This window comes from Sphaerodactylus townsendi, linkage group LG03, assembly GCF_021028975.2.
Source record: "Sphaerodactylus townsendi isolate TG3544 linkage group LG03, MPM_Stown_v2.3, whole genome shotgun sequence".
Lineage (NCBI taxonomy): Eukaryota > Metazoa > Chordata > Lepidosauria > Squamata > Sphaerodactylidae > Sphaerodactylus > Sphaerodactylus townsendi.
The window spans coordinates 72156838-72228926 of record NC_059427.1 but is presented as its reverse complement, the minus strand read 5'-3'; the positions used below and the strand labels follow the sequence as shown (position 1 = coordinate 72228926).

The 72089-nt window shown below is 43.4% G+C and overlaps 1 protein-coding gene across 1 annotated transcript; it reads right to left on the bottom strand.

The window, feature by feature from the left end:
• Positions 1–42269: 42269 nt before the first annotated feature.
• On the bottom strand, positions 42270–69835 carry LOC125429659 (GDNF family receptor alpha-4-like). Its single transcript, XM_048490967.1, has 8 exons — positions 69498–69835; positions 64195–64488; positions 60965–61057; positions 59866–60205; positions 57571–57680; positions 47898–48032; positions 46273–46403; positions 42270–43972 (listed from the first exon to the last, which is right to left on the bottom strand). The coding sequence occupies exons 1-8, from the start codon at positions 69538–69540 to the stop codon at positions 43835–43837; spliced, it is 1284 nt and encodes a 427-aa protein (XP_048346924.1). The 5' UTR covers positions 69541–69835; the 3' UTR covers positions 42270–43834.
• Positions 69836–72089: the final 2254 nt, after the last annotated feature.

Below are 72089 nucleotides of genomic sequence, written 5' to 3'. Positions count from 1 at the left end.
CAAGATTGAAGGGGCCCATGGGCTGATGCACGATTTACCGCCTCTTAGGTTCCGGAGCAGCCGCCATCGGCCGCTCTTTCTTGATCAACACAGGTGTGTCTCCACGGGGAGGTGGAGACCTCACTGTACCGCCGCCAGCTGTTCTCTACTCAGCTGGTGCATGGCTGCCAACTTTTCTCTGTAGCTGCCACTCGTTCCACCCAAACGGGCTCCGACCCATGGGGAGCGTGGGAACGGGCTTGCCTATCCCGGGTCATGGTTGCTTCCAACGCCCCGGGATCCCTCCCACGAGTCAATGTGGACCAAAAAAGACGCCGCTGGCTGTGAGTTGCTGCTCGAGCCCCGGCACTGGCGGGAGCCACCGGACGCCCCCTGCCGCCGCCACGGTGGCGCTTCTTGATGGGGCCTTGACGGGGTTACCTGAGCTCTCGTGGCCCTATTGGATCGGGCAGCTGGTAGCTGCAGGCGAGGATCAGCTGACAGCTGACTGGCCGGGCTGGCCCCCGGAAGGTTTGTCCCCACCTGGCCGCGCAGTGACTCTGGGGTGTGGAGTCAGCCCCTGAACAAACAAATAACCCCTGCTCATCGGTGAGGCCCCGCAAAGCTAACCACGGGCCACCGGGGTGGGATCACCATACTGGGCTGGAGCAATGAGGACCTCACAGAGCGGGGGTGGTTTGAACATGGGTCTCGCCTCTGGGGCCGCCTCCAGTGCCTCCCTCCCCGAGCCCTGGGCTGGGAGAGGCTCCAGCTGATCGCTTCCGGGGCCTCGCCCTGTAGGGACCTCCTCCATCAGCTGTAAGCCCCCCCACCGGCGCACCTGTCCCGAGGTGTCCCCGCCGTTGCAGCTGAAGCACTCGCCTTGGGGCTGTTCCCTGGTGGCGGAGAGTGCCAGCGGCCAGGAGACTGGCCTGGTGGGCGGGAGACCATATCTTGGCAAGCCTTAAGCATATCGGCCAGTTCGGGTTCTTCTCCTAAACCCGTGATCGCCCCAGCGCACACTCCTCGGCGAGGCGCTCTTGGCAAGGCGATGAGGAGCTCGTGGCTACATCGTCACCCGTCGCAGGCCTCTGGAGCCTGTCCAGGAACTCAGCATAAGGCTCCTAAGGCTCTCTGCCGGATTGAGAAGCTTTGGGTTGGCTGTCCGCAGCGGCACTCTCTAAAACGCCAGGGCGCAGTCGGAGATCTAATTTTGAGGGTATTCGCAGTGACGATCTATGCTGGGAAGGGCTAAGCCTTCGCGAGCTATAGAGCTGGGCGCAGCAGTATAGGCACCGCCAGAGGCTGCTCCTCTGCTTATGCATTGTTAGCGGTACTCGGGCCCCAGACAAATATATTGCGTACAGGGTTCAAGAGCATGTGGGAGTATCTTCCAGTCCCCGTCCATTACGTGATTCCGCATAACTGCCTCCAACATGCTCACATAGCTGTGATTCCACGCCCCGTATTGCCTAGCGGAGCCCAGTGAGAACGCTATAACCTATGGGCCATACTTAGCAACCAGATGACGACCTTCCCCACATGGTCGGGTGAAGGGCGGGCACACAGCGCAGGAGGTCGGCATCGCCTTCCATCAGGGTTTCTCCGCAGATCGTGGTCAAGACGCTTCTGCTAGAGTTTTGAAACTCATTACGCGGGCATTGACGGAGGTGTGGTGGCTTCGAAACGGGAGGGGAAGCTGGAGTAGAAGGTGGCGCGAAGTGAGGAGGGCGTGGCCGCGAGTACGAAATGAGAGCTCTAACAGGAGAGGAAGGTGCGGAACGGAGGATGACAGGCATCCTGCTTAGTGGATAGAGAAAATTCGGGCTTGAAAATGTAAGATCAGTGAGGGAGATCCATGGCAAAGACAATTATGGACTCAGAGGCTGATGGCGACATAACATTGTCGCCATCGCCAGTAGCAGTACACCGGCGCTACGAAAATTTCTGTGCAGAGTGCTCCATGTTTCCAGTCCTTAAGATTGAATGTCCCTCTGGGTACCATGGATTGCCTATCAATCTCTCTCAAACCACCCGCAGATCCCTTCTTTACCGGGATCTCCGCCGTTGCTAGTGCGCTTCAGCTCACTAACGCGTTGTCATAGCCGTTTTTGTCAGCACTTACCGCAGTTCGCCGGACGAGAGTGTCCTAGGAACACGGTCCCAGGATGCCAACTGCTGGATGGTGGTACCGGTAGCCCTTTCCAGGCTAATGTAAGCAGGGTAGAGGTTCGGAGGATTCCCGGGTTTCGCACCAGCTTCGTAGTCTCTCAGCTCCACCAGGGGCCCCAAGGAAGAGACGACATGGAGATTTCATCTGGTGGAGAGAGCCAGTAGCAGCGCTGGATCCCGCGTATCCGGCAACTTCCCAGCCGGTGCTCTCGCCTCGCGACCTTTATTATTAGGGTTTCCACCTGGGGCGCAAAGGGTCACCGGGCATGGGAGAGCGGTCGGAGAGCGGGAGAACGGGAGACCATCATGTGATGCATGATCTCATCGGGCTGCTACGTGCGGGAGGAAGCATCCGCGTCTGGGTCTAATCCTCACCTGAGGGCAGAGCCCTTTTGTCCCTTTGTATGGGACACCTGGTGACCGCGAGTCAGGTAGTTCATGACCCGTGACTCACGGGGAGCCGGGCTGGGGGAGCTGCAGTGCTCAGGAGATGAGCCGGCACCGCATCCCAGAGCTTCTTTCATCGGTTCAAGCTGGGTTCGCGGGCTCACCCCTACATGCCATGTTGCTGTGCCACATGTCAAAAGTAAATTTATATAATTAATTGTGGGCTTCAGTGCTGACCCAATGCCTTTTGCAGCTGCAAAATAAACTTTTTAAATCTTTCCACACTTACTACTAGTTATTGGGTCCACCAATACCAGGCATGATCCTGGGACTCCCAATATGTGGGTAAGACAATCAGTAGGAGGATAAAATGGAAGAGAGAAGGATGTAAGCTGTTTTGGGGTCCCATGGAAAAGAAATGTGGGGTATAAATTAAATAAATAAAAATAAATAAATACAATTCCCCATGGAGATAAATAATAGCCAATTAAACCTGCATTAAAGAGACAGGATATTTTTCTACAGGCAGTTTGCAACCTTAAATAGTTAGGTGTCACACCATGAAGAGCCTCTTGTACTTTTAAGATCGGCAAAGAAAGGATTTTGCCAGATGCAGTTTTTCCTATTACAGAACTACAAAGAAAGGAAGAGTCACATCTGGCAGAATTTTTTTTCTAAGCAAAGGCATAACAATCTTGTGAAGTTTTGGACCTAAGAAAACTACCTATTCAAGATTTTCCATTAAGACAACTATTCCCCCATATTTTTCTAAATAAGGTGTGCACAATATACTCCCTTTACTTGAAATTTATTTTGTTTTCTGCTGCACGGTATACCAAAAGAAGTGAGGGGATGTTGACCACTTGGTACAATATATGGCTAGTGGGCTTGTGTTTGGCTTGTGGAAGGGAGTCACAAATTATGCTGACGTGTACTATATGATGTAGCAAAGAATGTTCTTTAAGCAAGCTCTAGAAACAGAAAAGTGTTTTCATGCATGCCATTACAGGAGGTAAACAGTTCTATTTCATTCAGAATAAAATTTTGTGGATTTCCCACCCATTATTTGACTTCTATTTAATCTTCTGATTTTGCTTATTTTGGGAAAGGTGTTTATATTTTATTTTAATAAGGAGTGGCTTTCAGATTGCAAAACTGTATTATAGGTGAACCAGAATTGGCTAATTGGTACTGCTATGTTTGATTTTTCCTGCTTGAGACATCATGCAAGCATAGCTGATATAGGTTCTTTGGAATTCCAAGAGATTGTGTCATATTCAACAGCTCTACTCTGCCGCTTAATTAAGTTCGTAAATTTTAGGTGCCATCATTGTTGCTGAATGAAGCAATGATAGTTCACGCTGGTTGTAGTTTTATTTTATATTCACCATGCAGAGAGAGTCCCACAGGTGGAAAGTTCATAAAAGTTTTCAACCTACCATGTTGATATATTGGCTTCTTCAAGAAAATTAATTGCACACACTCATCATTGTCTAAGCAGAACTGTAGAATGAACAGAATTACCTGAACATTGCTTCTTGGTCTTTTGGCTAAGATCAAGTGTATGCGTACAGAATATTTCACCAGTGGCTTTCAGTGGAAATGATACTGTTGCTTTGATGACGTCTTTTCCCCATGCTGCACCCCCCAAAGTCCCCTGGAGGTTCTAGGCATGCGTTTGGCAATCTTGATCTTAGGGCCTCCCTCTGAGGCTGAATTCTCAGCACACATACTTGATAACTTTTTAATTTTAAACACGTATTTTTGTGTGGTCCATCATTTCAAAGCCACATGTTTGTGACTTCGTATATTTTCACAATTTCTAGTTCCCTGGAGAAATACTACCTCAGTACTGCTATTCAGTGTGACATCACCAGATATCGCCCTTGATATCACCAGACCCTGCCATGCAAGTCTCAGAGTCTGGGACCCCAGGGACCTGACAGCTCTACTCCCCCACTGTTGGTATGTCAGGGTTGCAAATTTTGAAAATTGCTTTTCTTCTTCCCAAGCTCTCCTTTCGGCAATCAAGGAATGTTCTTTCTCAATAAGTTTATTGGCAACTATTGCCTTTTTAACAGTTTTTCCTGCATATATTTATCAGCTCCTACTGTAAACTACCAAATGATAATGGCCAGGAAAGAGCTGGTCTATTCTGTCAAATGATCTGATTTACTTACTTGCTTAGACAAAGCTGAAATGTATCAAAACCACCAAGTCATGCCCCTTGAAGTGCACACTGTTATATGCTCTCACAAGTGTAGTAGAGTGATTTCATTACTTTAATTTTTACATTTGCAATCTTTTGGTTCCTGTGTCTCATTTTAAGTAATAAGCTGGTGTTATCATCCCATGGAAAGCATGGATATAGACTAAATGCAAATAGTATCTTCTATTGGGGAAACTGATCGATTAAAATAATTTATGCTGTCCAAACCATACCTTTGGACAAAGTTGTTTATTGTAAAGAGCATACAGGGAACAAGTATGAAGACCTGGTGAGAAAAACTTTGCCTGCTACATTTTTTTGTCTTAGGCTACTTCAAAAAGGAACAAAGGCAGAGGAAATAAAAACAAAGATGGCGATTCTGTTTTGACCACACAATTGAAGGTCAGAATGAAAAGGAATGGAGAACATCATAAGCCCCAACAGTTCTATCATAGTCAACTCTCTAAAATGTTGCCATCATTATTCTGTAAGATTGCCAGGAATGGGGCTCAGGGGCAGTGGAGACATAGGGGTGTAGGGTTTCTGACTCTGGGTTTGAAAATTCCTGGAGATTTGGGAGTGGAGCTTTGAGATGGTGGAGTTTGGGGAGGGGGTAGATGTCAACAGGGTATAATGCCATGGAGTTCATCAATTTTCTCCAGGTGAACTGACCTCTGTAGTCTGGAAAGCAACTGTATTTCCAGGAGATCTCCAGGCCCAATCTGGTGGTTGGCAACCTTGAGGTGGCATGATGTCCTGTGCCTTTTTACTTCTGGTGAACATCTGAAAGTGACATAGTGTCATGGGCTCCCCAGCAGCCAGCCAGGCTTCCTCAGATGAGGAATACTGGCATGATGACCCAGCTTCATCAGAGTCTCAGCTGTCTGAATCTCCAGAGTCACAGTTGGTTGAGTCCCATGAGCAACCAGAAGTCACATAGATAGAAGACAGCCAAGAGCAGGAGGACAGGGCAGAGAGTCCTCCTGGCTAATCTGTTTCCATGGCCATTTCTGCACGGCCACGCTTGGGGGGTGCGTCGGCGTACATGATGCCGACGCACCCCCTGGGTCCGTTCGCACGAACGGTCCTGGTAGGGGCGGGGAAGACGGCGCAGCCTGAGGGGAGGCTGTGCTGTCGCCTGAACGCCTTACCTTCCCACCGACCTTCCGGTGCATTGCCCAGGCCAGGGGACACGCCCCCCTGCCCTGCGTGACAGCTCTGGAGTCACAGGGCAGAGGGGGCGTGTCCCCAGGCCTGGGCGATGTGCCGGAAGGTCGGAGGGAAGGTAAGGGGTTCGGGAAAGAGGGGGGAGTGGCACCTTCCAGCCGCTGCCGCTCTCATAGCAGCGTTTGGAAGCTGCTGTTTCTGAAAAACCTCGCCCAGGGAGCGAGGTTCAGAAACAGTGGCCAAGCGCTGCTCAGCACAGTGCGTGGCCACCGCTTCCCGCGATGCAGCAGTGGCGGCTAAAGTGCGTCCCCTCCCTAGGGACGCTTGTTTGGGCTGCCCTGGGTCGCCAGCCCCACCAAGGCAGAAACAACAGCCCATGAGGCAGGTGCCTGTGAGATCGTGACCACTGTGGGCACTCCATGCCAAAAAACACAGTGCCCGTTGGGAGGTCCAGAGACACCAAGGAACCATTGAAATGGTAGGATTCTATTAATTTATCAACCGGTTCCCCCCTGCTGCCACTTGCCCCCCCCAACCATGTCCCCCCACCCACTTACCTGGCTGCTGTGGAGGAACATGGCTGGCCCAGCTGGGGCTTTTTCCTTAACCTCCCCAACTTTTTGATCGTTGGGCTGCTGGAGGGAGGCGGGGGAAGGTGGTGGCTGCGACTTGGCCCACATGCCACTGGGCCGGTTGCCTGGCCACCAAAGGGGTGGGCTTCTTTTACTGGTCAGCCTCACGAGGCAGCCGGCTTTCTCTGGCATTAGCTGGGAGGCCTGTGTGGGGCCAGGACCGCGTCTCTGATCCTACACAGCTGAATTATTTAAAGACTAAGTTAGAAAATACCCAAGAAGCAGGTTTGAAACAGAAGATAAGTTTACTGGACAGCCTAAGTATCTGACCAGGGTGTCCCCTTAAGTAAGAGGCACACCCACTTCATACAAAAAGGACCAATTTTATAGACACAAAGAATACATACGTCACACAGTTCATCCCCTTACTCACGTACATAATCCATACCCCTTTAACGTGCTATAAGCATGAACCTTAAAATCCCATTGGATAGTTTTGTCTCCTTGCCACATTAAGACAGCCTCTATTCTACGTGTCTGATTCCTTCTGTTACACAAACATTGCATGCTGTTTGCTCACGTCCCTCTGCCCATATGCAAACGGCTGCAGTAAAACTAACTTCTGCCTTTTCTTGTTTCCAAGAATAACTTGTTTTCCTGCTTTTCTAAGTTTGCTCCTGAAGAGAGATACCTCTTCAGGGTATGTAGGCTTTACATTCTTTTAGATCATAAAACTTCCCTTTTCCCAGTTTGAAATGATTTAACTTTAAAAGATTATACAAACATTGATTCTAACAATTATACCTTCGATTCTAATACAATAGAATTATAGTAAAATACAAGTACATATGTGAATCTCTCATTATCATTTCTGTGTTCATTTAACAATATATAGAAAAACACTTTTTCCATTTAACTAATCACATTCATTTCTATTCTAACCTCTGATCTCTTTTATGATTTTGTTATTCAAGTAGCTATCCCCTATAGCTAGTTCTGACAAAAACAAAGTTATAAATGTATATGTCTTCTGTCATGTATTAACCTTTAGTGACAAGATCTTAAAGATATTTATCTTTGTTTGCCTGCATAATGACTGACAAGCTTCTAACATGCCTTTTGACCAGCTGCTAACATGCAGTCCTGCTGGTCACTTATACAGAAACCCCATTTTGATTCTTATAAATCTTTGGTTCATACAAACTTAATATTTCTTGATCAAATACAACTTTTTGGGCATTCTGCCCCGTTCCCACACCTGGGTGGGTGGCGGCCTTCAAAGGCCCCTGGGGGGTGGCCGCCTGCTGAGCAGGCAGTGCACCTCTAGGCTGGGGGTGCGGCCTTTGGAGGAGGCCTGCTACTGCCCGGCTGCTCTGGGGTTCAGAAGCCCCCTTGCTTGCCCTCCCCGGGAAAGGAGAGCGAGGGGACTTTTAGATCCCTGTAACGGCCTGCTGGCAAGGCACCAAGTTGTTCCAAGGCTCAGAAAGCCCCCTCACTTGCCCTCCCCTGGGGTGGTGGGATTCAGCCGGTTTGGTGAACTAAGCCAAAAGTTAGCTGCTGGTTCTGCTGAACCGGTGCGAACCAGCTGAATCCCACCACTGGACAGTTGTGAGTCAGCTCAGGATTCAGACTGAGCAGAAATGCAGGCTTATAAGAGGCAGCTGTGAACAGTAGGAGTTGCAGGAGCAACTTTGGGAAACACGCCTGATAGTTTCCTGCTGCGCCTGCTCTCAAATTGAATGTTTTGGATTTGTGAACCCAGACCAGATTGACCATCCTGCCCCTTGCTTGGCTTGTACGACTTGCACTGGACTGCTTTTCCTCAGAACTTGAAGTAACCTGAAACTCCTGTGCACTCAGCAGGCTGTGACACATAGTTTAGGCACAGGGAATTGCTGGAAACTCTAGAGTAAAACCAATTCCTAGAGCCTACCCTAGGATTGGCAACCTCCAGGTGGTGGCTAGAAATCTCCTGGGATTACAACAGATCTCCCAGCAACAGTGATCAATTCACCAGGAGAAAATAGCTGCTTTGGAAGGTGGACTCTATAGCATTATACCCCATTGAGGTTTCTTCCCTACCCAAACCACACCTTCCTCAGGCACGCCCCCCACCCCCCGCCAAATCTCCAGGTATTTCCAACTAGCTGGCAACCATAGTCTGCCCTATGTCTCTTCCAGGTTTTCCCTGGAATTGACATAGAGATATACAGGACGGCTACAGTTTTCTTTCTGCCCCAGTCACCTGGAGCAGCTGAGGGCAGGTCTGGCAGGAGGCCTACTAGTATAGCAAAAGACCTAGAAGCCTTAGTATTGAACTCTAGAAATCGGCCTGCTTACCAAAAAGGATGAGGTTACTAAGATTCTAGGAGGAACCTGAGAACCTTGAGAACTGTGCCATGCAATATTTGCTGTTGTAGACTTCACAAACAATGTATTGTAAAGACCAGAGTTTATAATAAAGATCCTTGAGCTAATATGCAAATCACAGAATAACATAAAACGGCTGCCAAATGCTGCCATTTTAGTGGCCCAATTAAAATGGGGGGACGCTTACAGACAACAATGGTGAACTGCACCAACATGTTTGCCCCCTCTGTCAGTATTAGGGCCGCTGGTAGAGGGGGTAGAATGCTGGCAGCCACCTGCCCCTCAGCTCCACAGCAGTGAAAAGCAGAAATCTGGGCCACCATGTGCGGCAGGAAGGCCAGGGTGTTCCTGGGGGCGGAGATAATATTTGTTGGCTTCCACTGGCATTCTGGACCAGGAACACTGGCCCCAGCCCTTTGGATTTACACTGCACAAAATTGGGACATAAGCCATTGGCGGCAATTAGGTAATTTGAACAGTGGGAGGGATGTCAAGTTTTCCTCCCTTCTGTACCACCCAAAGCCCTTTGAAGGTGGTGTGAAGCTGCCTATACTGCGCCACCTCCAGCCACCACAGCACTCCCTCCCCCTCAAATTGGATTGTGCTCTAAGTTCCTATTCTGTACTTAGTTTCTCAACAACTGGTTCCCTCCTTACAACCATCTGTGGTACAATTTAGTTTCCAATTGGGTTAGATCCTATGATTCCCTTCCACCAACAGAGATACTTCCTTCAACAAAGGAAGACTTTTTATCCATCAGAGGAAGTGGTTCTCCATCAGAAATGATTATATTTACATTGGAGGAAGAACCAGCAGCATGTAGTGGTTATGAGTGCTGGACTCTAATCTGGAGAACCAAGTTGCATGTTTTTGTTTCTTCAGGTAATGGTGATCTGTGTTTTTCTGTACGCTTTGTCTCCTTTATCTTTCTGGTGAGAGGCCGTACCCAAATTCCACAGCATGTGTATCAGACTTTACTGAAAAGTGGAGAAATCGCCCCCCCCCCTTCTTCCAAGCAAAGCCTCTCTACTAATAAAATTACAGTTCTTTGTTTAACTAACAGCATCTTACTGATCTTTTATAAATTACCTCTAATATACTTTATATGATTAAATATATGGCTTAAAACATTATAAACTATATGTTCACATCAATGGCGCCTGCTCCAGGAGTTGTTTTGGCTTCCATTTTGGGTTGGTAGTTCTCAATAGTAGAAATGAGGGCTGAGACATTTTTTAATTGCTGTTTCAAATTGTAGCTGTGTTGTAACACTAGTGTGCCTTTGCAAGACAAAAAAGGAGGGCAGAGTTGTCCTTCTGTGTTGCAGATAACATCCCACCACCATCAGGAATAATACGTTTTCAGCAGCAGCATGTGGAATAAATGCACCTGAAGAGACAAAGGGAGGAAAATCCCAAAATGATGAAGGGAAAAGAGGTGTGCAGAGTGTTTTACAGAAACCATTTCCAACACATAAGGTTTAACCAGAGGGGAAATCAATGAAAGGATGTGCATGGGAAAAGGCCAAGGAGTGAGAGGGGGGAACAAGCGTGCTGCATGGGAGACAAATTTTAAAATTGCTTTTAAAATGGTGGAAACATCCCTGTGGTGACCCCCAAGACATGTCTAGTTAGTCATAGAATCCAGCCTACTTACAAACTTCCCTTACTCTATATTAAGAGCCTGCCAGTCCTATTGCAATAGAAGTAACTTGTATAGGATTAGATATTTCCGGACGCCATGATAGTAGAGTTGGAAAAGCTTTTGTGGTGCACTTCTGTATTGAATAAACATGATGGAAAATGTTTTCAAAAAAGCTTTGTGTTATTAGCAATATTTGTGCAGCCTCATGTAAAATTGTCATGTCAGATATCAGCCAATCATGGATAGTATTGATTAGGCATTTTCTGCGTATTGACCTGATGATTTCAACCAGATTCTACAGTTTAATTTATGTTTCTTTTAAGAGCATAAATCCAAGATAAAAGGTTGGTGATTTGATCTGATTGCTGGTGGTTTATCTAGTCAGAACGACTCTAGGAATGGGAGCAACGATGACTTTGGCAGGGAAGCTGGCAGAGTTGACCATCATAAATACTCCTAGCCTCAGTTCTTTCTCTTTACCTTCCAAGCATGCTTGTCAAATCACTCAAACACTTCCTCCATAAAGAAATCTCTATTAATGTGTACCAGATAGGAAGAAATCTGTAATTAAAAAGAATATATTCTCCCAGGCTCTGACCTGCCTATCCCATATGAGAGTGATATTGTTTAAAGCTGACATCTTGTTTAGCATTGATAATTCTAGAGAGAGCCCAATTAAAGTATTTCACGAAGACATCCCAGTACTACTCTGCATTGATTGTCTCACTAATGTATATTGAGTTTTAGCTAAATACAGCCCCGGGTGCTGTACTGTAAAGCACAGGAGCTTGCTGTCCAAAGCTCTTAATCTTTTACTGTATCGATTCGGCCACTAATGATATAACCTTCTCCCCTAACTAACTGACATCTGCCTTAGGAACAACAAGGCCCCCATTTTACCAGTTTCCCCAGCTGTTTTCCCCCTTAAGTTGAGAAACATTTCCTTGATTTCGTTGTAGAAGCTACTTAAACTGTTTTCCTCACAAGGATGATTGTAGCGAAGTGGTTGCTTCTTACCCCATGTCTGTTAAGTCTGTGTCTTACGAAGTATGCTGCACAGAGATTCAGCATGCCTTCTCTGAGTGTGCACATGATATTATGATGGACCTGTTCTAAAATGACAGGCAGCTGGCAATGCTCAAGCTTCCCAGTTTTTTCCCCTAAAAGCCATGCTAATGTACTAGTTCAGCAGCTACCTGTTGTCTTTCCCTTGTGACTTGGAATTCATGGCTGTTCACTGTACAGTTTCAGGGGTGTAATGAGGGTGGGTGGAGCAAGGGAGGGGCCTTATCCCGAGTGCCAGTTGCTTGGGGATGCCCTGGTTGCTGCCCCTGCCACTGCCCCCTGCCTCTGCAAAAGCCGCCTCCAGTTGCTTTAAAATTAAGCTGAATTTACTTCTAGGCAAGCGGCGCTGTAGTTGGGAGGAGACTGGGGATGGGGACCGGCCAGGGAGAGTGCTCCTTCCCTGACCTTGTCCCCACCCTTGGTCTCCTCCCAGCCACCACTTGGCTGGAAGTAAATTCAGATTAATTTTAAAGCAACCAGAGGTTTATTCTGGGGGGGGAGGGGCGGAAGTGGTGGCGCAGGGTGGGGTGGGGGACACAGGGACCACTCCATCATTCTCTCTCTTTCCCTCTTCCTTTCTCTCCCTTCCCTCTTTCTCTCTCACCACCTTTCTCTCTGGATGGAGGATACAACTTGATCTTGGGATATGGGTGGACAGTAAGTTAAATATGAGCAGTCAGTGTGTGGTGCAGTGATAAAAAAGGCTAATGCGATCTTGGGGTGTATCAATAGGGGCATAACATCCAGATTGCAAGAGGTTGGGGGTCACAGTTTGAGAGCTTACCCTGGGTGCCATTTTCTGGAAAAAAAACATACAAACAGACCACAGACAGCTGAAAATAACGGTTTCCAAACAAAACAGCATTAAAAGATCAGCCCATTAATTAAAAGTCTTGGTGAACAGAAAGATTTTGTCCTGGCATCTAAAAGAAACCGATGTAATCACCAGGCAAGCCTCAAGGGAAAGAGAATTCCACAAGTGAGGTACCAATACTGAAAAAGTTCTGTTTCTAGTTGCACCTATCTCAGCTTTGACAACAAGGGTGCATGTGAGGCAGATCTTAACTGGCAGGCTGAACAATATGGGAGGAGGTTTTCATTCAAAGCCCCAAGCCATTTTCAGGCTTGAAAGATAAGAACCAGCACTTTTGTTTGTACCCAGGAACAACTAAGCAACCAGTGCAGATATTTCAATGCTGGGGAGATACAAAATGCCTCTGCATTCAGAGCAGCATTGAAGGCTCTATGGAAAATAGTCTCCCTGTGGGAGCAGCCCCCTTGCTCCTTTATTTTTGTTATGGATAAAATCAGTATTCCAAATAGATGTACATTATAAGAGTTTAAAATTTGATGAGGGAAATCTGTTCACAAGAGAGCTTATTACAAATTTCCTCTATTCCCAGAAACGAGTTGCAAGTCAATGTAACTAGAGCAGGGTTGGTATAATATGAACTTTATGATTAGCCCTAAACAATAACTGGGCAGCTGCACTTTTGAACTAATTCAAGTTTCTAAGGGCTTTTCAAAGGCACTTCCTCAAAAAGTTCATTGTAATAGTGCAGGTTGGAACAGCTTACAAAACAAAATCTAAGTGTGGCCACATCAGACTTCTCCAGGAACAGTTACAGCTGCTGTACCCGCCATGCTGCCAGATGGCTCTCTCTTTGGTCTTTTTTGACCTTTCTGCTGATAAGTTACTTGAGTGTTTTTAGGCACTGGAATATGCTGTCATTTCTCTTTGAGTCCAGAACCTGAAGAGCAAAAGATTTCCATCTCAGTGGCATCACTAGCAATATCTGTGCCCTTATGCTTCTACTGTATGATTGCCTCTAAAGTGGAGGAATGTGTTTTCTGTTCATAGTACTCTAATTCAGTTAGACTATGTTGCATGTGTTAGCAAAAATGCTATGACTTAAAATCCATAGCGGTGTACTATTCCTAACTGAAAGGGAAGTAATTTTGCTATGATTTGCGAGCTTAAAGTTTGCCTATCCTTGGATAATGGCAAGATATTTCATTTCTCTGTGATAAAAACACTCCCACAAACTTCAGGTTTCATTCAGTTTCCTTCAAGTCAGCAGTCTGGCATGGTTACTTTCTGAGACGGTGGCCTCAGAAATGGAAACTGAATGTTTTTTTGCTGTCGTTTTGAATTAACATTGCAATCTTGAAATCAAGCTATGTGTTTAACTGATGCCATCACTTTCTGAAGCCTGTTAATAACACAACATGTGAATCAGGGAAAAACGGTTTCAGTATAATGATTTTGCTCAGCTTTTATGCCATCTTATAGACATTTTCACAGGGCTAGAGAAACAGGGAAAGCACATGGTAAGCTCTAGGAATATTCCTCTATAGATACAGTATGGGGAAAGGCAGTTTTTAACGTTCTTTGTATGCAAACAAAAGGGAATAAAAAAGTGTCTGTAATACAACTGAGCCAGTGGTTTTGATGGGAATACAGTGGCCCTTTCTGCATAGCACAAATAAGACATCTTGAGGATGGGAAAATAAGTGTTTTGGGTAGGAACTCTGCACAGGTTTTCCCCCAAAATGTCCTCAGGACATTTTACTTCAGCTCAACTGGTCTCATTTTCAATATTGCTGGTGCCCTCCATTTTCTGCAGCTTAAATCCTCTGTTCATTGCACCTACCATTTGCTGAACTTGCCCTGCAAAATTTGCTCTGCCTGCATTGTGCCCCGGGGTTTTTCAGTAAACTACATGAATCAACTCAGCTGTTCCTGCTGATTTTGGCAATATATAGTTTTCCTGATTTTTTAAATTTTTGGTGAGCTATCTTTGAAGACACAAACACATGATATGAGAATCGGCTGTGACCTCCATATCATGTGTCTGTGTCTTTGAGGACAGGTCATTGATGACGTGATGACGTGCTGACGTCATCACATCAGCACATTTTTGTGGGAGAACAAAAAAAGGTCCCGCCCCAACATGGCATGACAGCCAATCAGAATAGACCCACCAAGCCGACTGCGTGGTAGTGGGGATTGTTACATTTCTTGAATCCGGGATAGATGTCTTCACTGGAAACATGCTGTGGTGGGGAGGTTGAAACCTCAATGAAAAGGTGCAGTTTGTTTTCAAACTTGGTTTGATCTAGATTGAATTTCCCAGTGGGGATTTGGCCTTATTTTAGTTGTGCAGAAAGGGTCAGAATTGCCTTTTCCCAGTAATTTTAGAACTTTCTAAACTTCTAGGCTGTTTCCGCATGGGCGGAATACAGTGTCCCAGGGACGCTAAAAACAGCATCCCTGGGGAGGGGTTCGCATGGCCGCTGCTGCTGCATCGTGGCGGCAGCGGTCTCGCAATCTCCGAGCGGCACAAAACAGCTGTTTCCGAAGCTGTTTTTCGGAAACAGCAGCTTCCAACTGCTGCCGTGCGCATGGCAGCGGCTGGAAGGTGCCATTCTCCCCCTTTTCCTGAATGCCAACCTTGTCTCCTGGCTTCCAGCTTGTCGCAGAGGTCAGGGGACACGCCCGCCTAGCCTGTGACTTCAGAGCCGTCGCTCCAGACTGCGGGGGCGTGTCCCCTGGCTTCTGTGACGAGCTGAAAGCCAGGAGACAAGGTAGGCGTTTGGCGATAGCGCAGCCTGTGTGAAGGCTACGCCACCACCTGCAGCCCTCCAGGGACCGTCCATGCGAACGGTCCCGGGAGGGTGCGTCAGCATTGTTTATGCTGACGCACCCCTGCACTGTTGCGGTGTGGAAAGGGCCCTAGATTACAATTTTAAGTTTCTAGGTAGGAATACCTTTTGCCAGCTTCCTGACAACAAACCACCCATGCGCTTCTGTCATCTAGTGTCACACCTTCCCCCCCTCCCCCAAGTATTTTTCTGCCACACTTGGGCAGTGGGTTCTGGGCGAGGTAAACTAGGCAGTTTTCATAGTAGGCTGTTGTTTGCCATCTGTCCTTTGTTTAATTTTAAATGTTCGTTTATAATGATTTTACAGACTGTTTGAAACATGTATGTATGTATGTATGAGCCCAGCCTTGGGGAAGGATGCAATATAAATTTTAATAATAATAATAATAATAATAATAATAATAATAATAATAATAATAATAATAATAATAGAAACAATTGTTATGAAAAGGTATCTAAGAAATTGCCACAGTTCCACCATTTCAGCAACTGTTAATGAACACATTGAAGTGAAGGTCAGTATTCACAGTTTTCTAATATACATATCTTTCAAATAGATAACAAACATCTAGGAAAACCTTTCTGTATTTCTTGAACATATATGGGTAAATGTGCTTTTCACTGGAAATGTATTGGTTTCCAAACTGATTTTAATATTCATACCATGATTATGTAAATGATTGAGCTAATGTCTAGGAATGTAGTTATCTGGCTACACAAGGACTCTGTAATACTCCCCACCACTGTAGCATTATGAGAAGAGCGTGATCAAAATGCTTCATGCTACATCAATAATAAAAGCAGGGAGCTCAGTGAACTTGTGTATAGACATGATGTATTGTGAGTCATATAAGTATATGCCTCAGGAACTGGCTAGTTGTCACCACCAATACACATGGTAACATAAGGCATTTTCCACTACATAATGTGTGAAGTAGCTGAAGTACACTTTTGTTAATGGAGAATTAATAGCTGCAAGGATGCCTTTAAGATGCATGCTTACCTAGACACAAGTTTTGCCAGAGATGATTGACTGCTGGTTAGGTCAGCTTCTGATTAGGAGTATACTTAATAGCTTTATATTTATGACAACATAATGGATAAGAGCAACAAGACTAAAGTCATTGTGATGAAATCATCCTTCAAATTTATTAAAAGATGATCTGATGGCAAGGAGAAGGAGAAGTTCAAGGTGCCTTGTTTAATTTACAGAGGATACTCTGTAAAATATTGATTTCAGAAACCAACATATTCTTCATTCATCCCACCATGTGCTGTTCTGTGTGTCTGTACTACGTGCATGTCTCCTATTTTCATGTCTCCTTCAGTGAATGATATGTCAAAAACAGATCAGTGCACTATGTTGCATGTGTAACACCAATGATCAGTCAAGCAGACGTATCCACACACCAACTGAGAGCAAATAAGGCAGTCTCTCAAATGAGGGAACATGCTCCTCTGTTATTCCTGTGCAAAGTTGAAGGAATGTATGCAGGTGTATGTAAAACCAGAAACTGATTAGTAAGACAATATTTCTAAAAATAAGCAGACTTCTAAAGCATCTATAAACAAATTTGATGTTGATTTCAGATTGTGGATGTTAATGTAAAAGTTTTGTTCAACACCTGGTTGATATGTGGAAGAAATATACCGTGTGAACTAATCCAAAGAAAGTTACTACTCTTAATCCAAAGAAAGTTACTACCCTATTACAGGCAGCTATCAGAGAGCTGTTATATCATATCTGGTAAACTAGATTCTAAGCAGGTCGCTTGTTATTCAGAGAACAGAACCACACCCGTTTAAATAGGACATGCAAAGAGCAAATTGCACAATTATTGTTCAATCATACAATTCTGACAAGAACTTTTTTACAAAAGAAAAACTTCTATACACTTTTCCACAGAAAGATCTAAGTAGAATTGTAACTTCATCCGCCATGGCTGGACCGCTTGGGTCCTAGTGCCTTCCTAGTTCTCATCCATTCCTGATTCCTGATAAATGATAAATTATTTTTGCTTCTAGGAGGATATGAGTCTATATATGTCTTTAGCAATGAAAAATAATTGAGCTGGTCGGAAGCAAGATTGCATGTAGTGAAATGAAATCCTGGAATAGTTTACAAAATGTTGCATGTTTTTCTATGGAGGAGGATTAACATAGGCTCATTCCGCACATGCAGAATAATGCACTTTCAAACTGCTTTCAATGCTCTTTGAAGCTGTGCAGAATGGCAAAATCTACTTGCAAACAGTTGTGAAAGTGGTTTGAAAACGCATTATTTTGCGTGTGCAGAAGGGGCGATAGTTCTAGCCAAACGGTTTAATTCAGACCAAAGCAACTAGTATTCTTCAGCTCTAAAGACACTAACCATTTAGCACTCTGTATTCTCCTAGTCCCCTGTTCTAAATGTATGTCAGATGGATACTGGGCTCCTAGCCAACTTCTCAGCTGGAAGGTTGTTTGAATGCAATTGGGCATACTCCATCTTTGGAGGTGACCTGCAAAGGTTTTTCAAAAGCACTGTCTTGATGTGTTTATACTAAAGTTTATCCTGGGCGAATATCTAGTGAGCACCTGTTTTGATAATGATTCTATAGACTAGAAATAGCAGTAATGATCAGATGTTCAGATGCATAGTCATTAAAACATCATTGCTTTTAAGAGAAATTGAATGAAAATAATCTCACCACAAATTCTCACTTTGGAATTCTTCATGATCTTTCGTTATCACCTCTTCACTGACTCCCCATTACCAGAACAGTACTTTAAGTTATAATGGGAAAAAACCATAGTCAGTACAAAGCCAAGATGAGACAACTGAAATTAGAGATCAAGGAAGTTATAATATTTACTTAGCAATACACATGAGAAATGTCTCAATTGTTTCAGAAATTCATCTTGTTAAACCAGTTTGATTCTTAATCTTCTTTCACATCCTTCCCTCCCCCTCATGCACTGCTCCGCATAAAGGGATCTTCTACTGCCAGTATGATTTCTCTCTTCCCTGTTGGCTGCTCTCCCGCAGATGAAGAGTTTCATTTGCAATCTGTTTAACTATGAGACTAGATAAAGCTCCATGTATTGTCGAAGGCTTTCACGGCCGGAATCACTTGGGTGCTGTGTGGTTTCCGGGCTGTATGGCCGTGTTCTAGCAGCATTCTCTCCTGACGTTTCGCCTGCATCTGTGGCTGGCATCTTCAGAGGATCTGGCAGTTTTGATCATGCCATGATCTGGATCCTCTGAAGATGCCAGCCACAGATGCAGGCGAAACGTCAGGAGAGAATGCTGCTAGAACACGGCCATACAGCCCGGAAACCACACAGCACCCTAGATAAAGCTCCATTTATTTCTCTCGGTATTTTATTGTGGCCCCTGATTATCATGTTTTCTTTTACAAACTTCTTGCTTATTGAGTTCACACCTGATTTAATTGCAATGTATTGGTAGTTTTAATTTGAGGAAAACCAACAGTCCACATATGGTATCTCCTCAGTGAGAAGATGGTAGGCTATACTGGTGCCTTCAAAAATGACAGTCTGTAGCTTCTGATGGCAAAGGATAGAGTACTGACATTTGTGTATTTTAAACCAAATTTACTTCACTTTTTAAGAGAGGACACTTTCCACACACACCACCAGTTCTTAAGGATGGGTAGGGGCAGTGGTGGGATCCAAAAATTTTAATAACAGGTTCCGATGGTGGTGGGATTCAAACAGTGGTGCCACCGCACACACGCACCTCCAGTCCCTATTGGGCAGGGAGGTTGCTTTAGTAACTCCTTGGAACTCAGAAAAAATTAGTAACCACTTCTAGAGAAGTGGTAAGAACTGGTTGGATCCCACCTCTGGGTAGGGGGTTAAGATGTGCCTCCAACTAAAGTTGCCAGCTCTGGGTTGGAAACTATTTGGAGATTTGGGGTGGGTGGGTGGAGCCTGGGGAAGGCGGGGCATGGGAAGTGGAGGGATCTTACTGGTATATAATGCCATAGAATCCACTCTCCAAAACAGCCATTTTCTCTAAGGAAACTGTCATTTAGGATCAGTTGTAATAGTGGGAAGTCTCCAGGCAGTATCTGGAGATTAGCAACCCTATCCCCCCTATCGGTGTTTCAGACCTTATACTGATTTCACATGCTAGCCTTCTTCACATGTCACATGTCGCATGTACATGTATATTTGCAATTGTAAGAAAGAGCCTAGATGTCAAGAATACATGTTGAATTGCTAAAGACAGCTGTGAATCACCACGGGCTGCAGTTGCCACTCGGGGTGGGGTAGGCGGAGCTGAGTTGGCTGTTGTTGCCCAAGTAAGGGCGGAAGCAGAACCCTGGCCATGTTAGGCCAGGGCAGACGTCACCGGAGGTGGGAGGGCTGGCCTGAGCCTTTAAAGGACCAAGTCCTCCTTTGTGCTGGCCATGTGCTTCGGCTGACTGACGATTTGCCTGCCCACTTCGCCCTATCTTTACAAGTTTTGTTAATGTGTGTTATCTTGTCATAGCCATGAACGGTTTGGCATATGGGTATTGATCTGGAAGGGCCAGAGGAAGGGAGATGTAGTAATGCACCGCTGACCCAGCAGCACCGTGGTCGAGCTCCCCCCCCCACCGCGTCTCGCCTCTTCCTTAGCGACGACCCTGCGGGGATGACTACAGCTAGGGAGCTATCTCTTTCCCCCATTAGGAGTGGCCAACGGCGGCAAGAGGCAACCACCCTGCCAAACAGGGCAAATGGGGAACATCTCTTGCCAGGAGCATCCACCCGGCAGAGCTTCACAGCAGAGCAAAGCTCCAGTACGGGGCATCTGCCCACGGGAGCTTCGCCATGATGCAGACACGATCAGATCAAGACCCATGCTAGGCTTCTTCTTGATTAATAAAATGGCTATGGCCAATTGATTTACCCCAACAAAAAGAGTGGTGTTCCTGTAACCCCCATGCCCAGAATGGGTTGGCCCAGAATGGGTTGACCCAGTAAGGGGGTGGAGACTCAGAGCAGCAGAAAGGCTGAAAGAGCTCTTTGCAGAAGACAAGGGTACCAGACTCGGACCTTGATTTCTATAAGCCCTTAACACCTTGTTAAGATAATTGAAATATTGTTGGGAACTACTGGGAAGGTAGTTGTTGTTTTTAAGCTATGTTTATGTAAATAACGTTGGAGTTTATTGTTTCAGGGTTTTCTTTGTGTGTACATGTAAATGGTGAGGAGTTTCTTTTCTGGGAACCTTTCATCATCTTGAATCCCGTTCACCAAGCCTCTGAAGTCTTCAAAACCAACCACCAGCAAAGAAGAATTGGACTTGGCAATATCAGTAGACTGTAAATATAAGGACTTGAAATGCAAACCTGAACAGGACCTTGAATTGTAAATGTTAAATGTTGATGTTTAATGTTATTTGTAAAGAGAAGTAAACTGTTTTGTTTAAATTTGGTTCTTTGCAACTCCTTCCAAGTACTGCCCCACAGAACCCACAAGCTGAGGTTACATTCCCACCCTTGGACAGCAACATAACGTCAAGATGCTGGTCTGTAAGGAATTGCAGAGGGATGATTTGGAAATTACATCCTGCCCCTCCAAACTCCATACTCCACAGCACAAAGATCTGCACTGAAAGAAAGTGCTGATACTCAGTATCCTTGTGTACGATCATACTCACAAAAAGCCTTGCAATGCAACATAGAGAACATAAAGCAGAATTTCAAACCTTGCGAAGGACCATCCTGCACCATCATGAAATTGTGTCTCTGTTCTGTGAGGAAATAACGAAATGAAATAGGAATGAGGAGAAGCAAAAATGACCTTTTACATCAGGGGTTGTGACTTTGAGAGAAAGCGATCTATCAATCATTATGCATTCCTGAGGACTTTCTCAGAAAGAACACAGGCTTTGGTTTATACAGCTTCTGGTATTCTCTTTTCTACAGTGTGCCGCAGCATCAGTCATACTAGACATTCCAGTCCCATAAAGCAAATGACATTCATAATTGATAAACCAAAGAACACAGAGTCTGATTGATGGCCCATCATTCTGGTCATCAACATACCAGCTTCTTAAAGTGCTAATGAAATGCTTCCATCAGAGATGAAAGCAGAAAGGAGCTTAAGGGCTTTTAGTTCCCTTCACACTATCCTGGACCACCTTAATGGCAAATACAAGTCATCCAAATGCAGGATACAATTTCATGCCCTGAGCCCTCCTTCCAAGTTTTGTAGCTTTGCCAAATATTCTTGTAATATGTATTATTGTATTATTCGATTCATATACCACCCTCCTCTGAAGGTCTCTGGGTGTAGGAGCAGCAGTGGCGTAGGAGGTTAAGAGCTCGTGTATCTAATCTGATTCCCAGCTCTGCTGCCTGAGCTGCGGAGGCTTCTCTGGGTAATTCACATTAGCCTGTACACTCCAACACATGCCAGCTGGGTGACCTTGGGCTAGTCACAGCTTCTCGGAGCTCTCTCAGCCCCACCTACCTCACAGGGTGTTTGTTGTGAGGGGGGAAGGGCAAGGAGATTGTAAGCCCCTTTGAGTCTCCTGCAGGAGGGAAAGGGGGGATATAAATCCAAACTCTTCTTCTTCTTATATCCCCAAACAGAGATCAAGAAATACATTCTCAAATGCCTGTTCAATAAATAAAAAGTTGAAATATGATTATTAACTTTTTCTCAATTGCCTGGAACTTTTGCATATTTCATTTGGTCTTAAGGTGGTCCTATTGTAGAGATGATTCTCTTGGGCAACCCCCTTAATACTAAAAACTGCCTTGTACATACTTGATTTTTATCTATCTGTTTTGTCTCAGAGCCTTGATAACACAACTTTCAGAATCTTTATTTGTGTGCATGTAGAAGCCAAGTGGCATACATGACATACATTCATTTGTCAGGATACAAACGTGCAACAGACTTAAAGTCATTCAGTAAAACATAAAACATGGAGTTGGCTCAAACTCTCCAACATCCTAGCCCAACACTCTAGTCACTACATTACACTGGCTGTCAAGTATTTTAGATGGGGATGGAAAGAGAATGGTTTCCCTAAGGTGACCCAGTGTGAATGTGGCCACAAGAGAGCTAGGTACCTTGCAAAAGACCATGAAATGCAAGAATTGGCTGTAACATTTCTCTATAAAACTGAGATGTAACCAAAATAAGCACAGTGACCAGTCACAACAGAAATAATTGGTGATCATATTTGAATGAGGAACTTATTGGCCAAAATGTGTTTGGTCCATGCATATTGTATCATTAAATTAATCTGTATTATAGGAACTGCAATAATAGGTATATAATGTACTACACAGATTGTGACTTATACAGCCTAGAAGTCTGTTTTGTTTTTAGTATAATTTTTAATGCAGTGCTGGATTAAAGATATATTTTGTTTAATTCCTTTTATACTGTTATCCTTAATCTCTTTGGTTTCCAGTTCCATTTCAGTTGGGTTTCTTCCTTTGTCACTGTTGTTTGATCATATTTGAGTTTTGCAAAGAAGTGGTCACAGGCCACACAGCTTGCATCCCATTGCATTTTAACCAAACTGTGTACACAGAGGTAGGTTTTAAATAATTTAACAACCGGTTCCGAAAGGACTCAGTGGCAGGATTACAACCAGTTCTCTGAACTAGACAAAAAAATTAGCTACCAGTTCTACCGAAGAGTTGCAAATAGGCTGAATCCCACCACTGCTTCAGGAATGTTTATGGTGGCCTCAGACCAGGGAAACCCTTGCTGAATCAGCAAGATGAAAAATCCTCATAGGCCACCTTAATGTAATACCTGCTCCCTTTATAGTCATTTCTGTCCAAGAGCTTCACTTTTTCCATAGAGTGCTGTCCTCTCACCCAAAACTCCTTATAAGCCTATTATCTAGCATCCCTTTAGCCAAGGCTGCTCCAGTTTTCCACAAGCTCCTCCATTTCTTCCTGCCAGCAAAGCTGTGGGGCCCAATATTTTGTTATCAAATATCAAACCAACAGGAGAGAGTTCTAAGTAGCTTTATTTGCAAAGAAAGGGGAGCCGTCCTCACATGGGCAGACTCCACTGGCTCTTATCTTGTCCAGCCACCATCCTCCTCCCTTATGACTCATTCCTGGTAGAAGACACATTTTTCATTTACTACAAAGCCTCTGTGGGTCCTGAGATCTTCCCTAATGTTAGGCAAGAGGCACCTTTCTCTTGATTATTCTTCTCGGCTTCTGCCAACCTGTAAGCTTGTTCTTGCTGTTGTTCCTTCCAGGTGTTGGCCCACCTGGGCCCTGGTAAATTAGCTCCCTGTGACAGCCTCTCCACTTCCTGTTAGCCTCCAGCTGTTATCTGTGTCAGCTGTTACCTGTGTCAGCTGTTCTGTGTCAGCTTTAAACACGTTCAGCTGGTTGTCCCATCCCTGCCCCCTCATCAGCATCAGAGAAGCACATTCAGCCTGGTTGTTTTTCCTTCAAGTTGTGCTCATAACAGTCTCTTCACCCCTCTTGAGCCTCTCAGGACAGGACTGTTGGCCACAACTTCTTTACTGTATTAATGACTGTGTTGAGGAATCCACTGAGACTGGACACTATTTATATTATTTTCCATAGGCATAGATAGTTTTAGAGGGAGATAATAGATTCACAGTGGCTAGGTCAATCAATAGCTTGTAGCCATGGTAACTTAAGGGAACATCCACAGCAAGAGGCAGGAAACCTCTGAACATCAGTGCCAGGAGGCAACTTCAAACCTTGGCCTCTAAATCCTGTTTAGTGACCTTCCAGAACAACTGTTTGGCCACTATGTGAAAAAGAATTCTGGACTAAATAGACTACTGGTCTCATCCAGCTGGGTTCTTCTTATGGTCTTATGACAGCATAAATATGCTCCTTGATGTGCAGACAGTTGCTGGTATGTCAGAAAAAGGAGGAGATGTTGAAAGATTTTCACAGGTTGTGGATGAGGCTCCAGTGCCATCTCCTCGCATTTTCCCTGACTTGCAGAAGCAGGATTATGGAAACTAGTAAAATTTGTGGGACCGGGCAGGGTGTCGCAGGGAGGCAGGGGGAGATGGAAAAATTCCAGGTGCCATAGGCGTAGGGCGGAAAACTATGAGCTTGCCCCAGGCACCATTTTCTGCTAGTACGCCTCTGGTCGCAAATCCAAGGCTGGTAACAAGCAAAAAACTTACCATCAGAGGTGGGACCTCCCAATGACATTGTGACATCACCGGTAACACAGTAACACCATTTCCAATGCATTCCAGACAGGACATCATTGCTTAGGCACTTTCATTCCAAATTATGTACTTTCATTCCAAATTCATTCCAACTTATATAGTTTACCCACAGAGTTTTTGGTGAATGCTAGTGTCACCCTATGTGATTATGTTACTTCTGTGTTGTGCCAGATATGACATATTGGCATCAGTGTGATGCCTATTGGACCTCCCCTATTTCTCCCAGAATTTCTTCCTTGGTACTCATCTGAGTGATCGCAGGCAGAACCAGCAGAGGTGGGAAGTGTTCTGCCAGAGTGGGAGACCTGGCTTCCTTTATTACCCCCACCCACCAGCCCGCCAGCCCGCCAGCCTACCTTTATTTGACCTGCTGTCTTTAGCTTTCCCTCCTTCGCTTCTCCTGGCAGCCTCTCCCTGGGAAAGGGAGACTGGGTCCAATTGATTGGTGGCTTCTGTAGCCATTGTGGATAGTGAGTCTTTTATGGTTGCCACCTCCATCAGCAGACTTGAAAGGAGAAGGGGGCAGGACCCTTTTTAGGACTGCTTCAGCATCCAAGTCCAGTTGGAAGGTACAGCATTATTGTTTTGGTTGACTGACAACTTAGTGGGGACTTTTTTCTTAAAGCTACAATTGTCGCTTCTATTATTTGTGGGAGTTTTAATCCCACGAGGATTTTTTTTCAAGATTTCAGATTTTCTGCAAACCTTGGATTTCCTTCAGGTTTGTACAGACACCCCCACTTTCCCTTCTTCCATTTTGCCAATCTATCAATCCACACTCTAGGCCCAGTTCATAATTAGATATGTGGTACAAATAGGCCTGGGTTGAAAACCTCCAGGTGATGTTTGGAGAACTCCAGGAAATACAGGTGATCCTCAGATGACAGAGTTCACTTCCCCTGGAGAAAATGGCTGCTTTGGAAGCTGGCCTCTATGGCATTATACTCTTCCTCCCACAAGCTGTGCCTCCCCAGTCTCCAAATTGCCAGAAATTTCCCGACCTGAAGTTGACAACCCTATTTGAGTAATCAATCAGTACAGAATGCAGTCCTTTGCAGGGTTTGTGATAACTCAATGCAGAATTTCAATATTTCCCTCCTAGTAGGAAGAATGTGCTGGGAGTTGTATTTCATGTCACAGGGAAGAGGTTTGGTGATATGGCCCCAAGATCACGTAAATACTGTCTACCATGGCTTGTTCCTGCATTACAGACTAATTGAGCTTTGAAAGGTTTTTTTAAAAAATTCATCTTCCATCTCTCTTTGCTTAATTTCATCTCATTATTTCCTAGTTACACTGCTTCCAACGTACTAAATAACAGCACTTGAAGCGGAGCGACTAGGCTTGATTTAATTTCTGATCCATCACTCCCTCCTCTTTGAAGAGATGCATGTGCTTAATGAATCCTGTCACTCTGAGTTAATAGTGACTCAGAGTCTAGCTGCATGCCTCAGTAGCAATAACGACATATTCCATTAAGACATGGAATGGGGCACACAGAAACTGGTGTCTTTCCAGATTTTTAGGGAAGAGTGCAGTTCAGAAATGATAAGAAGAGAGCATTAGAGCACCAGCTTTTAAGTTTAGCAAAAGGTTAACATGCTTTCCCTTCTGAAGAATATTTTGCTAAAGGCTGCCATTTAGCTGATTCGTCAATGACCTGCCTAGCAAAGTCACAAAAAATTGCATAAAATTGTGTGGGTTAATCAAGGTTACAGAAGCCTGAGGAATTTCAGAAGAACCTAATCATTGGTGAGTGAAAGCCATCACAGCAGGCAAAAACCAATGCAGAGAAAGGTAAGGAATACAAAATTGGAGGTGGGGATACATTACCAGAATCTGCTGGTGGAAAAATATCTTAGTTGTGAGAAGAAAAATCTAATCGTATGAAGTGTCACCAAGAAAAAGGAGATATAAGCCCAAAGTCTAAGGAAGTATTTAATCAAACAGTGACATAGCAGAGTACAGTATATTTAAGTGCAATCAAAAATGTTATAAGTGTGTTAAATGCAACCATAGTACAAGCAGGAATATGTCTGGAAAGCCATTAATTTCTCAGCCTGCATACATTTACTGGTAACTGATGAAAATGAGGGTAAAGAGATATTGTTTGATGCTTCTTGAAGTATACTAAAAAATACCTGAAATGGTTTTGTCAATTGATGTGTTCTTTAAAAATTCACCTAGTTCACTGTGCTTTTATTAATAACATGTATCTACCCATTAATGTTAAAACAAATGAAGACACTATACTCTTTTCAACCAAAAGCTCTAAGTACAATTGTAAATTTATCCACTACTTCTTCCTGGACCTTATTTGTAGTAGAATGCTCCATGGGGGTCCTAGTCCCTCCCCTCTCTCAATTGTGCGTGCAAGCCTCAACTGGGTCTGTGGCATTTACTTTGCCACCTCCTGTGACATGGAAAGCCTTTCTCTCCCCAGCCCCCAGTTCCTTACTGAAGGAGTGCCCCAGCTTAGTTCATGATTATTCCCCTTCCCGGCGAAGGTGGTGGAGGCACGGAGCCAGGAGGGGAGTTTAAGCCCTGGGCAATTCAGCAGCCGCTGCTCTGGCTGCTGCTGGATGGCCACGAGCACCGATGGCCACTGGTGAGGAGGGATGGACATGCTGAGGCAACCTTGGCGCCACTACTACCATTTTGGCTTCTGTCTTGACAGGAGTCTCTGGCTGCTGAGGTGGGAACTGCTGCTGCTGCTGTTTCTGTCAGCTTTGCATCCTGGACTGTGAGGGTGGGAGGGAAAGGAGGGGAAGGAGGCTGGTGGGCGGGAGGGTGTGTGCAGCTTCATTATTCTGGGGAAGGGCAGGGGAGACAGGGACTGGGGGCTCCAATGGCCCCCATGCAAAAGTGTTACCGCTGCTGCTCGGGTAACATTAAGTGATTTCAGCTCAGGCAATGTAGTGAGGCGCAGGAAGCCGGTGTTTCTTCAAAGCAGAGTATTTTATTTGGAAGTGGTGGTGGCAGCTCGGGCAGGAGAATCGCACTTTCGTAGCCAAGCGCAAGAACTTTTATACACACACATCAAAGGGGCAACGGGGCAGGTAAAGGGAAAGGTAAGGGGGCAGGTCCCTTACCTTATACCAATAAGGAACATCAATACAAAAGAAAGATACAATTACAACTTTTGTGAATGGGATTAAGAAATCTCGCTGTCAAGCATCTTCCCGCAAGATTTTACGATGATGCTGAAATGGAGAGCGGAGAAGGTCCATTCATAGAATTGGATGGGCCTTCTACCGCATCCAGTTATCTCTGCTGTCAGACTCAAACTGTCCAATGGTGGTCCCGACACATTTTCCAACGGCTGGGACATCTGGGGTGCTGTCAACAGATTCGATTTGCAAAACCAAAGGGGTCTTTGTCTTTGCTGAGGAGTCAGCTGGGTGTTGGCCAAAACTAAATTCCAGAGCCAACTTCCTTGTGCCACTAATATTAACCATTCTAAAATACTACGTTCCTCTAATACAGTTTGCTTTACTTAACTCAAAAAAGGATACACTAAACTTAAACAGGATACACTAAATTTAAAGCAGAAAAGCATAATAGATGTTTTGCAGAACAGATAAGGGTACAAAACTCATTTAAGAACATCGATAAAAATCACACCTACTGTTCTTAGGGGCTTCTGAGTCACACTAGTCTCTGTGCCCTGACCTGGAGCCAGTGTAGTCACGTAACTCGACTCAGGAAAATATTTTGGCTATTTTCCTGGTGGTAACAAAAGGAAAGGGGAAGAAGATGGCTTTGATGAAGACTACGCTTACAAATGATTCTTTAATGCTCACAGGCACCTGTGTAAACATGCTACTTTCACTTCCAATGAACCACAACTGACCACACTTAGAACTTTTGATGGGAAAGGGCAGGGGTCGGCAACCTTTAACACCCAAAGAGCCATTTGGACCCATTTTCCACGGAAAAGAAAACACTTGGATCCGCAAATACTTTTTGACATTTAAAATGAAGATAACACTGTATATATTGTTTTTTTACCTTTACGCTTTGTATAAACCATTATAGTGTGTTGCTTGTGAAATCCATGAAGTGCTACAGAGAAAATTATATTTTATTTATGTAAAGAACACATTTTGAACTCTTAAAAAATAATAACAGACCTCCATATCTGCCATGGAGGGTGGACTCGACAGCCTTATTCCTCACTGAGCATGGCCCCCGCCCTGGTCCCAAAAGCCACAGCTTCTGAGAATCTACCCCCAAATGTCCTGGGATTTGCCCGCCAGGAGTTGGCAACCCTTGACAACCATGGCTGAGGATGATCCCGGCCTTCCTCCCTTCCACGATCTACAAGCTTACCCTCCACTGGCTTACTCTGAAGTAAACCTTCCAAGATCTACGTGCAAGGCTTTCCCCATGCGCTCCTGCCCTCTTTGGCAATGCAGAAGCGAACAATTCCCACGCAACCCAGCCTCCTCATCAAACAGCCTCGATGAGTGCAACCTTGCAGGGTTGCAGGTAATAACTCCTTTAAAACCTGACATTACTTTCTCACCTGGACTCAGCCAGACTGCCATCCGCCAGGAAAACCCCTGGAGCTCAGCGGGACTGCTGGGGGGTCTGCAACCCAAGGTGGCGCTGCTGGAGTCCCGCATGTGGTCCCGCCCCCAAGAAGGACCCAGGGGAGGGGGAAATGAGGTCACCCAAAGCAGGGTTGACCCCTGACCCCCCATTCAAGGGGAGCGGACTGAGGTTAGGATTGTGCTGAAAATCTGCACTCCTGCAACTTCCTCCCATTTCCAGCCCTTCACCGCTAACCTGTTGAAGAGGATCCACCAGCGGTGCCCCGCCCCCACCCCGCGCCATCATCACCAGTAGCAGCCAACCAGGCAGCTGGGACAGGGAAGCCGGAAGTGGCTTGGGATAGCCGTCTTGGGCTCTGCCTCTCTAGGAACGGGGACTCTTTCCCATTAACCCTTAGGGCTGCTCTCAGAAGGAGGCTGAGAGGATTCAAGCCACGCAGAGCCGCAGTACAAGGATGAAAGAGCCGCATGCGGCTCCGGAGCTGCAGGTTGCAGACCCCTGGGAAAGGATTTAGTTAACTGATTCTCTAAGACTGTTTCTGCACAGCCAAAATATCCTGGCCCTGAGGTTCACTGAAATCTGGACAGTTTTTAATATTTATTGTAACAAATTGTTGACTGCCTTATGCCTTTCTATGAGCAACAGTGACTTTAGATGAGCTGCTATGGAGTTATAGACTAACCATTAATATTTTACCTCCTGCAGAGAAAAAGTCAGTAACAGAATGGGGATAAGGAATACAACTTGTGAATAGGGTTGTAAGCCTCCAGGTGGTGGCTGCAAATCTCCCAGGATTACAATTGGCATCTAGCAGACAGAGATAATCTCCCCTGGAAAAAATGGCTGCTTTGGGAATTGGTCTGAATGGCATTTTATACCCTGATGACATTCATTTCCTCCCCAAACTCCACATTCCCCAGGCTCCACCCCAAAATCTCCAGGAATTTCCCAACCCAGAGCTGGCAATCCTATGTGAGAGAGAAATGGATATGGATACTTAGCCCCAAACTAAATGTGTGTTGGGGTGCTGTGTGGTTTCCGGGCTGTATGGTTTCCGGTGTTCTAGCAGCATTCTCTCCTGACGTTTCGCCTGCATCTGTGGCTGGCATCTTCAGAGGATCTGATATTAGGAAAGCAAGTGGAGTATATATACCTGTCGGAGTGACCAGGGTGGGGGAAGAACCATTGTCTGTAACAGGTAAAGGGAGCAATTAGCAAGTTAGATTTACATGGTTGAGTGGGATCCATCCATTAGCATGTGAGTAACAATGAAGATAGCAAGGTCAATAGGTGGGGACACCCCTGACAGCAAGCAACCCCCAAGGGGCAGGCCTAGACATCTTCACTAGAAACATGCTGCAGTGAGGATGTTGGAACCTGGATGAAAAGATGCCAATTCTTTTGAAATTTGGTTGTATCTAGATTAAATTTTCAGTGGGAATTCGGCCATCCTCGTTGCCCTTCTCTGCACTTTTTCGATCTGTTCGATATCCTTTTTGAGATGGGGTGACCAGAACTGAACACAGTACTCCAAGTGCGGTCGCACCACTGCTTTATATAAGGTCATGACAGTCTTTGCAGTTTTATTATCAATTCCTTTCCTAATTATTCCCAGCATAGAGTTTGTCTTTTTCACAGCTGCCATGCATTGAGTTGACATTCCCATGGAACTATCAACGAAGATGCCCAAATCCCTTTCCTGGTTTGTGACTGATAGCACTGACTCCTATAGCATGTATGTGAAGTTTGGGTTTTTTGCCCCTATGTGCATCACTTTACATTTTGCTACATTGAACTGCATTTACCATTTCTTAGCCCACTCACCTAATTTATAAAGGTCCACTTGGAGCTTTTTTGTGCTACATAGCCTCTAAACCAAACCAGTCTTGCCTTACCATTACCTGTAAGGTGTAACTACTTAGAATCTTTATTGTCTTGGGTGATATTTGTTTGACAGTAGTTCTGGGCTGCCATGTGCTGTCATTGCAGAGACAAAAGGTGCAGGAGCCTGGAAACCAATGTTACTACTTGGAGATGTGGCCTACAAAGAAGAATTGGAAGGGGAAATAGAGATGGGGAAGGACTGGTGTAAAGAGCGACAGGAACTTAGCATGAAGTTTGGAGAAGAAAGAAGACCAATATAGCAGATTAAGAACTGCAAAGAAAAGGATTCGAAGGAGCACTGTAAGAGTTTGCCTAGAGAGCCAAAATGTCAGAGGTGGCCAAGAGTTGAATTTGCTGGGTTTTAGAGGGAAAAAAAGAAAAGGGAAAAAAAGTCAAAACTTGAGGGTGAGAAGTGAAGACGGCTCCACTGTCTCCATGAAGCACTGTGTTTGGATATGAATGTACTTAACTACTGTGACTTGGAATAAATTCTTTCTTCAAGCTTACAGATATCTGAAGCCAATAAGCCACAGTCTGGGGAAAATTCACTATAATTCCCCACTTCTGAAGGGAGGAGGATCAAGCAATTCTTTCTTTATTGCCTTGAATACGTAATGGATCCCAGGGGATCTCTGACAGAACCAGTTTCTCAGAGCCACTAGCACTTAGCAAAATTGACTTCAGTTAATCAAAAGATTATTTCAAAATCCCTTGAACTCAGGCTTTTGCTGGCTGCTAGTCTGGAAGGCTGCAAAATAAACTTATCTCAGCCATTTAGAATTCGGGGAATGATTATCCTATGCTTCACTGAAAATTAGGCATTTCCCTGATACTAGAAAGCTTTAGGATGTTAAATGAGAAAACAGGATAAATATGACATCTGGAGTTTAGCTCCATATTGTAGGAACAGTCATTTGGGTGTCTTTCACACAGAAACACTATCGTAATGTTTCTCCCTTGCTGCTGCAGCTTCCTCTGAACTGAAGAAGCAATGAAGGTTGCAAATGACATCCTTACTCCGTTGTTTTCTTATGCCTGAAGCACTTTTCCCTTTTCACACAGTGCCACAATTTCAAATGATGCAAATCTTCCCTCCCCCACTATTTCTGAACTCTATTGATATTTTCTGAACTGTTCTGATTGGTCAATTAGTTTTGCACCTTTGAACTTGAGTCTTGTTTGATTAAAATGTGATTTGATGGCCGACTTGCAGTTTCTCTTCTCTTTGTTGCTGAAATGTGTTTTCTTTTTTCAGTTTTAAAATTTTTATTTCAATACACAAAACACACAGACATAAAATATAGACATTCGTATTCATACAATTTGTGTGGAGCTTATTATCTAAATAAATGTACATTTTAAAAATTACATTACTCTATATTTTCAATATATCTTTTTATCTAACAACATATTTTGCGTGAAACATATTTTGCCTCAATCTTTCTTCTGTTTTGGTTTAACTTGATTTAACCATGATTTAACTGTATGATTTGAACGTGATTTATACATGATTTAAACTTGGTTTAACTTGATTTAACTGTAAGAGTTTGCCTAGAGAACCAAAATGTCAGAGGTGGCCAAGAGTTGAATTTGCTGGGTTTTAGAGAGAGAGAAAAAAGGAAAAATCTTTCAACTATATAATTAAAAAGACATTTCATTTTTCTTGAAATTTGATGATGTAATTACTATGGAATATTTATTTTCTTCCTCTTTGATTGTTTGCCGGGTTTTATGTTTCCTAGATTGTTCATATTCTCATAATTTATATAATCAATCTTCTTCTTTGTGTTGTTATGATAAATGTCAACTAGAAATGTCAGTGGTGAAGTTGACAGGCTTTTCTACTTCTTCACTGAAACCATATTCTCAACAAACTGTCTCTCAACATATGTCTTTGTTAGATCCCTGGATCTTAACCCAGTAGTCTCTGCAATATTATTCAGCAGTGTTTGTTGATGAGGTAGACCAGTCATAACATCGCAAAGCCAGTTCTGCCTGAACTGGCATCTTAGTGCCTATCTATGCAAAAAACAGTACATTGTAGCACAAGTTTTCTTTTGCAAGGTTTGGAAAAATGTTCTAACTTGAAACATTTGAAATTATAAGTTTTAACATTTTTATTTGCATTGTTCCCTTATGGCACTGCATTTTGAAGAAGTTAGCCCTTCATGCATAGAACCGTCTTATACAATGAGTGGAAGGTATTGCCCATAAGGATAGCACTTTTTAAAAAATCGACTACATTTGAGCCTTTAATAATGAAGGAAGAAAAATCCAGCTTCCAGCCATAAGCAGAGACCTATTGCCTGATATCCCTATATAGGGAAAGGGAGTGAAGAAGGAGAATGTGGAGCAGTTGCACACCATGATGCAAGCTCACCTGTGCAACTACCTACGGCCTTTGCCTTACTTTATGGCTGTGAGATGGACATGGGATAGCTAGGCAGACCAGAGTAGAAACCTCTGCTCTTTGGCCCTATTTCAGAGTCAGACCTTGAAAAATTGGCAGGAGGTGGGCTGGGAAGTCACTGCCTCTAACAGCAAACCTGCCCTTTCATCTATGATTTTAATATTATGAAACTGGCAGTGCTAATCACCTTTGGTACGTCACTAATTAACAGGGCTAGGAATTTTACCCAGGGTTCTGATTAACCATCCTTCCTCATAGCAAGGATGCGTGTATTTTATTTATTTATTTACTTTATTTATAGCCTGCCATTCTCACTGAGACTGATGGATTAAAGTATTAAAGAAACTGCGCAGACACACTGTAAGACATTCAATGAACAATACGATAGGATTAGAATTACAGAATTAGAAAAAAAACTGTCTAAGGCATGGTATATTAAAACAATTCAGAAAGTAGAATTACAGGTAGAAGACAACTCAATACAAGCAAGACAGTACTTACAATAATAATTGAAGTAGCCTATAATCCCATTTTATTATTAAGAACCCTCCTGAACTGTTCCATTCCACTATAGTTCTACTTCCACTATAAAAATGCTGTCCTGGATATTTCGGTTTTGCAGTTTGCTGACCTCCTCAGGGAAACTGTTCCACAGGGTGAGAACCACTACAAAGAATTTACCTGAACAGGTAGTTACTGACCTTACCCATTTACGAGGTGTCACATTCAAAAGGCTTTGCTTTAATGAGCAAAACTGTCACAGTGGAATATAGTAGGAGAGATAGTCCTGCAGGTATATTGGTCTAAGGCCATTAAGGGTCTTTGTAGGTGATAAACAGAACCTTAAATTGAATCTGGAAACTGATTGGTAGTCAATAGAGTGACTGCAGAATGGGTGTGGCATGTATGCTCCACCTAGTGTCTGGTAGTAAGCAGGCTGTGGCATTCTGTAGCAATTGGAGTTTCTGAGATGATTTTAAGAGTAAACATATATATAGTGAGCCAGAGACAGTATCTTGTTAAAAGAAAGGAAAAGAACCTGTCTGGCTCTAGTGCGAAATATGATTTTAAGAGTACACAGACTCATGTATATGATATATTGTAATTGTCTAGCCTTGATGTAATCATAGCATGCATCCATATGACCAGATCAGCTATGTGAGTCAAGATAGGGAGCCATATTTTGGGGTAAATTACGCTGGAAGAATGTATTCTTTTGATGATATAGTGAAATGTGCATAAATTGCTGGTGGACTGGGAAACTAGTACAGGGTTATGTGTGGTCGGCTTCCTACATTGCCATAAAAGGAAAGAAAATGCATGATATTGCCACCTCTGGCATGTTGACCACACATACCCAAGAGGCTGATATTAGATGGGAACAGCAGCTTCTGCTACTTCTCCTGTAAAGCTGACTCACTTTCCTCAATTACACTCAACATACAGATTGGGCGACTAGGAAGGTTTGCTGTCAGCAGTGAGTCTGTGAGGGGTACCTATGCCACAGAAAGTTCTGAAGAATCAATAATCCTTAAAGTTGTGGCCTGATTTAGTCGACCCCCCCTCCCCCCCGCTGTGTGCCTGCGTAGTCCTCCTCTCCCTCGCTTTCTGGCTGGCCTCTTCTCCTTGGCCAAAGGAACTATGTAGGTGGGTACTATAGAAAACTCAGTTCCTTCTGCATTAATTTCTGAGCCCTTAGCTGCACTTTCCTAGGGTATATATATTGATAAAATGTAGCTGGCAGCTAACTCTGCTGAAGGTTAACTTGCTACTAATTAATTTTGATTCAGTTGCCTAATCAATAGAATGTCCCTCAGTTCTGCATCCATGTATGTGCTTCAATCAGAAAATAATTGGCTTGCCTGTATTCTATTTGTGGATAAATTTATCATTTGAAGCTTTTGCTTTATTCAAGGCAGAATTGATTAGACTTCTTCCCACACAAACCCCTTTTGTAAAGCCAAATTTCCTGTAAATATAAGCGTACGTTTAATCCACATCTGACTTTACTGTATCACCTTTAGTAGTGGGATGCTTTTCTAAAAGGCTGAAGCGAAAACCATGCCAGAAATTATCCTGCACTGATTTGATGGATAGCTTCAGCTTGTGCCAGTTCTTCTGCCCATAGGTAAAGGCCTGGTTATCTTTATGATTTATCAGATACACCATTTTACCCCAACTGTTTAAAAGTAGGACATAGGCTCCTTTCCACCTTTATTAGACAGTAACTCCAAGCGAGCCTTCATCTTCTAATTATTGAGTACATAATTTAATGTCATTAAATATTTTTTAGTAGATGGAATTGCTCTAAAAGCCTTCACTCTAGAGCTCTAATATTAGGTTCTTGGCATCCATCCCTGTGTGTGAAAAGGAGCCAGTTTGTTTACCAGGAATTCAGACTCACATTACAGGGCAAATTAGCAGTCAGCTATTAGTCTGATTCAAGCACTTAACAATTACTGATCATCTCCTCTTGGTCTGTGGATAATGGAAGTGATCAGCTGCAAATAGAAAGGATGAAGGGCTGGTTTGCTCATGGGCACTGGAGAGAAAGTGTGGCGCACAGTAACCTCTTTTGACCCCCAAGCTTTGCAAAATGAAAGATCTAAACAGGGACAGGCATCCTGGAGGAGAAGCATCTCCATTAGAAACCAAACCATGCTCATGCTCAACAGATTCATTTTTGCAAGAGCAAAAGTTCAACCACAATGTCCTAGAGGCAGAAGTAATTAGTTGCTGCTGATGTTTACCACAGGGCCACTTCACTGGAAATAACAGCAAGATGACAGTAACCATGTGTCGCCCTAAGAACCCATTTGCCTGCTGGTTATCCTTTCCCCTTATGGTCAGGTTCAGCGTAGAGAGCTATATGGAACTGTCTGAATGTAGACTCAAGGCCAGATTGTTATCATGTGTGGTCAGTGTAAATGTGGCCCACTTTCTAATTTGGGGCAAACTGACATACAAATAGCCTGAGAGTAAGGGCGCCAACTGACCAGGAAAAGAAATGTCCAGTTCGTTGAACAGAGTTTTAATATGCAGAAAGGGGAACTGAAACTTTTAATGGCTTTGATAAATAACATCACCCATTTGCTGCAGCTAAAACTGGTACTAAAGGGAACAGCTAGAGGGGCTATTTTAGAAGCTGGCCTCTTTGCCTGATAGTAAGCAAGGTACTCCCTTTCCAGCGCTTCCCTATGGTATTCGTTATGCCCCCCAAAGATCATTGCACTCTGGAAATAATGTCCCAGTGGTCTCTGGCTGAAAATTTATCCTTCTGTCCTTGACCAGGGCAAGGGTTTTTCGCACTCTCTGTCAAATGAAACCAGGGCCCTGCAGGGCCTAGAAAAGTTCCACAGGGCCTGCAAGACGGACATGTTCTGCCAAACTTACTGTTGAGGACAGTAACAATTTTCATAGCTGCCTGCCCTCCCCCACTTCCTATTCTCCTTCTCTTTTTTCCCTTTCCCAACTCTTCCCCCCTCGCTTTTCCCTACTTGTTTTTTCCCCTTTTCCCTACTTGTTTTTCCCCAGCTCTATCTTATACCAATCTTTAATACCTTGTAGCTCCCAATGCTGCATGGTTTCTGTGAACCTGGAAATGACACCATCATCTGAGAGCCATGATCAGGGTGCCATTATTGTTCATTAATAATCTAATGTTTTAATTATTTATATAATATTTATTGTTTTAATTGTAATTCTATGTTTTTAGCTGCCCTGAGCCAAGCTTTTGTTGGGAATGATGGGATATAATAAACAAATAAAATGCAGGTACCTGCTTAGGGGTGTTTTTTTTTTTTGCTGGTTATAGTTCTATACCTGGCTTGAAGGGTTACCCCAGTCCAGACAGTAACCCTCACAAGAGCTGTAAGGAATCTTCTGTCAAAATGGTGATGCTCCTCTACAAGTTTGGAATTAAATCTGAGATTCTGGAGACATTCAGATCAGAAACAAAATTTTATTGAGGAGAATGATATAAGCAAATGGGTTGATGGTACAAGGGAGAGAAAAATTAATCAAAATGGATATTTGCTGGGAACAAGCTCATACAGCCAGGTATCATGTTGTGAGTGTGGATTTTATTAAAATGGTGCAGAAGAATGAACACTATGGGTCGCTCCCCACTCACCATTAGCCGCGGGGTTTTCTCTTGTTCAGACGCGGGGAGCCAGGACGTTCCCCACATCCCCAGCGTCCACTGCGCGGCTGCGCAGAAATTGCCGCTCTTCCTCCTCCCTGGCGCGCGTCAAATCTGCTCTTCAAAAAACAGCAACATTTTTCAAATCCTTCGCTTTGGCGCTTTCGGGTGGTGGGGAACCCGGAAGATGATTTGCCAAGAAGTTGATTCGGCTGGGGCAGGAGCTTTCCGCCAATCAGCAGAAAGAATCCTCCATTTTGTTTGGGGAGGGCGTACCCCCGCCAGTGCGCCGGAATGCAAGCTGGCACATGAAGACGCTGAGACGCGGTGCACAACGCGGACGCGACGATATTGTTCCCGAGCCATGTTGTTCAAGGGTTTATTGCTGCAAATTCACAGCGAATTTAGTTTGGCGTAATTCATACAGCGCAGGTGCTGCACTGCACCACAGACAAGTAGGTCGCGGCGGGCGTGCAAGAACTGATTTTTCACTTTATTTTTATGCTGACGCCAGCATGTGCAGATCGCCTTCAAACAAATGCTTCCAAAGCTTCCAGCTGCCGCTTCTGATGACGTGCAGACATCCGGGAAGCCTATCAAAAACGCAATTCTCGCCCCAGCGCCAATGAAAAATGGAGGCCTAATTCTCCTCCATGACGCACACCTGTGCCGTTAATGAAAAACGCTTTCATTGCTCTATTATTCCCACGAACTCCTTGGCTTTGGCTGCCCATGAAATTTTAATGGCAAATGAGTGGGGAGCAAATAGTCTTCCCCGCGGGTCAAGCCGCTGTTTTCGCTGACGCTTTCGCGGAGTTGCACACGAAGAGGTAAGTGGGGAGCGACCCAAACAGAGGAAATAACAATGGTTCTGCAACAGCAGTGTTTCAAAGCTACTGTCGATATCTACTGTTAATATATAGATTCTATTTCTGAATGCACTTGGCCTACATGCTGGGGTCAGGAAAGGAGATGCTTGTCAAACCACCCCCACACTTTTTAAAGGGAGATCTGTCTCATTTTTGCTTAGAGAAAACATTTGAAAATCAGTAGGTTAAAGATCTGGGTTGTTGTATGAAGTGAACAACAGGTTCCCTGAAGAGCTTGATCTTCCTTAATAAAACTATTATGTGCTGGACATTGTATAGATTTAAAATAAATGAGAACTTCCTCATTTCATCGAAACTGTTTCAGCGAGTCAGCAGCTCACTCTGTAATTGCTTATGGATCAACAGTTTACCTACTGACTCCAAAGTATTGTCCCAGATGGTTATTAATATTGAGTACTTCCAAAGAGCACAAGAAACAAGCAATTATGCAGCAATCTGCTTGTTCTATGCTTCCAGCTGAGGTTTATAATCACTTGCAGGGGGCGGGGGGGGGGGGGAACGGTGTAATTTCTATAAGCAGTTGATTTTCTGGTTATTGACAAGAGATGCCCTTTACAAATTGACCTCTTTAAAAAGTCTTATAGCTGACCTCCCAAGTAGTCCAAGAACCTGATGTCTGTTTCCCTTACTATGCAGACAAGGGACTGCTGTTCTTGAAGGTTCGAGAAATGCCAGGAGCAACATTGGATGCTACAAAATGAGGAAATAATCTGTTGAAATTTCCTCCCTTTTGAGTAAGCTCTGCTCCACAGAGGAGCTTGTGCATAACAGGACAGAGGTTATTTCTGTGGGTTTCTCTTCACATTTCAGCCCACTGTTTCTTAAAGTTTGCTCCTGAGAGTTCCCTTTCCAGAGGGTGCAGAAGGAAGCGGGAGAAAGGCACTCTATAACCTCTTTCAGGCCACAGTTCACAGGATCCATTCAGAAATTGTTTTTCTCTTTAAAGTGTACACTTGAAATATCGTGAGTGCTTATTGAAACTGTTGTATTTTGGCTTCATACAGCCAATGGCTCCTTTGAGTCTTGGAGACAGTTCTGTAACTATGGAGGTGCAATGGGGGCAATATCTCACAAAATATATCAGGCTGCATTTCTGAATTCCTACCAATTTTTTTAAGTCCTTAGGCCTTCTTGTTGGAGAGATTTAAGGGAAACTGCACATGTAGTTTTGTTCAGATAGGCTTGCACAAAGATGGGAGGGAGCTGCTGGTTGGCTGGAACTAAGCCAGTTAACCCTTTTTCGACCAAATTAATTCTCAGCTATTCTGCTTTCTCCCTGGGCCCTTGTTTTTTCTTTTGTATTTATATCCTCTTTAATTTGTTTGTTTTTTGCAGTCAAATCACAGCTGACTCACGGCCACTCCGTAGGGTCTTCAAGGTAAAAGATGTTTGGATGTAGTTTGCCATTGTTTGCCTCTGCATCATGCCAATGTTATTCCTTGGAGGGCTCCCATCCAAATACTTTTCAGGGTCAAGGCTGACTGGCCCAAGGTCATCCAGTCAATTTCCATAGCAGAGTAGGGATTCAAACCTGGATCTTCTGGATCCCAGTCCGACACCTTAACCACTATACCACACTGGCTCTTTAACCTCTTTAATAACATGCAGTGATAAATAAAGAGATTGGGCAGAACACTGGAATGAGAGTTAAAGTATTTTGGTTTTAGAGGATTGCCACAGTATTTTGGTTTTAGAGGAAAGCCCGCTTCATCAAATATGAATAGGAATGGAGATCTGAGTCTTTATATCACAGTCAGAAGGCGGGTTGTTGTAAAGAGGAACTCAGGATGTAAAGGTACAGTACATGTTGTAGTCAGCTTGTTTAAAGGAGAGAGATGCTTCAGTTCATTCACAAGTTCACAACAATGGGCTGTTCGTGGCATTGGATTCTGATATGGGATTCTAATTTTTCTCAAGTACTTCCCCTCTTCTCTAATCAAGCTGATAGATAGACTCAGAGATCTCTATGCCCACTTGTATTTAGTGAAAGTGGGTTCTTTGACTCTTGAAAGCTTATATCCCAATAATCTTGTTGGTCTCTAATGGGCCACTGGACCCAATTCTAATAATATTTTGGGATTACCTCCTCTGTCTGCAGTAGAAAATTTGCCTCACATGGGGCAAAAAGGGCAAGAGCAGAAAAAGGAATGCCCATTTTCACTTAGCCTGGTATCTGGTTGCAGTCATAAATTGCAACTGGGGTGAGCATCAATAGATTTTTTGGGTTAAATTTCAGCTTTGGGTTTTAAAAATCTGGAAATTTTCAGTAAATTCAGCTTTTTACTAGTTTTGTTTTTTAAAAAACTGAACCCCAAAAATTCCAGTTCTCACCATGGCCTCTCAAGTCCACATAAACTTGAGAAGCCACGGCAAGGAGAACAGCAACTGAATTTTGCACTGGGCTGAGTCTTGCGCAGCATTCAGTTCTCCCCCCTCCACTGCCACCATTTCCCAAACCCCAGAGGACTTGGGAAATGGTGGCAGTAGGGAGATAATCTGAAAGTTGCACTGAGCCTAACATAGCATTCAGTTCTTTCCTGCACCCCACTCCAAAAACTAATAGTGGAATCATGAGCCAAAAAGCCTGGGGTTGTTGTTGTTTACTTAGACCCCCCCCCTTAAAATGATAAGGATATTTTTGGGTTCTGGGGGTGATTTGTGTTTACAGAATTATCACTCCCAATTGCAACCCACCTATCCTAAACAATAATGCGCTAAGGAATGAAATGTCAGACAATGAACCCTCAACCTGCTCTCTCATTGGTTGGAGTCTGTTGCTCCAACATTTGATTCCTGCCCATAGAGCAGTGGTACCTTGCACCGCTGCTCTGTGGGCCACCAGAAACCTTCCCACCTCCCCAAACAGCCAGGCCAGGTGGCAGAGCAAATTCTCCACCACCCAGCACCTGCCTCTCGCCCCCCCAACTGCCAATCCCTCCTTACCCTCCCTCCCCACCCCCAACAACCCTCTATGTGTCCCACCCCCAGCAAGTGCTACCTGCGCTCACCCCCCCACCCTATCTAGGCCCACTGTGTTACCCTACAGCAGGCTTTACTGATAGTACTACTATAACTTGCTTGTGTAAAATAATGTATATTCTGCACATACGCAGAATGCTTCTTACTAATGAACGAATGACCACAGTCAAGATTCTGACATCATCCACCCAACTCCAAAAAATTAGGGCTACAAGACTGAAGCACCGTAATGCTCACAAAGTTTTAAACTCCAGAATAAACAAAAAGCTTAGTAGCATTTTAAAGACCAACAATATTTATTTAAAAAGATGTTTAACTTTACATCTTTCCATGACTTTACATTCAGGATTTGCCTGCCCTTGTGAAGTGCTGGAGATCATTGCCATGCTGACAAAATTCTGTCTGTTCTGCTCCGCAGAATCCAACTGGCTCCCAGTGACTGGATTTCTACAACACCCCAAATGCCTGTGCAAATGAGTATCCTGCCCCAGTAAAAGCAAAGCATTCCCAAATCCAACTGGTTTTTTTTTTTTTAAAGCATTACTTTTTGCTATAACAATTTAGAACTCCCTCCATGTATTCTTAAAAGAAAGTGATACTAGTTCCAACAGTGCATTCCTGAGCCCCTTTATTTCAGTGGGCTTTGAAGAGTGTTGTCCTGATTGGTGTGATTGGTGTTTAGAATATGCTGCCACAGGAGGTGGTGATGGCCACTAACCTGGATAGCTTTAAAAGGGGCTTGGACAGATTTATGGAGGAGAAGTCGATTTATGGCTACCAATCTTGATCCTCTTTGATCTGAGATTGCAAATGCCTTAGCAGTCCAGGTGCTCGGGAGCAGCAGCAGCAGAAGGCCATTGCTTTCACATCCTGCATGTGAGCTCCCAAAGGCACCTGGTGGGCCACTGCGAGTAGCAGAGAGCTGGACTAGATGGACTCTGGTCTGATCCAGCTGGCTTGTTCTTATGTTCTTATGTCCTCTGCTTAGGTCTATTCTGCAAATGTATTTGTATTCACAAGAGCTACAAACAGAATTTCTTAACATGGAAACAATCCTCTTGTAATCAATTAAGGAGCTGGAACTGTACCCCACCGTTTAGTACTGCCAGTAAATACACACAGAAATATGGTGGAGTTCCTTCTGGTAGGCAGTATCAGTGACCCTTTACTAGGTAGACTAAACCCAGAAAAGCATACTGGGATGCAGAGACAATACTGTCACTGTGAAATTATCTGATTAATGTATTTAAAATATTTATAAGCCTGCATAAGTATTTCAAGATCTAAAGCAAACAGAACAGCACCAAAATAGTTCATATAAAGATAGGCTGTGCCCCGAAGCCAATATGATATTCAGCTTTGCAACATTAATAACCATACCCAAATCAATCCTTGGGAGATGGGAGAGAAATGTGATATTGTACTGACTACATCTTTCACAATGCTACAGAAGTTGTTACAGTTAGCTTGCCATCTTTTCCAAAACTTAAAGTCAGCAGCCAAGATAATGATCATATGCAACAGAGGTGTAAACTTTTTATCTTGTACCTGGAAGTGAACATTACAGCACTGCAGTACCAAAGAACAGTAGTTAATACAGCACATGTTATTACATCCACTATTATTAGACCTTGAATAAAAGTCTAACAGACAAGAGAATTGACATAAGGACATATGAAGGAACACTAGTTCATTCCAGAAAGAGAAGATCTTTGCTGTGTGACTCAATGAACAAAGCGGGTTGGATTCAGACAACTTTTTCACTGAATCGCATCCAATTTCCCGCTCTTTTACATCCTGCATGGCTTTTGCACAAGCAAGCCTTGTGATCCCCAGAACCTATTTTTGGTAGTCAGAGGGGATTTCCCTTTCTTACCGGCAGAAAAGCTATATGTAGTCAGGGAACAGTGGTAGGTAAAATCTCAATTAGCCCTCATGGTGATCCCTATAGAAGCCTGGAAGGCTCCTATATTGGAGGAGGAAGATTATGTTATTAGGATGTATACAGAAACCCAGTCTAGCTCTAAGGTGCTACACTTCTTACCAGTAATAAGACACTGGACTGAAAGATTAGACCAAGTATAGACATTACTATTTAGCATTACTGTCTCTTACTTCAGGACAGCTTTGCTTTGTATGTTTTTGAACAAGCCTACAAAGAGTCCAGTCGATTCTGATTTGCAGGCAAGCCAGACATAGCATGTCAATTGTGAGATATGTTGGATATGTTAGATTCCTTCCCTTCCTCTTTAAAAAACAAAACAAAATGACTTGAAACAAGCTAAAATATTCATTCCAATATATATATATTTAAGCTCCCTAAAAACTCCTATCTGCTGCTGTTTTCCTTGGGGTCCCTGGAAAGAGAACCAAGCCTGATGGCACAGACATGTAACTGAAGCAGTTGAGTCCTGGCAGACAGGTTCACACTAAGAAAGGGCTTGCAAGTGGCCAGTGCTTCCTCTTTGGCATGAAACAATGTTCTGTTTCACTTCTCCGATGGAGAATTACATGGAATGAACAATGCCTGTGGAACAGAGTTAAGGTGAACCCAGCAACAGAAGCAGCAGCATCAAGGTCAAAGTGAGCAAAGACAGCTGACCTCCTGAATATGCAGAATGAGAACGTAATTGTTCATTTTGTATATCAACCTCTTGTGGTATCTTCTTTGCAGATTCCTAGAAAACCAGAGAGAATTAAATTAATGATAATGTGCTGCCCCAGCAGTAAAATGCATCTAGCATGTGTGTAAAATAGCCATTTACTCTTTAAGAGCACTGCATGTAGACATATGTAGTCTATTACATCAATAGTTCATGTGATCCTAGCTTTCCTTCTTTATTGGTTCTTTCCCACTTCTTTCTGATGCCTGTCTCAGCATGAAAGATTATTATTGCTGCTTTGTTACAAAGATGTAAGGCTGATATAATGGGAGAGATCCAAAGTCTTTTTTCCTGGCTCTCATAATGGACTTTTCTTAAGGAGTTAGCACCCTGCAGATGTTTCCAGATGGACTGTGTGTCTATTTTTGATGCTTGTGGGAGTTAAATAAAGTTCTCATTTTATAAGACTAAGGCTCATTCTGCACATGCAGAATAATGCACTTTCAAACTGCTTTCAGTATTCTTTGAAGCTGTGCAGAATAGCAAAATCCACTTGCAAACAGTTGTGAAAGTGGTTTGAAAACGCATTATTTTGCTTGTGCGGAAGGGGCCTAAGTTAAGCTGTCCTGCAATTGGGGCTTACTGCCGTTTACTCCATTATCTTGGGAATAGATAGGGTATATCTGTGATGAAACCCCCTGGCTCCAGGATGTTTTTTTCTTCAACGCTTGAGGATCTTTCTGGACAAAAGATGCCAGCCTTCTTGCCAGCACTTTCCCCACAATAACAGTATAGAAGAAAAAGACTAGTTGGTTTTTATACACCACTTTTCTCTGTCTTTAAGGAGTCTCAAAGCAGCTTCAATCACTTTCCCTTCCTCTCCCCACAATAGGTCCCTTGTGAGGTAGGTGAGGTTTAGAGAGGCTGAGTATCCACAAGGTGTTTGCTGTGCAATGGGGGCAAATGTCTGTCGTGGCAAGATTTCTTGAACAGACTTATTTCCTGGAGCCCCACTTTCATTTTACATTCTCTCCACAGCAAGTGAGATAACTTCTAGTACACTTTTAATTTTCTTCGCCACCAGAGCAGGTGAATTTGCCAGTGAGCACAGCCTTACCCCAGACATCTTCCCTCCACCCACAACCAGCCTACTTAGCTCCACCCTTCCTTCTCCCTTGTAGTGCTGTCCACATCTTCCCCCTAGCCTCCCTTCCATGTTGCTGGCTCCTTCCTGCTCTCTAAATTCTAGTATCTTGATATCAATATAATAACAACAGAGAGTTGGCTTTTGCAAGGAACAGTAGAAGCAGGGTCTCCTTTTGGCTCCACCTGCTCTACTTCCACTCTTCCCAATGATCGGGAGGGCTATTGAAAATTTTATTTCAAACAAGCCTCTATTTTAAAACAAGTCTGTTTTCTCCTAGAGCAACAGGCAAAGAGAGAGAGAAAGAGGGGAAAGGAAGGGAGGGGAGGGGAGGGGGATGTAGCACATGACCCTCTTCTTCAGTAGCGTATGATCCAGGGAATTGCTTTGCCTCTTTCATTGGGGGGGGGGGATGGACATCATTTTTGGGATTGGTTAAGACATAAGAAAGAGCCTGCTGGATCAGACCAGTGTCCATCTAGTCCAGCACTCTGCTACTCGCAGTGGCCCACCAGATGCCTTTGGGAGCTCACATGCAGGATGTGAAAGCAATGGCCTTCTGCAGCTGCTCCCGAGCACCTGGACTGCTAAGGCATTTGCAATCTCAGATCAAGGAAGCTCAAGATTAGAATATCGATATAACTGCAATCACAGGTATATCAATATAACTGCAATTTAAAGGGTTTTAACAAAGCCCTTTATCTTGCAACAAGTGTGATGAGATCTGTGCCTTTAAGAAGGAGGTGGTGGCAGAAGTTAAGAGAACCAGAAAAAGCACAGATTTGTTGAGACTTCAACAAGCAGCTGTGGGGCAGACAGTGGACTGCCTCCTCATGTGTAAACAGAGAAACATGAGGAGACAACAGCCCCACAGTGCAGCTAAGAGCCTCGAGGAAGCATTATATGTATAATGGGCCAGAGTTCTGAGAGAACTGTAACTAGTCCAAGGTCACCCAGCAGGCTTTGTGTATATGAGTGGAGAAACAAACTTGGTTCATGAGATTAGAGTCCACCACTTATTTGGAGGAGTAGGAATCAAACCTGGTTTTCCAGATTAGAGTCTGCCACTGTTAACCACTACACCATGCTGGCTCTGACAATCTCATTACATACATACAGTTCCTTCTTCTATTAACCCAGCTATTGATGTTGTATACACACAGGAACTTTCAGTATAATATGCTCTAGATGAAGAGGATGGCTTGGGCCAAACTAACTTAATGATTCATACCCAATGCAGGTTTGCAGTGAGTACCGTGCTGGTGCCATCACCCTGGATGTCTGGGGAAGGTATGAAATGTAGTTCCTCCTGATTCTTTCTATTCAACTGGTTTAAGCCCATCTGAGACTGCATTGCATTTCCTGTAAAGCAAAGAACACACAGGAGAGTCTGTGGAGATCAGAATCACTTTGAAAAGTTAGGCTACAAGCATGCTTATGATGAGGCTCTGGTTTGGCTGTGCACCATCTGCAGTCGGGAATTTTGTTGGACTAATGTAGGAATATGTTAGCAATTGACCCTTTGCACATTACTTGTGTTACTAATGTCCAAAAGTTATTCAAGTTATTTAACAGAATCTCCTCTTAAACCTTGCACTTCAGTTTTACCTGGGCTGTTGCCTCAGCATAAAGAGGAAATCTGATCAAAGCACAGATCTCTCAGAGTTACAAATAGAGCCCAGTTCCGGCCCTGTCCAGTCATCTAAACCAGCAGCACATCCTGTGAAAGCTAATTCCACAACTCAGTTTGGCATTCAGGATCTCAGCATGTTCCCCTATTACTCCATGCTTGCAAGAGGTCATTTAACAAAATGAATGGGGATGGGGAATCTACCTGAAGGGAAATGAGGTATAAACGGATTGGATCCTGCGATCCATAAGCACAAGGATCAAGGATTTCCCCTACATTCCTGTATCCCCAACAGTCTCTTCCAATGCTGGGAAAGGTGATCCCTCGGATCACAGAACATGAATCAGGGGACTTGCAAGGGAGAGACAAGGATATTGCCTTCTCCTCCCTCTTCTGTCACCACAGCTTTGTTGACAGTAGATTTTGCTTCCCCCACTTCCCACTGCAGCCCCTGACATGCACAATTATTAGTCTACTTGAATCCCAAAATCAACTTTCACAGGATTAGAAGGAATTGTTGGGGAGATGGGAATATTGGCAAGATCGGTAACCATTAACACCTTCTGCTGAGGGGTCATAGGAGCCAACCATTATGTTTAATCTAAAAAAAATTGTAGTGAAATACTGAAAATAGTGTTTGATACTTAGGGGATATGAAGGACTGGGGAATGGAATAAAGAGGAGGACATGGCATTGGGAATAAATTTCGGAGGCATTTCCTGAATAGGGTAGATAATGTACAGGAGGTAGAGATATGGATTGAAGCTTGAGGCATCCTCTGTGTGAATGGCCGTACTTGGTGAAAGGACACCTGACTTACTTTCCAGTGAAATGATCCAAAGATTGTCACCACTACACAGGATACCTCTGTACTGAGAATGAGCAGGTGTGCATTCACATTACACCAGCTGTACATAATATGGCACATTTATAAGCACCATTAACGCAACAAGCCATAATACAAGTAGTGTAGCATGAGAAAATTGGACTGTGAGAAGTTTGACTTTGCTAATGCTACACCCTGACTGCTTTTTTGTTCAATACACCTGAGAATGTGAGAAAACCATAGGTCACAAGCAAAATGTATGTTTAGTATGCAGAAAGATCCTGCTTCAATTCCTTGAAACCTCCAATCCGAAACCATGGAGAAAAGGTGCGACAGACTAGACACTGTTAACCTGTACAAAGTCAGGCTACTGGTCTCAAGCAGTTTCACATGTACTTACTCAGACATCTGTTGTTGGAAAATGAACTTCGGATTTCATCACATACGTCCTTGTGGTTGCCACTGTTCTCGCAGGAACACCACAGTGTAACATCAGCAGTGGAATTTCTAATGTAATTGGGGGTCATGGGGGTACCTATTCAAAGTCCCAAAAAGAAAAAAAATCAGAGTTTGCTCATATTGATTCCACGTCCAAGAAGACAAGATACAGAAACACCAGGCTGTTACGTTAGGTTAATGTATGTATTCTACATTTCTCTAAATGAAGAATCTGCTATTTCTTGGCACATAATTCTACATCTGCAGTAATCACTTCTCACTCCCCTAAGTTTCTCTTTCTCTCATTATTTGGGAAGCAAAACTTAGACCCCTTTCCTTCACTCCACATATCACCATATTTTATGCTTTAAAAGCTGCAAATGATCTGAAAAACTGAATTGTACAAAATTAAGTATGAGTGTATAAATATAAAGGTACTGACGTTTTCTTAACATAGAATACAGATTTCTGCCAACCCCCCTGCTCCCCCCCCCCCCCGGCAACTGAACCCCAAGCTATTCTGTTCCTTTCTAACGGGTTCCACTGAATTCCTCAGAACAAAAATTCAGCAGGTTGCTGCAGGAGGGAGAAATTGATGGAATTGATGGAAATCACTGTCCCTCTTAAGAAAATTTAAAGAGTTTTCTTAACTGGCTGGTTGCATACAGGAGATATAATTTATTCTGACTGCAGAAGACTTTGATCCAAAGACATATATCATATCAGACTAATGCTATGTTTCTCCATTGGCTCTGCAAAGACTTCTGCCAGGCTTTACGCAACAGGTGCATTCCACGGATATGGGTATAATTAAATATCTTATGTTGGATCCCACCATTTTGCTCAGCTAAGTGTGAAGCTTTTTCTTAGTGGAAGGCTTCACACAGCTCAGTGGAGTAGTAGAATCCAACCTTATGCTCCTGAAGTTCCTATACTTTCCTGGAGAAATAAGTGCTTCACTCCATCTATATGGTCCCATTTATGGTTTTTTGACAGATACAGGCAAATCCAAGTATATAATACAGTTTAATTGACTAAAATAAAAAATTATAGAAATGTCAAATTAAGGGTACAATCCCAAAGCTCTGTTGAAGAGATTTAGGATGGCAACTATGCAGCCACACCAGTATAACTCAGAGATGTACAAAGTTCATGCGGGCATATATCCGGATTTGTCAATGTTGTCTCAGAGATAACCTTGCAGATCTGGAGATATGCCACTATGGGGCTGATGTAACCACAGTATCCACACAACTGAGATGGTGTAAGCACAAGAGATGAGTGGTGATGGAGCATGTTAGTGTGGAGAGTAGGACCTAATTGGCATCCTAAGCTATCTCAGCCCAGGGTCTTGCTCCCAATGTTATATAATATTACACCAGCAAAAGGAATAGCATAAGTCTAAATACTCCCATTCAACTCAGAAGGAAGAAGCAACCACTGTTCTTCCACACCTCCTGCCCCGCTTATAAACAGTGGAGCATAGGATTCTGTCACTACAAGTTATCAGAGATCACCTAATATATAAACCTCAGTCAAGACACCTATATATGGGATGACTGAGCACATGGCATTCAGCTACACCTCCTTGGCTTCATTTAGAATACATAAGTGTGGACTCTGATAATGGGAACTTATATGGAACAGGAACTATTTTCACAAACAGTCAAGGCTGATAACAACTAAAGAACATTTTTCTGACCCTTATCTCTTTAGAGCTGTTATAGCTAAATAATGTCAGGACACAAACACCCAAACCCAACTGGGATCTTCACCACTCCTTCAGCTAGGGATCCACTCCAGATAGGTCAACAAGAAAAGGAGATGCAAGCGCTACAAGAATCTGCCATTCACTCTCCTCCCATCCTGCAATATGTAACTGCAACATATGGGCTCAACAACTTTTCCTTCACCAACATTTGTGAACAGTGTCTTCTACGCAAGACAGTAACTGTGCACAGTGCTGAAAGGGGACCCCCTCAGAGATATGGCAACATCAACATGTCACTGTGACATCATACCTATGTAGCCCTGGTATAGCCACAGTCATACCAATGTATTGTAACACAATATGCAGGTGGGGAAAACAGGGAACACCACCGTGTTTCTGGGTAAATACCATCCACTCCACCCCAACTTTTAGCATTCCACTTCTGATGATGGTCAAAGGATGTTTGGATTGTTTCACAGCTGTATCAGTGGAGTTTGGCAGATAAGGATAAATCCTGTCCCTTTACTCATTACTACCCTTAGCTTTCTTTGGTATGGGACTCCCTTTGGGTGTGGCTGAGAAGGTCCTCTGCTATAGGTACAGTTGTGGTGAAGAGGCAGCTTTTCACAATCTCTCAATCCGCTCCCCCCTCCTCAGATACTACTGGCATAATAAACCATGCAAGCTGCATGATAAGGAGAAGAGATGGAGAGAACAAGGATTGCTGGGATGATTTGCTATAGGGCTAGACCAGGGGTCTGCAACCTGCGGCTCTCCAGATATTCATGAACTACGATTCCCATCAGCCCCTGTCAGGATGGCCAATTGGCCATGCTGGCAGGGGCTGATGGGAATTGTAGTTCATGAACCTCTGGAGAGCCGCAGGTTGCAGACCCCTGGGCTAGGCAGTCATAATTCCCTTCATGAATTCAGCTAAGGATGTCAAAAGGGGAAGATCCTAAACAAAATTAATGCTGTGGGCAACCAATTAGCATGAGTGGCTCCTCCACAGTGACTGGTTACGACAAAGGAAAAACTCAGAGGGGCTTGTACACAGGACTTCTCCCAGGCCTCTCTGGCAGGTAAGGACACACAAGCTAAATCTATGCGATTGCACAGCATACCATTTTCTTCCTACCATGGCACATTTGGCTGGTTCTGTTACTAGTGTCAAGGGAGTATTCCAGATACCCCATGATACCTTTGTGATCAGTTGGCTGTATAACAATGGCTGTGCATGAGGTGGATGTTCTAATTCTGCCTCTTCCTATTTTGCAGCCTATATCATTATTCCTGCCCAAAGCTAAGTTACCTTATTCCCATCTTTTGCCTTGGTAGGACTCAAAAACATTCTACATTAGAGCCCTTTCCCAGTAAGCTATTGAGATGACTTCTGTAAATGTGCAGTTGTGTTGTTTTAGCATTCTCCTTGACTTTCAAAAAAAGCTCCTTGTAGAATCATTATTACCCAGTGCAACATGAACCCTTGTTTTTGTAAGACCTTGCTTCCCTGAGGGTTTCCTTTCCCAAGTTAACTGTAAAGGTGATATGCTTTGACTCACTATGCTTTTTACTGGCAACTGATTCAGTAGTGTGGGGATGATGGTCACTAAGCAAGTATGAAACTATTTCCTTGTCTGATCTCACTGAAAGTTTCTTCAAGATGGCCTCGAGAAAAAGCAACCGATAGACTGCCAAATCTTTACAATGAAGGAGCACGTGTTCAGTTGTTTCGGGTAGGCCCGCTGCGCAGGAACAAGTCCTGTTCTCCTGTGGGATGCCATGATATCTGCCTCTTGTTTGGGCAGTCGGTAGCACATTAAGCCGAGCAAGCATAAAATATCTACGGAGATGTGGATTGATTAAATTACTCAGATATTTAGCCATAAAACCCGGCAATGGTGGTGAAATGCCATAAAATGTGGGAGAACAAGTTCTGCAGGCTCCAGCTGTGAGAAGCTGCCCTTCAATGTCAAGAGTACGTTGTTTCAAAACTCCGAAAGCCTGTCTTTCGTCCATCAGTAGGAGTTGGTCAAAAGATATACCTATGTTGTTTATTTGATTGATAATTTTGGTGTGCCAGGTGGAGTGGAAGTGGTCGCTTAACAGGAGATATGTCAGACTGCCCGGGTGGCTCTAAAATGAAGGCGAAGCCAGTATTTAAAAAAAGAAAGCCAAACCCGGGAAAAACTTGTCTTGGCTCCGGTTTCTAAACAAAGAACTTGGTACGTGACTGAGTTGGGAAGACCCAATAAACGGCGAAAAAAACAAAGATTGAACACTCTCTAATTTCTCAGCGGTTTTGCTCCCCAGATTGGAGCTCCGTAAAGTAATTGTGGCAGTAGTTTTAACTGAAAAAAACTTCCCATTGCGGCAGGAAAAAATTGACCGCCTCTGGTGTGAAAAATCTGGATATTGCCAACACTTTGGTTTTACTTGTATTGAGAGGCTGGTGGATATGAGAGGGTCCAGGTTAAGGAATGGTGGAAGGTGATTCCTAAATATCTGTATGAATGGATCTGTTCAATCAATGTACGTTTATTTTCCACGTGCATGAGTTTTTTTGAATTCTAACAAACCAGCACTCTGGATCTTTTGTAATTAATCCACAGTGCACTGTTTGTGCAGTACGCCGCAAAGGCTTGAAGTAGTCTTTGCAGGCCCACCTTGGACCGAGACATTAACACAGTGTCGTCTGCATCGAGCAGTGCACATGTGGGTCTTTGTCCCAAAATGGGTGCGCGTGACTTTCAGTCTGAGATAAATGAGGAGCAAGGTCATTTTAAATAAAAGATTGAACAGGAGAGGAGCAAGAATACAACCCTGCTTGACTCCCTTGTTAGAAACTATAGGTGAAGTTAGAGGCCAGCACGATCACAACGAACTTGACAGGTAGTTGAGGAATACAACTGGCGAATAAGAAACAGTAATCTCTGGTCTATTCCCAACGCTGTCAATTTTTCCCACAGCTGATTCCTGGGGATAGAGTCAAATGCGCATTTCAGATCTAGGAAAGCCGCAAGGAGTTTCCCACCCTTGGGGTGGCAATATTTCTCCGCCAAATGATTTAAAACCAGACAATGGTCAGGGGTGGATTTACCTGTGGCATATCCCTATCTGTTCCGGGCCTAGCACTGAAGAGTGACCAGGCAGTGAGACGTATCATAAGGTACCTTAAGTAAAGCTTACTAGCCACTGAAAGCAAGCTTATCGGGAGATAGTTAGATGGATTTGATGGATCACCTTTTTTTATGTAGAGGTACAATGATAGCTTCAGTCCAATACTTAGGAATACAGCCACTGTTATTAATTTTGGTAAACAGGGTAGCCAAAATAGCCCAGAACTCCGAATCTTCTAAAGAGTTCAGGTGGCAGGCCATCAGGGCCTGGCGCTTTCCCCTTGTTTTAGGTTAGATATAAGGGTGACCACCTCATCGCAGCTGACAGGAGGCCATTCTGGTAAATGCTTTGCTGCTCCAGTTGCACATGGAATATCCAAAAGTTCTGGATTGCAGAAAATGGCTGTAAAATGTGTCCTCCATGCTTCCACTGAAATCTGAGAACTGATGGTTGTATAGGGCTCGCCGGCACTTGAATTCAATCTGTGCCAAAAGCTTTTGTTGTCTATGGAGTTAACGGCTTGATGGAGATTGTTCCAAATCTTTGTAAGATGTAATTTCTTTTGGTCTTTAAAAGATCATGATAGGACTTTCTAGCTGCGAGGTACTCTTTTGATAGCGACACTTTTCCTCTAAGTTCACAATGATGAAATAACTTCCGGAGTTGGGACTTGCTGCTCATACATTCTCCATCAAACCAGGTGGAAGGATTCACTGAATGTGAAAGTTTATGATGTGATTGATTACTGGAACCCTGAGTGGTTAGATAGGAAACCAGTTCATTATAGATTTGACAAACCTCCTCTGCTGTCCTTGCAGCAGTTAACTGTTGAAGAAAGTTAGCCATCCGATCATCAGAAATAGAATGAGCGACGTTTAGTTCAGTTTCTTGCGTCCAGCGAAGCCGGGCATAACAGGAAGACCCTTCTTCCTGGGCTGATTTGCTTCGAAGGGATTTGTTTATTAGTCTAAGAAGAAGGGGAGAGTGCTCGCTTTCCGTTCGAGCCATAATTGCAAAGTGGTCAATGTGGTTTGTTAGTTCAGGTGATATTATTACATAATCGATCACACTCACTCCACGTGCAGATCTAAACGTGAACTTTCCAGGGTAATCAAAGGGAGGAAGACCATTTAAAATTACCCTATTTGCTGATAGGCAAAGGTCTGTCAAATGGGGAGCTGCTTGATTTATGGTGTGATCGCTGGACAACCTGCATTGAGATATGGTGTCAGATTGAATGTCATCCAAATTTAAGCCACATCTTTGACTTAGGGCTGAATCATTTTCTCCAATCCTGGTGTTTAGATCACCAACAATGACGACAGGTGTTAGAGGATGTTCTTGCTCAAGCGAAAGTATGTATTGATGGAATCGTGACCAGTTCTCTACAAGAATGCTTGCCTCTTCTGCGGGTGGCAAATAAACATTTACTAGTAAAAATTTCAGATTGAGCTGCGAAATCAATAGGGCTTGGGCCAAAGGCAGGCATGAGTTTAGTGCTACTGCATTGATTTCTGCGTTGAGAGAGACTAGGATACAAGTACCTGCTCTCATCCTCCCTCTGGCTTTTAACCTGAATGCTGGAATTGAGAAGGAGGCATAACCTGCAAGATGAATGTCGCTACTGGTCCAGGTCTCTTGTAATGAGATAATATTAAAACTGGCTAGAAATTTCATTAAATCAGAATCACCTATGTGGCGGCACCACCCTGATATGTTCCAGGAAAGTATCGATAGTGTAGGACATTTCTGGCGTCAGGCTGTACCATCCAGTGGTGTGATCTGTGACTGAGGGTACTGTACACATCCATTAGATGAAATTCTGTTAACAATAGAGTTCATGTCTGGGTGTGTGACTGAAATGGGTACTCTGGAAATTGTTCCGGTGTTTTGAGAAGTTGAGCCGTTATTTGGGATGATGTCATAGTGGTGGACTTGAGCTGTTGATTTAATGAAGTTTCTTTGACCAAGTGCAGGTGCAGAGGAGGCTGAAATATCAACTGGATCTTCTTGAAGGCCAATAGAAAGATCACGAAATCCCTCTGTGTTCTTTCCTTCATTGATCGTGGATTCGTGTTCGATTGGGGGGACCTTGGAACTAATACATATTAGGGTCTCATCTGTTCCATTGTGAGTTATAGTGTCCGAGGTGGTACCTGGACTAGGATCGATAGAACATAGTTGCAATTCTTCCAGTTCGGCTGCCCAAGATTTTCCTCCTAAGCTACGGAAGTCTCTGTAATTGAGTACTCTTTCTGAACGCAGATCAATATCTATTTCTTGATTCAGTGGTTTTAAAGGGCTTTTGAGATTTTCTCTGTTAATGGTTTGGTATTGTATTGGCTGTTGATGGATGGAGAGATCTAGAAGTTGTGAGTGAGGAGCTGGGTCTATCTGGGGTTGTCTAATAATTTCCACCACCTGCTTAGTTGGAGGGATTACGTCTGAGTTCTTGTGTGGACGTTGGTGACTCGCCATCCCCTCAATAAGAGTCTTTAGACAGTTCCATTCTGTCAGGATGGAGTTAATCTCATTCGTCCTTTCAGTGTTTCTGTTGAGAGTCTCTGGTAGAGTACAGGATGAGAAAGTCGAGGGTTCCTTAAGAGAGATTACTTTATTAAATGCTTTTTACTCTGAGCATCAATCTGTCAAAGGATAGCCATCACAGAAGGTGATAGGAACTACCAAAATTCTCAGAAATCTGGTTCTCACAAGGCTCCTACTGGATGGTAGCAAGACTCCTAGTAATTGCTACTGGATCTGACCTGAAGGAATCTTTTCTTCATATTCTAAAACATCCTCAGAATTTGTCTACCGTTGCAGTTCCTTTCTTAAAGCTACAGGCACTGCTTCTATTATTTTGGGTTTTTTTAAAAAAAACCCATCAATTTATTTTCTAAAAGGTTTCAGATTTTTCTGCAAACCTAGAGCTTTTTTCAGGTTTGTGGAAATATTTTCTGCCCATGACTTCAGTCTCTTGGATTTAAGTATTCACAGATTTAGCCACACTGAGAATTAAACGTATTGATTGTATCTGCATATGAGGATTCCACCAAGCTATCCAAGGAGGATTAGTGCTTCTTCTGCTCCCTCAGTTTCAGAGTTAACGTGAATATGGATTATCCAGATCAAATAAGAAATAGGCACATTGAGAGATGCATCAGAATTTGAAAAACTGTTAATAACCAGAAGCCATTGATGCACTAATGACTCCCCGTGGGTTTGTAGTATTTTGTTCCAAAGCTTTTTCCCCTGGGGCATCAGGAATCAATTACCCACTCCCCTTTCCCTTCTTTTTCCTCTCCTTTTTTCTGACATCTGCTCCAGGGAGGCAATTACTTCCTGCAAAGGATTTGGCGTTTGATGGCCCAGGTTTCCACCTAGTCCCCATTTTACATGCAGTTGGACAAAAATTTGCATGCAGTTGGACAAATGCATCTACGCAGCTCTGAAGTTACACTCTCACATTTTGGTGGCACGTGTGTGAGGAGCTGGCAGCAGAATGAGTGGAGAGCAGGCAGAGGGAAGGGAGGAACATGGGAGGGGAATAGTGGGGAGGGCAGAGTAAACAAACCTGAGGCAGGCATGGTGTACTCATGCAGGTTTGGATTCCCTGCAAATTGGGGGAAAAGGTTTGCCTTCCACAGCAGTACTGGGACAGTTGTATAAGTGAAAATCACACCCAGATAAGGTTGCACAATTGAAAATCTGCTCCAACGAAAAGGTAGGCTTGCCACATGTAGAAGCCCTGTGCACAAATGGCCACAGAATCTTTTCCAATATATATTTGCTATTGATTGATACTGTTGGTAATCAAGTGAACAGCTTTCTTATGAAATGGAGGAACGCTTTAGGACATATTGTAAATACCAGTATTTGGTAATTTATACTTTCAAAAGGATCATCGTATTCAATCAATTTAGGTATAAGAGAGAACATGGTTAAGATGTTATATCAAAGATATTCAGATTGCAATCCTGAGGGTTCTTTCCTAGGAGTAAGCTCCATTGACTAACACGGGACTTACATCTGAGTAAAGCTGCTTAAGATTACTCTGTTGACCAAGAAAGCTGTATAGAATATGATTGTTCTGGAACTTGCTGACATTGTGGTGAGTCTGATATCTCATTTTTTTCATATGTGGTGGTACTAGGTCAACACGTTTTTGGAACATGTTGGAACATATGACACTGGGATTTAAATTTTACTGACTCCAAAGATGTTTCTGCTGAATTACGTAGGAAAACTCCCAAGACAGATAACTTTTATGGTGTGCATTTTCTGCATCACATGCTGGCTTTTCCTGTCATAGAAAAAGGTTTCCCCAAATATAAAATAATAGTTGGAAACATTAGAAGACTCTCTCTTTTGAAAGAAAAAAAACCAGGTATAGCTCACTGGAGCCAAGTTATGACATACAGAGAAAATATCATTTTTGCACCTCTGAGGAACTGACGAAATGCATCTTTTTACACTAGTTTTTTTCCCCTTTTTCCTTATTTTGATTTTAAAAGTTTTTTTAAAAAGAAAATGAATTATTCAGTTGTACAACTGGCACATGAGGTCAATAGTACAGACCAAGTTTAAGCAATGGATGGTAAAATTCTAATGCTAACATGATACTGGTGTTTTCTTCATTTACGACTGCAATCAAAGCAGTTCATATTCTTCTTTGTGTTCTATTCCACACATCCCTAAACACCTAGCGTTGTATAACTTTCCATACTTCCCCACATTCCAGATGTGTTTTATGCCATAACCCACATCAAATCTCTCAATTAATTCTTCTTTGCCCAGCACATACCAATCATCCCCATGTAAGCCTCCAGGCAAGCAGCATGCTTATGCTGAAAGCAGCCATCTGGGGAAGAGCTTGAGGGCTTGCATTGTTCTTGGAAGTCAGCCAACCTAGATCTGGTGGGATACAATAACTATCAGCAAGAGCAATTCCTGTACAATTGCATGTTTTACGCATTTGTCATGTACTTCACTGAGAACACTGGGCTTTTTAATACAAAAAAAATCTTTTCTGCATGCTGGACCCCTTCCCCCACCCTTTCCTCTCCCTTCCCTTCCCCTCAGGATGGGTGAGACCCGACCAAATGATGGCCCGTTTCCCTTCCTCCAGGGTGGGCAGGGCAGGACCAGATGATGGGCCTCCTTCCCCCCCTTCTCCTTCCTAACCCTTTAACCCAGGGTGGATGGACCATGACCTGATTTTTTTGAGAGTTGATCCACAAGCATTGGAATTGGTTTGGGCAGCATGTTCCCATGTGATGGCCCTCTCTGTGCATTTTTACAGTTGAGATGTCAGTTTGTTTTCCATGCAGTTTAAATAATGAGGATTTTCAAGGGAAGAGGCTTTCATCATTGGTGATGTTACTGGTGGCATCAGAGCATCCACTTTTTTTTAAGTGGCCCTAAAATATTGATGTAACACAGTAGTGTTATAATGATAAATTTTTGCAAATTCTCTTTTTGGCTGCATACGTCTGAGGCCCAATCCAAAAGGTGGGGACAAATCTGCTCATGGGAGCAGTGTGTGGCTGGGTTGGTGGACTTGTACTTCCTGGGGCATTTGCCCTGGTGGAGGGGCAATTCCACTGGTGTGCAACTGCCACGGCCCTCCCCAGCGCTAGGATGTGGTGCTGGACGCTGTGCCAGCATATCAGGGCCCCTGCCACTGTGGGAGGAGGCTGGGGGCATGGTTAGAGGAGGAACCAACATTAGTCAGCCTCCTCCCAACCTTTGCCAGCATTATGTTAGCAACCTGGGCGTCAGACGTATGCAGCCAAAAAGGTCCATTCAGTTCAATGGAAGTTTCTCGGCAGCAGGCTTTTTTTACTGTTCAAGCCTCCCCACACCACTGGGAAGCATCCACAGGAGTGGTGGGGTGGCACCACACTGGAGCACTGCTGAGTTTGAATGGGACTGTAAGTCTCTAGTCTCCTCCCTCCTCCCTAGTCTCCTCCCTCCCTCATATCTCCATAAGGGAAAACGCTACTTTTAAAAATGAAGGCTGGACATTCAAGAGAACCTGCTTGAAATATCATTACAACACTACAGCTTTATATCAACATGTTAGCCCCCCCCCTTTTTAAGTGAAATTAGTTTCTTTGGAGGGAGGGGGAGTGATTTAACAATGACAACAATCCAGTCATTGAAAAGTGAGGTTATGGGAGTAGGAAGGACAAAGAAAACTGATAGAAATATTATGCATTAGAAAAAAGTCAACTCAGAATCAGCTTCCAGAAAAAAAATGGGGGTAAAAGTGGCCTCAAAAGAGCCAGAAGAAAACAGTCAAGGTGGGGGAGAGAACAACAAAACACCCAAAGGAAAATTAAAGGCACAAAAATGCATACAGAAAATTGAGGAATAAATCAAAGCAGTATGGGACCAGAAGCATGTAAAAAAGCCCAAACCCAAACAAACAAATATATAGCACATCCTGTAACTTCAGAGCAATGCTAAGTTAGAGATGGGCAACCAGCAGCCTGTGGGTTGGACATGGTTCCCAGAGCATGGTTCCTGGTAGCCCTATCAAAAATTTCTTCAGATAATACAAAATTGAAATCTCACACTTTAATACTGTACAGCATTGTTCATTAATATTTTATATAATATGTAAATATATGCATTTGCATATGATGATGGATGCACACCTGGTTGATGGCAGATGAGTCTCGTGCCAGCAACACTAAAAAGACTAATGTAAAAGGAAATAAACTTCATATGTATGAACCTGTTACTGACACATGGTGCAAATGTTAATGGTGCAGTTGAGCATTTCTGACTCACCAACAACTATTTGGGGAATAAAGTAGCTTTGCCAGACTGAAGAAGTTGCTCATCCCTGATCTAAATAACAGTTTTATTGAATAGATATCATTATCCCCCAAAAATCTACAGTTTGCATTTGAAAGGATGCATTTTATACAGTTCTGCATAATGGTTAGTCCCTTCACACAGTACATTTTCATTTGCTTATTTTATTACTTCGCCAAGTTTAAGGTACACTTTAGAACCTAGGTGCCCACATGACATGGGATGTTTAACTTACTGTTTACAGCCATCCCAGTACCCCCAATGCCAGACCTACTTGCAAATATAATCTTTCAGGCATGTGTCCAACAGGACAAGGCAGTTTGGCTGAGTACTGCCTTGGAAGGAGCAATCTGGGACAATCGTTTTCCTGCGTCGCTCTCCACAGAACTCATCTTGACAGGAGCAAAAGAGAAATCTCTTGGTGAAATCCATATCAACTTTCCCAAAGAAATGCCTCAGTTCTCGGTGGCATTTGCGTTGATTGCAGGCGTGCCCATCCTTTGGGCTGCAGTTAGAAACATATGTTGAACGAAGACGTCTGCACCTACGATTCAGGCTACAAACTTGAGCAACTTGCAGGCAGGGATTTGTTGTGTCCCCAACTAAATGGGACTCTGCAAAATTACAACAATACAAGGTTTAATAGACCCAGTTCCAGTAGCGATCTCCCAGGGGAAAATTAAATAAGACAATTGGACAATTTCCATCAAGTTCTTCACTATTGAAAGGATGGTTTTTTTAAAAAAAAAAAAGATCTAGAAGTACAAAATAGCACAGAGCATTTGAAATAATGTTCTCCTAAATCCCTAACAACTCTTGAAGCATTGGAAACCAGCAGATTCAGATTTTTTAAAAAAATGAGTCCTTAATTATTCCATTACTTATTTACTGCTTTGTCACAAGCTAAGCAAGAGTTAGATTAGATTTTTCAGAGTAAAATCATGGATACAATCTAGTGGACAGTTTCACAACATTATTTTATCATTTCAATACAGCTTAAATCACTGATCCAGCAAAAATGTTAAAATGGGAAAAAAATCTATTGTATCTTGACAATTACAAAGCACCCAAATATTACTAAAAATTATTTGGTTCACAATAGAACAGTTACTCTATTTAACCAATCATCTTCCAATTCTGTTCCTGTAATTCTTTAATGTGCCTTCTTCTTCTGGGTAGCTTTGTATATAACCCACAGAGAATCAGATGACACTATCTTCTGTGCAGACCCACTCTCTCTGCTCCACAAGTCTGCTTCTAGCTTTCTAGCATCAATATTCTTAATTTTTTTCCTCCCTAAATTTTTTCCTCCCTAAATGTATCCCAATAAGTAGCTCCTGAAGGAGAAAAATGATAAAATGTATGAACTCTACCTGGAACCTGACTTGCCAGCTTGTTGTAGTCCATCTTCAAGGACTCTTCACTTACTACATTCTTATAGGGTGACATCTCCAAATTAAAGTCGCCTATGTAAAGTGAAAGATACATTAATGTTCCTACAATGTGTATCAAAGCAACACCAAGGCATTTGTCTTCCCCTATCAGCCAGAAATGGGTATGGCATTATAGTTTTATCCAGTAATATAGGATGGTGGTCCCCATTACAGTCTCATAATGCCTGTCCTGAAAGGCAAAATGGGTGATGTATTACCATACCATCTGTAGTGAACCCAAGCACAGAAGTATGAACATTTTTTTTGTGGACTTGCACTTCAGCATAAAGATAAAGTGAAAATGTAAAGCATAAAGAAAAAATACAGTCAAGCTGTTGAATGCAATCAGGAAAGGGATTCCTTTTGTAGGGTTAAAATGTTGTTTGGCAGGAAGCAAGGTTGTTGGGGGGCGGGATTGCATCTAGTAATGTTCCTTGACTGCAGAATTTGCAACCAGTAAGCGCAGGACAAATAATGCAGAAAGTTAGGTCTTCATAAATACATAACTAATGGTTTCAAGACCAAACACGGCTAGATGAATTAACAACATTTTTCCAGTCCCTGTATGAAAGGCTAGAACTACAATTATATTGGAAGTCAGAAGAATCACCAAAACAAACTGTCTTTGCAAAGACAGGGCAGCACAGAAAATACTAGAATATAATGACAGTGACCTCCTCTGACATCTCTAGAATGACTGAGTGAACAATCAGTGTAGATGATGGACAAAAGGCTAGAGTAGAAGCAGTTTAATTTTTTCTAAATGCTCCAGAGAGAGGCAACTGTAAGAGCTACATTGTTTCCCCAAATTCCAATAAAAATATCTCATTACTTGGCAAGAAGTGACTCTTTTTTCATTTATTTACCAGACATTAGTTTCCTCTCAGTTCTCTTCCAAACTTCTCAAATTCTCTTATTTTCAGCAATATTCCCTGGATTTGAAGGATAGCTTCTGTTGTGCCTACTCTGAAAATTGATCCCCGTGGTCTAAAAAGTTTAACCTTATTTGGGGCTTCTGGAACAACACTGTCAAAATAAGATTCCCAAACAATTAGCTTTCTTGACCTCATCAAAGTACTTTACAAAACAACTCATATCACAGGTAAACTGCAAGAACTCTACTGGTTTGTGGATTAATTAGGGGAGAAAAATCTAAGCTACGTTCAGCTTTAGTGCCACCATTTAACTAACTCTTCAGCGCTAGACTTTGTTTTGCCAGCCTTCTAAGCAGATGTTCATATTATAATTTGCAGATATGGCAGGAGAACAATGCTTCAATCTACCATTCATCCTAATATCAAACAATACAAAGCACTTAAGTTGGAATGGGATCTAAGTAAATGCAAATATTAAAACATTTAGTCTACTTTTCTTAGATTTATTTTCATTATGGTTCAAAGGAGTAGACTCAGCATGTAGGATTACAACATTAGGGGTGAGAGCACAGCTTTTCTGAAGTTTCAAAAGCGAGCCGAAAAGCCTTCTCATGAGAAAAACTACTATGTACTCTAAGTGATGTACAGCAGAGACATTGGCATAGGAGCTGAACTCTCAATGATTTTTTCAATTACTCATAGCTTGGATTGGTAGCCTATGCTGCTCTTTCTCCAGTAGTTGCTGAGTGCCATTGTTGTACATGGAGGCCATGATCAGATGCAACCATGATCAGCAACCATCACAGGCTTTAGTGGAGGAACAGAGTGGATGCCCCATCCTATAGTAATATTTTTCCACTGTTTCCTCCATACACATTAGCTTTGGCTACTTGGATAGCCTTGAACTTATGGCTATTTTGGATTGGCTGATGCAAGTCTGAGCCAAACATGCATGTTGTAATGTGTGGCTTTTGGAGGGGGGTATTAAATGATCACTGCTACAAATTCCTAATGACTCAAACCAATGGTAGGTTACGGATCTTCTGTGAGAGGGAAGAAAGAAGAATCAGCCACAGCAGTTGAGAGGGGTAACTGAAAAAGGGGGTTAAAAAGGACACAGGCTGTTTCATGTTGGGAAAATGGTATAGGTAGAGTCTTAACGTACCTCTCTTCACATAGGGTAGGGTAAAAAAATTCTGCCTCTTTAACGAATGTTTAATGTGTGGAAATGGAAAAGTGAAGCTTCTTACAGATGTAGGTACATCTTACAGATGTCGGTAAATGGCATAACTGCTGTGCATCAAACTGATATTAAAGGGACAGCTAGACAGACCGTTTATTCTCTAGATAAGCATTGGCCCTTCATGTGTCTGAGAATTAATTTTCAGAACAGAACTTCCAGGGCACAGCTATACATAAAACTTGTGGCAAACCTGAAAAAGTATGATGTATAGCTAGGTCTTCAGTCTTGCCCAGTAGCATCTGGCATATGCTTCATTTAGCTTTGGCACTCTTCTTTTAAACAGAGCAATAGCAGTCATGAGAGCCTCTTTTTTTGTACAAAGCGAGGGGATTTTAGTAGTACTGCAAGAGGAGGGCGGAGGGCAAGGGGGAAGCGTGCAAAGCAGTGCAAGGGAGTAAAGGTCGGGTTAGACTAGGTGGGCTGACTCACAGCAGAGGGAAGAGGTCCAGGGCAAAGCTGTGCCCACTGGCAAATCTGTCCTGCTCTGGTAGCGTAGCAATATTAAAATCATGCTATAATTGGATTTGCTTGCCACAGAGAGAGGGGAAAGTGAAAGCAGGGCTGGAGGAAATACATTCATACAAGGAATCTTGCCATACCTGACATTTGTCTCCACCATGCAGCAAACATCTTGGGCATAATGGGCCGTCATAGACTTATAGATTTGTTGTAGCTTGAGCTTTTATGGGAATAGTTACATCTCAGTGCTTTGTAAGTCTCAGGCCCAACCCTTGGAGTCTTTAGTTATGGGAGCCTTTAGTTAAAAACATTGTAAGTAGTAGAGCTGGGAAAAAATCTTCTAAAACAGACTTTGGAGAGCTACTGCTAGACAGTACTGGAATAAACAGTTCATCAATCTAATCCAGAATGAGGAACAAGTGTTAGTAAGATTCTCTTCTTCCTGGATCTGAGGTATTGTTTTGGGTCACAAAATTCCATCCTCACTCCCTGCCCTCCACCACTAGAGGAAGGATGCTGGTGATACTACCAAGCCATATAACTAAAGCTTCCCTCTAAAGCTTCCCTCTAAAGATAATTAAAGCTTCCCTCACCTTTTGAGACAGTGGAATGCACAGTCCAATAGATGCGCAGGCAGTGCTCCTCCTGCTTTTGTGTGCGGCGCTGACACTTGCATTCCTGAAAATGGCTGTTTCTAATAACGGTTTCTGCCTGCAGGCATTTGTTCCAGGCTCCATGGTCCAGTGTGAAGAAACTGTTCTTAGCATAGGAATGGGAACAGGTTCCCAGAATCCGATAGGTGGCATTGCAGACAGGGTCGGCCAGACAGAGGTTCTCGGCTGTTATACAGCTGTTCAGCTGTTCAATGGAATGAGCAAGAAGGCCTCCTGTCCACATAGAGAAAGGTGTTTACGTGTTACAAATTCATCCTGAGGGCATTCACCTGATCATGTTCCATTATTTCAGTAATGGCCTACTGAGAGGTGCCTAGACATTATTTTTCCAAATATTAACATGGATTGACAAGTACCATTCAACGACTTCAAAAGTATTTTCAAAGTTTTAAATGTGGACTAATAAAAATGAATGCATTCATAGGTGGATTGATCCTGAAAGCCATCAAGACAAGCCCTGGTATGCTGAGGGAGCTCTCCCTCCCAGCTGTGTCCACCCTGGCCTTGAATGAGGCAAAACTCACTTCAAGCAGGTTGGCCCCCATGCAAGGCAGATGGAAGCTACTATGATCCAACATTTCTTACTTCGCATGAGGAAGATGGGTAGGGGGCACTGCCACTATGAAAGCCACTGCCACAAGGTATTGGCTCCCATTTCATGCAGGGCAGGCCACTACAAGCCAGCGACCCATCTTGTGTGAGGCAGGCATGAGTCATACAAGCTTGTAGCAGCAACCCCTACTCTGTACAAGGTAGGTGGGTACAATGTGGCAGTCCATACTCTTTACAAGGCAGAGAGGCAAACCAGGAGACTTCTTTCTGCCAGCTCTTTCTCCCTCCTCCTTCCATTGATGTGCTGGGTCTTTTGCTACAGCTGTTTTAGCCTTCCAATCTGCACCTGCATACATTTCATTGTATCATGGGCTATCTCTCCCTATGTGGTCAGCAGATTGTCCCCACTCTATTTGGGATGATCTATACCACATTGTGTCCAATCCAGGTACAAGATGTGGCTTCTGTATTCTATGTTCTTCCTTCAAATTGCAGAGAAAAGCTCCACATTCCTCCACCCCCTTTCACAGCAGAGCTGCAACATTATACTATGGCTCAGCTATGAAACAGGAAGGGAAAGTTTGGAAAGCCATGGGGGTGGGTGGGGGAGCCTCCAATGGTATAGGAAAGAAATGTCCACTGAGAAGGTAGGGAAAATGGCTGCTGTGTAAGCAAGAAATCCAACCCCCTCCCCCGCCCCCACAGCAGCCATTTGGGCTTTGGTTCCCAAAATTTCAGCATTTCAAAATTTCAACCTGTAGAAAATTTGGGAAGAGTGAAAAAAGATGAGAAAATGAATGCATCATTATGCTGTGAGGAAGAAGGGAAAAATCCTATTTCCCAACAGTATTAAATCTGGGACAAATAATCCATGTGGAAACAGCCAACGTTAAAATTGGGTTTTTGGTGTTGAATTCAGATGAAATTAACTTTTTGGTGGGGCATCCTGCATGGCCCAGCAAATCAGTGGGTTTTTACTTTCTAAAAGATCTAAGAATTTGACACTCCAAACATGTTCTTAGGGCATGATACTGTGATTTTTCAAAAAGGATAATGCAGCCAGATGTCCATATCATAACTAAGATCTCACAAAAGTCACAAGCCAATAAACTTATTTTCTGGTCAATTACCACAGTGTTCTCTGTACCTGAATGCAAGGGGTGGGGAAATGACTGGATATATGACAGTCGCAGAGCTAAAACTGCTTTTGAATTCTTAGTGCATACAACTTTTGGTCTATTCTTGAGCATATATGTTCACATCCACCATGCCACCCCCCCTACACACACAATTGGGTTTACCATCGCATATTAACTTACACTCTTCCTATTACAAATTTACAAGCTTTCCCAAAAATTAAATGGCCCTGTTCAGAAAGGCATTGTAACAAAGATATTTTATTGTGAGTTAACTCCTCAGGAGACTCTTAGCATAGACTCAATCACTCAAGGTTTGTCCAGACACATGTAAAAGAAAAGTTCATTCACACACCACACTTGACATTTCATAGATAAAAGCCATTGTATAACTTTGATTTACATCTCTCATGATCAAAGAAGCTTACATCAGTTTTCCTAAATGCAAACACTTCTGTTCCCAAAGGGCTCATTAATCCATAATATCCATACCATTCAGAAGTCACAAGCTTTTCTCTTCTGACAAACCATGGCCATAAGTAATTTAACAACGCTATATTTTTATTTATGATCTACCACATGACATGCTAGTGTGTTCATGACAGCTACCAAGAATATATTATTATTATTATTATTATTATTATTATTATTATTATTATTATTATTATTATTACTGCTACTACTATTATTATCAATAATGATATTTAGACTTGTAACCTGCTCTTCTCCTAGTGGGCTCAGGACAGCTCACAACATATCAAAACGGGTAATAGTAGGCATCTGTTGTAACTATGAAAATAACATGGAAATGCTTCAGAGAAACTACAGTTTCTTTGACCACAATCCTTATTACTTCCACTGACTGTAAGTATAACATGATCATGAAATGCATTGTAAAACAACCTATAACACTATTTACTACTGCCCTGTGCAAAGCTGAAGGGGAAAAAGGATGGTCACTGAGATTTCTTACATCATTTCAATATGGGAGCAAAGGCTGACAAACTGAATACTACTGAATACGGTTCTAACAACACAGTCAGTGCTATAGTAGTAATTATGCTTTGCTTCTTATGATAGTGAGTAGTAATCACTCACCTCACTACATATGGTTAGACACGTGACTACACAGAGTCTGTGAAAAGCAGTGAGTGTGACGAATAGTTAAATCTGAATGTAGCCAAAGACACTTTCAACAAAAGAGGGGACTCTTGGGAACAAATGAGGGTGAACTGGGCTGAACTTCTGTTACAGGTATTAAAAACCTGGGTTCTAGCCAGTGCTTTGAGCCTAAGGTATTCTGTGGCCCTGCATGAGCCAGGCCAGTGGATTCAGAAACAGCCCAGGAGGATGCTAAAATTATATTACACACCTTTTTTTATTGTTTACATTTTTTGTCAGCTACTTTGAGCCCGAGTGGGAAGAAATACTTAACTAAATAACTAATCCTAAAAATGAATTTTATAATTGCATCCTGGTTTATATTTTATTCCTAGATTAAAATACTATTTCACAATCCTGTGTCATTGTAGGAAAATACCTGGTTTCCTTGCAAACGCTGTTAACCGTGCAATATATATTTCCTTTAAGTAAGTCCCATTAGTTTAGTGGACTTACTGTCAAGTAAACATGCAGTTGATTATAGTCTTGCTTAAACTTTTGTTTTCTTGTTTTTCCTCAAATGTAAGATTCTAATAAAGTTTACAAAAACAACACCATACTAGATATAGACAGGATATTTGAAAGGAAGACACATGAATGTAAGATGTTTCCCTTAAAATATCACACACACACACAATAATATTATTGGCTTGTGCATCGATGTAAGTTCTCTTCTTTCTATACGGCATACCTGTGAAAAAACCCCTGTGTTTGAATAAATACTGTAATATACATGTTTCATGTTATTTTAATCTGGGACTTGTCTCTTCTGAACATGTTAATCTAGAATGGTGCTTCCACGCACAACAAAACTCCACGGATGCACAGTTAATGGCTTGAAATGTCAGGGCTGTTAATGAAGGAAGGAAAGCAGAAGGCTGCTATTCTAGCCGGTGTATGTTTTATATTTGCATTATGGATATATGGGAAATACAAAGACAACAGTACTGCTGTCATCACCATATATAAAATTACCCTAAAAGTGTTTTGTATTTCTTGCTAGAATGTGTGCTTGAGTTAAAAATAGCCTTCTTCTCTTTGTTCTGCATTAAATTAAGATCTTGCTATATATGATCTTTTAAAACCAGGACTCTAAATCTAACAGGAGCAGCCACCCAGATTCCTCTTGGAATGTCTCAGGCAGACCTAAATGGAGATAGCTAATCCTAGTTGCTTTCCCGACCTTAAGGACAAGTATAAAATCACAAGCGGAGAAGCAATTTTAAATCAAATGCACATTCTAGCCAACATGGAGTCAGGTTACAGACATAAGCAAAGCAAAGTTCTACACCAGCTTTGCACATTATTATTTTTTTAAATGACATTCTCTAAAAATGCCAAAACCTGAAAGTCAGCATGATGCAGTGGTTGAAGTGTCCGAGTAGGATCTAGGAAACTCAGGTTTGAATCCTTCCTCTGCTATAGAAGCTTGATAGGTGACCTTGGGCCAGTCACATACTCTCAGCCTAACCTACCTCGCAGGGTTGTTTGAGAACAAAATGGAGCAGAGGAGAATAAGGTAAGCTGCCATTGGTCTCCACTGTGGAAAAGGATGGGGTACAAGCGAAGTAAATAATTAAGCATCACGTGTAAAAACATCCTTCAAAACATGGAGTAAAACTGCCCTGTTGCAAGTCGCTTCTGCGCGTTAGAAAATAAGTTCTAGCATGTCAGCCAAGGAAAACATCCTTGAGATGGCTGGGAATGAACTTGCTGAAAGTTTCTTCGACGGAAAACTGCTGGGAAATGAACCTTGCTGTAAAACAGCTACGTGGTCCACACGGAAGGAACTTTCCCTCTCCTTTCGGAAGCCGCGGGATGGGACGCTCAGCGCTCCCCGACCCCTACTTCCACTCCCGGCGCTCGCAAACAATCCCATCAGCTTCCGAACAGGGTTCCAGGTCATCGCCGGCAGATCCGAGCCACAGAGGTCAACTCGGGACTGCGTTTCACAGCCCACTTCCATCCACTTTCTCGGAAGCAAGTCTCGTTGTGGGGCTTACCTCCTAGGAAGCGGCGACCAGGTTTGCAGCCAAAGGATTCTCTTTGCGTTTGCAAAGGGAGAGCAGAGAAAGGAGATGAACAGAACAGTCCGAGGGGAAACCAGGCAAATAACCCAAGCCAGAGCTCTAACCTGCACCAGAAAGCCGGCGGGGGGGTTCCTCTTTGGAAAGCACCCCCTGTGCCCAATGCTCTGAATTCACACACACACACACACCCCTACGCGCCATGCCGAGAGGCCCCCGCAGCGCAATCCTAAATCTCCGCGCAGGCAGCGGAATTACCATCCCGGCAAGCATGCATGCCCAGAGGACGGGGCTGAGACGCGCAGGGGACCCGTCAGGACAAACCACCGGCGCCCTAGCCCATTACCGGTTTGGGAGAACAGCAGTCCTAGAAGCAGGGGGAGTCCCATGTCGGCGGGAGCAGAGGCGGCACTGCGGGGGTCGCTCAGTTCAGAGCTGGTCCCTGGGGGGAGCTCACATGTTCCCCTTGGACAGCGGGGTCTGGGCTGCTGTCAGCGCCGCGGCCAGCTAGGCAGCGTCCCTCCCCGCAGGCGGCCGTCCGTCCAGTCTTCGCGAGGTCTCGCCCCGTCCTGGCCCCGCCTCGCCTCCTGGGCACGGGCTTCTTGGCAGGTGCGCGCGCGGAGGAGAGCAGAAAGCGAGAAGCGGCTGCAAGCGGGGCGCGAGTGAAGCGCGCGGCGACGAAACACCCTGGTGGAGCGAGACAGTAATTGCCAGACTGAGGGAGGGACGGAGGGGGAGGGAGGGAGGGAGGGCTTGGCCGGCCGACGCTGGCGGGAAACGGAGCGTGCCGTGCGCTGTGGGTGCAGCTGAGCTCCTCGTATAGATTTCGACCTTGGGGTGGCAGGCTTGCCGATCTCGGACTGAGCGCTGCTCCGGCTTGGCCAAAGCAGCGTTAGCAAGTGATTTCGGAACAGGCTTGTTGGCCAGAGTGGCAGACTGGACTCTGCCAGCTCCTCGACAACGTAGACTGGCTAGCCGGGCGGGTGGGGTCAGCTTCCCCCCGTCCCCTTTGAAGCGCGAGAGCGGTTGCTTCCTTCGCGCCTTCTCCCGCTCTCCAGTCTGTCGAGGTCCAGCTTTGCTTCTTTGCCCCGAGGAGGAGGGATGCAGACAATGCCATGGGTTGAACTGAGGTTTGCACTTGGCAAATATTGATACTGGGGGGAAAAACTAAAACGAAACTAATTTAATCGAGTATTAATTTTAGCAGAAAGATTCCTTAACTAACTGGTTGTTATTGTATTAAATATACATTGACTTCCTTGAAACAGCATTTATGCAGTCTAGGAGCATAGTAAAACAAAATGAAGGAGCTCATTCAAGCTTTTTGCACCTCAAAATTGTGGGTGCTAAGAGACAAGAGGCAGGTTTCTGTTTAGCTTTCTATAAATAATAATAAGCAAGATCACTTACTTGAAGACTTCATAGGGGTAGCTATGTTGTTAGCTTTTAGCAGCAAAATAACATAGAAGTCCAGTAGCACCATCCACACATTGCCTAAATAGAGCTCTGACTCATAAAAGCTTATGATGGAATACATTTTGTTAGTCTTTAAAATGCCACCGGGTTTTGTTTGACCTGAAGGCTAAGGCTGTAGTCCTGCGCCTACTTAGCTGGAGTTCGTTCAGAGCAAGGCTGTTTCCCAGTAAACTTACAAGATTGAGGCGAGCTGTAAATATTCAGAACTGGTCTGAAGCACGGTTTGGTAGTTACTGAATAAAACAGTATTTCTCAGTGAGATAGCCAAGCTGTTTGACAAGCAGAAGCATACATTCATGTAATTTGAGGTGAATGCATTGCAGACTGTTAAAAGGCAAAAGAGAAAAATATCACCTATATGGTGCAAATGACAATTGTGAGCATATAGCATAGGGACCTAAGCCATGGTTCTATAGGGTTTATGTTGTGCAGCATCAGTGATGCTAAGCAGTTTTGATCAGTGGCTGCACAGGGCACCTGGGGATCCTATGTGAGCTGCTTTGCTAAACATGCAGGTTGCAAGGAAGGTAAAGAGCAAAACAAACATTCATGATACAAATGAGATTGCTTAACTACTAAGCTGAATGTCAGCTAGTGTTGTTTTAGGCTTTCCTAAGGAAGGGGGTCTTTCTCCCTAACTACTGGTTATATTCTTTGTCCTGTACATCACTGTTCCAAACATACAACTTTCAAGGTGATTAAGAGACAGGGAGCAGAATTTCTGTACACACTTATGAAGATTGACAGCTGCCACTCTCTCTGTCCAACACAGGCTTAGTGGTTCTGAAGAGAAATGGCAAAGAAAGTGTGTCAGCAAAGTATAAAGAAATTATCAGAAGACTATTTGGTTATACTCTTCTGTCTTATCATCCATACAACATAACGAGGGAGTGATCTGATGGACTTTTCTATACTGTATATGGTGTTTCAGAATGTTTTTGATAGCATTTAACCAGAACATTTCTACAGAAACTTTGGTTGATGGTTAAGAAGCTAGAGTGGTATGTGCGTGAAAAATTTTCACTGTGAGGCCAGTAAACAGTAGAGGTGTACAAAGAAAAGGTTCTTGATCAATGTAATATATCACTTGATAACTCACTTTTAAAACTTGAATGCCGAAAGTAAAACTAGTCATATTAAGAGATAAATGTAACACCACTTCTGTTGTCTTCAACACATTTGTGGTTGTAACTCCCCTCCATTTATTTTATTCATTTACCAAATATATACCCTGTCTTTTTGCCCTCATCAGGGACACTAAGGTGGATAACACATTAAAAACATACATTTAAAAAAACATATTTTACAATTTAAAAAACACCTGCCAATTTCATCGTTTTTTGAAAGCCATGGGATAAGGGAAATCTTACAGGGCGGTTCCGAGTTAGGCCTGGAAGCCATGCCCGAACCAGGATGTTTCACCTCCTTATCCCAGAATATTTTGTCCATGGAGAAAACGCCT

Coding starts and splice junctions, on each gene's coding strand:
- LOC125429659 (XM_048490967.1), bottom strand. CDS start 69,540: ATGGGACTCCCCCTGCTTCTAGGACTGCTGTTCTCCCAAACCG. Junction 64,489..69,497: donor ACTGCTGTTCTCCCAAACCG/GTAATGGGCTAG, acceptor CTATGTGGACAG/GAGGCCTTCTTGCTCATTCC. Junction 43,973..46,272: donor TCACTGCAAACCTGCATTGG/GTATGAATCATT, acceptor CTGGTTTTCTAG/GAATCTGCAAAGAAGATACC.